Source organism: Nicotiana tomentosiformis, chromosome 12 (genome assembly GCF_000390325.3).
Source record: "Nicotiana tomentosiformis chromosome 12, ASM39032v3, whole genome shotgun sequence".
NCBI lineage: Eukaryota > Viridiplantae > Streptophyta > Magnoliopsida > Solanales > Solanaceae > Nicotiana > Nicotiana tomentosiformis.
Window position 1 is genome coordinate 111,977,126 of NC_090823.1, and position 72,089 is coordinate 112,049,214.

A 72,089-nucleotide genomic window follows, 5' to 3' on the forward strand; every position below is an offset into this window, starting at 1 on the left:
CTGAATCAATTTAACCTTCTCCAATGCATCTTGAACCAAATCAGTACCCAATAGCCTTGTCTCACCCGGATCAAACCAACCCACCGGAGACCGACACCATCTCTCATAAAAAGCCTAATACGGAGCCATTTGAATGCTCAATTGGTAGTTTTTATTATACGCAAACTCTGCCAGGGGCAGAAATAAATCCCAAGAACCCCCGAAATCTATAACACAGGCGCGTAGAATATTTTCCAATATAGGAATAGTGTGCTCGAACTGTCCGTCCGTTTGAGGGTGAAATGTTGTACTCAGTTGAACCTATGTACCTAATTCTCAATGTACTGCCCTCCAAGACGGTGATGTAAACTGCGTACCCTGATCTAAAATGATGGACACTGGCACACCGTGCAGACGAATAGTATCGCGGATATAAATCTCAGCCTACTGCTCTAAAGAATAAGTAGTACCATCTGGAATAAAATATGTGGACTTGGTCAACCGATCTACAATCATCCAAACAACATCAAACTTTGTCAAAGTCCTTTGGAGCCCAACTACGAAGTCCATGGTAATACGCTCCCACTTCCACTACGTAATTTCAAGTTTATGAAGCAATCCGCCCAGTCTCTAATGCTCGTACTTCACCTGTTAACAAATTAAAGACCGAGCTACAAACCCAACTATATCTTTCTTCATTCGCCTCTACCAATAGTGGTGCCTCAAATCCTGATACATCTTTGTGGCACTTGGATGAATGGTGTACCGCGAACTATGAGCTTCCTAGAGAATCAACTCATGCAAACCATTTACATTTGGAACACATAGCCTACCCTGCATCTATAATACACCGTCATCCCCAATAGTGACTTCCTTTGCATCACCGTGCTGAACCGTGTCCTTAAGGACAAGAAGATGAGGGTCATCGTAATGACGTTTTCTAATTCGATCATAAAGAGAAGACTGAGAAACCACACAAGCCAAAACTCGGCTCTGCTTGGAAACGAGCAATATGACAAACTGGTTGGCCAAGGCCTAAACATCCAAGGCTAAAGGCCTCTCTGCTACCGGTAAGTATGCTAAGCTTCCCAAACTCTCTGCCTTATGACTCAAGGCATAGACCACCACATTGGCCTTTCCGGGATAATAGAGAATGGTGATATCATAATCCTTAAGCAACTCCAACCACCTCCGCTACCGAAAATTAAGATCCTTCTGTTTAATCAGATGTTGTAGACTCCGATGATCAGTATAAACTTCACAATGGACATCGTACAAATAATGCCGCCAAATCTTCAAGGCATGAACAATAGCTGCTAACCCAAGGTCGTGTACCAGATAATTCTTATCATGTACCTTTAACTGTCTGGACGCATAGAAAATCACCCTACCATCTTGCAGCAGCATTGCGCCGAGCTCAATACACAATGCGTGACAATACACAGTATAAGACCTTGAACCTCTAGGCAACACTAATACAGGGGATGCGGTCAAAGCTATTTTGAGCTTCTAAAAGCTCTCTTCACACTCATCAAACCACTTGAACGGAGCACCTAATGGGTCAATTTAGTCATAGGCGATGCAATAAACGAGAAACCCTCTACGAAGCGACGATAATAACCGGCCAAGCCGAGGAAACTCCTAATCTCGGTAACTGAAGATGGCCTGGGCCAGCTATGAACTGCCTCTATTTTCTTTGGATCCACCTTAATCCCCTCACTGGACACTATGTGTCCCAAGAATGCCACCGAGCGAAGCCACAACTCACACTTAGAGAATTTAGCATAAAGTTTCTCCTCTCTAAGCCTCTGTAGTACAATACTCAAGTGTCGTACATGCTCCTCCTAGCTACATGAGTACACCAGGATTTCATCAATAATTACTACGACAAATGAGTCAAGATATGGCTGGAATACACTATTCATCAAGTGCATGAATGCTGCTGGGGTGTTGGTCAGCCCAAAAGATATCACAAGAAATTCATAGTGACCCTAACGAGTACTGAATGCCGTCTTTAGATTATCTGAATCCCGAATTGTTAACTGGTGATACGCAGACCTCAAATCAATTTTAGAGAATACCCTCGCTCCCTAAAGCTAGTCAAATAAATCATCAATACGTGGCAAAGGATATTTATTGTTGATTGTAACTTTGTTCAGTTGTCTGTAATCAATGCACATCCACATAGTGCCATCTTTATTTTTCACAAACAAAACTGGTGCACCGCAAAGTGACACACTAGGCCTAATAAACCCCTTATCAAGGAGTTCCTAAAGTTGTTGTTTCAATTTTTTCAATTCAGTTGGTGCCATACGATACAGAGAAATAGAAATAGGGTGTGTGCCCAACACCAAGTCAATACCAAAATCAGTATCCTTGTTGGGTGGCATACCCGACAAGTCTACAGGAAATACATCCAGAAAGTCTCGCACTACCAGTACTGAAACAATAGTAGGGGTATCTGATTCAACATTTCCCACAAAGGCCAAATATGAAAAACACCCATTCCTCACCATACGTTGGGCCTTCAAGTAAGAAATTACCCTACTGGGAACATAATCCATAGAACCTCTCCATTCGACCTTTGGCAACCCCGGCATTGCCAACGTCACAATTTTTGCGTGACAGTCCAGAATAGCATGACATGGGGACAACCAATCCATACCTAGAATTACATCAAAATCAACCGTAATAAGTAATAAGAGATAAACTCTAGTCTCCAATCCCCCAATAGTTACCACACACAACCGACACACGGGGTCTACCATAATAGTATCGCCCACAGGCATAAATACACGTACATGTGAAACTAAGGACTCACACGGCATATTTAGATAACGAGTAAAGTACGATGATACATATGAATAAGTAGAACCAGGGTTAAATAATATAGATGCCTCCCTTTGGCACACTGAGACAATACCTGTAATCACTGCATCTGAAGCAACAACATCCGGTGTTGCAGGAAAATCATAGAATTGGGCATGACCGCCATATGATCAGCCTCCCCCTCTTAGGAAACCTCTAGTTGATTGAGCCCCACCCCGAGCTGGCTGGGCGGGTGGTGGAACAACTGGTGCAAAAGTCATAGTCTGACTCCTCTACTGAATTGACCTCGCGTATGGCGGGGACAACATTTCCTAGCATGACCCATCTCCCCACACTCATAGCAAACCATCTCAAAATATTGTGGCAAGTTTTGAGGCGGACCTCGAAAGCCAGAATAACTTCCAGAAGAACCTAGTACAGATGAACCCTAAACTAATGGTGCATGAGGCGTACTCTGGGCTGGCAGGGCACTGAGAGATGACAATTCCTGATGAGATATATATGAACCATGGTTGTATGATGCACCACCATGAACTGGACGACCCGTTTGAGCGTGCCTGTAAGGGTGACCCCCTGCTGTGGTAGGATTTCCCTCTAGAAGGTACCCCACCAGAACCGTCTACACCTCGAGGCCTCTTGGCCTCCCTCTCACCACATTCCTAGCTACAAACCACTCTATATGCCGAGCAGTGTCAACCACCTCATCAAAGGTGGCACCGAATACCATCTCCCTTGTCATAAGCAACCGTAACTGGTGTGTGAGGCTATCAATGAACCTCTTAATCCTTTCCCTATCAGTGGGAACCAATGAAACTGCGTGATGAGCCAACTCAAAAAATCTCATCTCGTACTGCGTCACATACATGCCATCCTGACGTAACTATTAAAACTGTTTGTGCAGCTCCTTTCTACAAGACTACAGCACAAACTTCTCCAAAAAGAGAACGGAGAACTCCTGCCATGTAAGTTGTAATGAACCGACCGGCTTGCGCCTCTCATAAGCCTCCCATAATTTGAAGGCAGCCCTAGAAAGCTGAAAAGTAGTGAACGAGAACCCACCGGTCACCAAAATACGCGTTGTCCGAAGCATCTGCTGGCACTTATCCAGAAAATCCTGAGCATCCTCTGATTAAATGATGGAGGTCAAAGACTGCCAAATCTCTCAAGTCTCCTCTGCTCATCATCTGCCATAACAAGGACTACTGGGGCCTGAACAGTTGCAACTGGCTGGACTGGTAGTACCCTTGGTATCTGAAGTCCCTATAGTACCTGCTCTGGTGTACGGGAAATAAGGGTATGAGTGCCTCCCCCAGCCTGAAAAATGGCTGGTGCGTCCTGAGCCGAAACCACCTAAAAAGGCCAGTGCAAACTGTCAATATCTGAGCCAAAACCTCCTGTAGGCTTGGAATCTCAATGGGCATAGTTGGTGCCCGAGTTGGTTCCGCCGGCTCAACTATATCTAGAATATGCTCCTGAGCTAGAGCAATTGGTAGTGCTACAAGTGTTGCTTTAACTATTGTACGAGCTACACCTAGACCTCTACCTCGGCCCTGACCTCTCGTAGCCCTAACTGGTGGCACATGTGGCTGACCGTCTGATCCGGAAGTATGTGTTCTCACCATATGTGAGAGAATAGAATAACAGAATTTTAGTTTTCCAAAATCAACAAGTTCGCATGATAGAGTACAAGAAAGTGAAATTTTCCTAAGGGTTTGGCAGGATCTCGAAGATAAGTACAGACATCTCTGTACCAATCCGTAAGACTCTACTAAACTTCCTCATGACTCGTGAGACCTATGTAACCTGGGCTCTGATACCAACTTGTCACGACCCAAAATCCTAACACGTCTCAATACTAGGCAAGCCGATAACCTCGATAAATCACAATAATCTCTTAAGTTTGAAAATAAAATATTTGAATTCTATATAAAACTTCACAATTTCAGATACAAAGTACTCCTAAAATCCGGTGTCACTGAGTACGTGAGCATCTAAATAATAATAAAGTCTGACGGATAAGAAAACTGTCTGAAAATATAGAACAATATAGTATTTGAAAGGAAAGAGAGTCAAGGTCTGTGAATGCCAAGCAACTACCATGATAGTCTGCAACAGATAAATCCTCAAATCTGGCAACCGCCGTATCCGAATCTACCTGGATCTGCACACAAGGTGCAAAGTGTAGTATGAGTACAACCAACTCAATAAGTAACAAGACTAACCTCTGGGCTGAATGTAGTGATAATCTCCACAAGTACAGTCCAGTACATAAATAATGGTACAAAAATATAGGCATGCTTTGAAGTTCAACAGTTAAACTCAGTACAAGCAAAATAGATCAATACTGCATGATATGAGGAATGTGACATCTCAGTGGAAAGACTTCCTGTACTATTGGTCACTAACCATACGGTCAATCGGTATTGTTTATGTCTTATCCAACCCAAGGAATATTCCATCCCATATATATATATATATATATATATATTCACATTGACTGATAGTCAGTCCCTTAGTACCGTATAAGGCCAATCTAGCCCTGGGGTAATTTACCCCACATGTAAATGATACGGACAATCCATGTCCAGGGAAAATGCATTACAATATAAATAAATAAGGCAAGTCCATACGCTAGGAAGTACATCCCGAATATATATATAATTATCTACGCTCACTCGAGTGTGCACAAACTCTGGAAGGGCTCCTTCAGCCCATGCATGATATAAAGCCGATATGGCCTATTGCAGGCGAGTAGTCCCGATTCGTATAATAATAAAGCCTATAAGGCCTGCTGCAGATGGGAAGCCCCGATCCATATAATAGTAAAGCCTATAAGGCCTGTTACAGGCGGCCATCCCCAATCCATATAGTAGTAAAGCTTATAAGGTCAGCTGTAGGTGGGCAGCCCAATCCATATAATAATAATAATAATAATAATAATAATAATAATAATAATAATAATAATAATAATAATAATAATAATAATAATAATAATAATAATAATAATAATAATAATAATAATAATAATAATAATAATAATAATAATAATAATAATAATAATAATAATAATAATAATAATAATAATAATAATAATAATAATAATAATAATAATAATAATAATAATAATAATAATAATAATAATAATAATAATAATAATAATAATAATAATAATAATAATAATAATAATAATAATAATAATAATAATAATAATAATAATAATAATAATAATAATAATAATAATAATAATAATCAATAATAATATAAAGCCAATATGTCTTGCTGCAGGCGGGCTGCCCCGATCCCATAAATATCCTCACAATGGATGAACATGACTGAGTATGAAATATACATTTTTAAAACTATTAATTCAACAGCAGCACGACCCCATGGGTCCCAAAATATCGGCACGTAGCCTAAACATGATCTTTAATAAGTGCTTCAACTCAATTTCTCTTACACGTGCAAAATGTTCAGATAATAACATGACTCTTTAATTTTACAACTTCACATGATTTATTCAAGTCACAATTTCTATGGTGCACGTTCACATACTCATCACCTATCATGTGCTTCACCTCCAAACAATTTAGATAACTCCAAATTCGGGGATTCATACCTCAGAACCAAGTTTACAAGTGTTACTTACCTCAAACCATATTTTTTCTTACTCTACAATGCCCTTGCCTCACGAATCGATCTCCCATCACCTCGAATCTAGCCACAAATAATCTGATTCAGTCAATAAAAATTATAGGAATTAATTCCATAAGAAAATACAAATTTTCGATCAAAATCCGAATTTTCACCGAAAAATCACCTATTCAACCACGAGTCCAAACATACAAATTTCACCAAATTCCGACATCAGCTTGACCCTCAAATCTTCAATTAAAATCTTTGAAGATTTCTACCATTTTCAACCTAATCTTTAACCATTTGAACTCAACAATCTTTCCACAAACCCTGTTGATATGTGTATGTATAAATTGAAGAATTGGGGGAAGAAATTCTTACCTCTTTGAAGCCCTAGCAAGATCATTGTGAAATCATCAAACCTTGAACAAGAATTGATGGAAAAACCGCTTAATCTTCACTTTCACCCTCTAAGATGCTTTCACCTCTCTCTAAAATATCAGAAACCTTCAAAATGATCCCCAATAGTGTTTTATGATAATTGGGTCGGGTTTAGAAAACCAAAAAAATGAAGCCTCGAAACACACTTTGCGGTCTCATATGCGACCGCATAATGCTTCTGCAGCCCACATAATGGGTTGCAAAAATGGCCTCCAAAACTGGGCAACACTGACTCAATCTGCAGTCGTTATGCGGTTAGCAGACCTGTTCTGCGGTCCACAGACCTGTTCTGCGGTCGCATAATACAGCGTAAAACTGTTATGCGGTCGCATAATGTGCTGCAAACTTTCCTCCTCACTAGCCCCACTCCTAATTCACTCTACGGCCATTATGCAGTCCGCATAGTGATTCTGAGACCGTATAGTGGGCCGTAGAAATGACCTTTTTCCGGCTAATAATTTCATTTACTCCCCAGTGTATTGTTCAACCCAAAAAGAGTACAACCTTTGTACTAATTAATCTCCCTCGGCACCACAAAGCATTAATTTTCATAGCAAAATTTCTCCGGGGTCGTTACACATAAGTAAACATCCGATCAAATTTTTCAACTTAAGTTCTAAACCTTGGAACTAAGTGTTCCGAATCATTCCAAAACCTAACCAAATCCGAACTAATTACCCAGGCAAGTCAAATAACAACCGTAAATCACAATTTGAGCAGTAAATGGGGAGACGGGGTTGTAATACACGAAATGACTGGCCGGGTTGTTACAACTTATTTTCATGTTTCTTGTGAGCCAGAGGGCCTGATTGTGAATTCTTGTGAGACCGAGGGCCTGATTGTTAATTCTTGTGAGCCCGAGGGCTTATTATCATGATTCCTAGATAGGTGCTAGCGGATTCTTCGTACGACGGGTATTTTGGAGACCAGTGGGGTCTTGTTTACTACTTTTCAGTTTGTTGGGGCTGCCTTCAGATGGTATGAGGCCTATGAGAGGAGCAGCCTAGTCGATGTTGTACCACTGTCATGGCATGGGTTCTCCGTTTTCTTCTTGAAGAAGTTTGTGCCACAGACTCGCAGGGAGGAGCTACGCAGGTAGTTCGAGCAGCTACGTCAGGAGGGCATGTCTATAACCCAGTATGAGATGAGATTTTCAAGGTTGGCCCGTCACGCAATTTGGTTGGTTCCCAATGAGAGGGAGAGAATTAGGAGGTTCTTTTATGGCCTCGCCGATCAATTGCATGTTGTTATGCCTCGGTAGAGTGTATCTGGTGCTCTGTTTCACAAGATGGTTGATATTGCTTGGCGGATAGAGCTGGTCCGTAGTTAGGAGCATGAGGAGAGGGAGGCCAAGAGGCCTTATGGATCAGGTGGTTTTAGCGGTGTTCCCTCTGGGGGTCAGATCTACCATAGCACGGGTCATCCTTATAGGCATGCTCAGATGGCTTGTCCAGTTAATTGTGGTGCATTATCCAGCCATTGTTCATATTTTGCTCATCAGGGTCAGTCATCTCTCAGTTCCCTTCCAGCTCAGAGTACATCCCATGCTCCATCGATTTTGAGAATGGGGAGTTTGGGCATATGTGGAGACAGTGTGCTCATCGCCTGTGAAGTCAAGTTCAACAGAAGGGTCAAGCTATGACTTCCGCACCAGTAACTTCACCCCCATCCAGCTAGCTTGGGGAGGGGGCCAGGCAGCTAGTGGTCTCCCTAGAGGGGTAGGCCGATCAAGTGGCGGTCTGGTCCAATTCTATGCTATTCCTGCCAGGCCAGATGCTATTGCCTTAGATGCAGTGGTCACATGTATTGTTTCAGTGTGCCACAGAGTTGCTTCCACGTTATTTGACCCTGGTTCTACTTATTCCTTTGTATCATTCATTTTACTCGTTATTTGGATATGTCCCGTGAGTCCTTAGTTTCACTTGTTTATGTATCTCTACTGGTGGGCGATACTGTTGTCGTGGACCGTGTATATCAGTTGTGTAGTGACTATTGGAAGATTAGAGACTAGAGTTAGATCTAAGACTACCCGAAAATCACATGGAATATACAGCTACACACAGACTCTCATTACCTAGTGCGTATGTATCTCTCCACACAAGTAATTTACAAAACATATACACCTAAGGGGATGAGTTCCCTCTTACAAGGTTAGGAAGAGACTTACCTCATCTCAAAGCTTGCTTTCCAGTCTCAAAATCTCACTAAAGACTCAACTCGGTGCAGAAGAATATGAATCTAGTAAAATGTTGTACAAATAAATCAATATATGTTCCAAAGTTCATAATTTAACTATTTGAATTATCCAACCCAAATCGAAAGATTCTTAAAATTCACCCCGAGCCCACGTACCCGGATTTAAAAAATTATCGAAGAAAGTTGTTACACATAACCTCACGAACTGAAATATATAATTTACTCAATCCCATAACCATTTTCGTGGGTAAATCCTATTTTTATCAAAACCTAGGGTTATTCATCTAAACCCATGATTTTCACAAATTTACATGTTAAAACCTACCCATAATCTATGTATTTAACTCACACTGGATAGAAATTACTTACCTCCAAATTAATAGGTGAAAACCCCTCTCAAGAAGCTCCACAATCGCCCAAAAGGTGATAGAAATGGGCTAGAAATGGCTTAAGTCATGTAATAAATGAAGCCTTATGCCTCTAGGGCTTTCACATCTACGGTCACTTGCTACATCTGCGGCACCACTTCTACGGAGAAAGGTCCGGTTTTGCGGAATTCCTAGGCCCATCACTTCCCGCTTTTGCAGACGGGTCACCACTTCCCCGGTCCCGCTTCTGCGGATAGTAAAGCACTCCAGCGGCCCAATCTCACCTGCTGGCTAGACATCGCAGAAGTGAGGCCTCTTCTGCGCATGCTTCTCTACTTATGCGGCCTCTGACAAAATGCCCCAAAGCTGCTTCTGCGGCAACAAGCTCACTTCTGCATGCTCGCACTTGTGTCCATAAGCTCGAAGGTGAGGGCACACCAGAACTGGTGCACCAACAACCCTTTTTAGTCCTAACTCCATCTGTGCATCATCCGGATTGCACCCGATGCCCCCGAGGCCTCGTCTAAACAAACCACAAGTATGCAAACATGAGACGAACTTGCCCGAACCCTTAGATTATGGAAAAAAAATACCAAAACTAAGTATCACACCCCAAACCAAATCGAATCAACTTATGAACTTCAACTTCTTCCAACTTGTTCTGAACGCGCTGAAACATAACTAAACTACTTGGAATGACACCAATGTTTTTGTGCAAGTCTTAAATTATCATACAGAACTTTTATTAAGTTTGAATCCCAAACAGACCTCTATAACACCAAAACCTACTCCAAACCTAATTTATAGAACTTTTTAAGCCTTTAATAAGCCAACGTTTAACATTAAGCGCTGAAATGCACTGGGGTCATCCAAAACCCGATCCGAACATATTCCCAAGTCCAAAATCATCATACAAACCTATTGAAATCATCAAATCACGGTTCCATAGTCGTTTACTCAAAATATTGACCAAAGAAAACTTAGCCCTTTTAAAGCCAAACTAAGGAACCAAGTGTTCCAATTTCGACCCGAACCCTTCCAAATCTCGAGCTAACATTCCCCGTATGTCATAAAACAGTAAGAGCACATAATGGGAGTCTTATTTAGGGGAACGGGGATCTAAAAACAAAACCACTAGTTGGGTCGTTACACTCCATGTATTAAAGAAATTGAGTTGTAAGTCATGTTAGAAATCATGCTTAGGCTATATGTTGGTACTATTAGGACCCACAGGGGTCGCATTACATGTTGAATTAATTGCTTATTTTGAAATCTCCCACTCAGTCATAGTTATTATTTGCATATCATATCTCAGCCTATGTTTCAATCATTTATACATTACATAATCATTGTTTGCGCTTATTATCATGATTTTTGTGAGCCCGTGGACTTGATTGTGAGGATACTATGGGATCGGGATCCATGCCACAACATGTTTATTTGATTCATGCCATGATTGGCTTATTATAGAGTTTGGGCTGGAATTGCCCCTCTAGAGTCGGCACACCCACAGTGAGCGTCGGTACCTATTAAGTGCGAGTGCCGAGAAACTGGGAGGAGTGAGTGGCTGTGAGGATGGAGTGATTGTGAGGAATGAGTGACTGGGAGGTTGGAGTGAATAGAAGGACTGAGTGACCGATACTCTAAGAGTATGCACATGATTTGATTACTGTTTGCAAATTAGTTGGCATATATAACTATCATGTAGTTACTACGATGTGCCATATCTTGTTTCAATTGAAATTGACATGATTTAACTATTGTGGCTTTAACTGTCAAACTTGAAAGCATGCCTACTTTCCTGTACTATAATTTTGTAATTGAATAATACCTGTGAAGATCGTCACGACTTTTAGTCGAATAGTTAGTCTTGTAACATAATGAGTTGGTTGTACTAATGTTATACCCCGCACTTCGTGTGCCGATCAAGGTGTTTACGGACACAGTGGGTGCTGCTTATCTGAGCAGCTTAGTCATTCAGAGAGTTCGAGGTAGCTGCCCGGCATCCCCAACTTAGACAGTATTGCAGACTTGGGTTGTATAGACGCTCATTTACTCAGTGACACCCTAGTTTTAGGAACTTCTGTATTGAGTTTCGATCTTATTTCCAGTTTATGAGAGCTTTAATTATTTAAACCTATTTTAGTTTATTTTTTATTTAAAAGTGTTGGAAATATTTTGAGGTGTCGGCTTGCCTATTACCATGTTAGGCACCATCATGGCAGGCTAAGTTTTGTGTCGTGACAATTAATGATTTCAAATATGACCAGTACATCGTTGTGAGGTTGAAAAATACCCTCATCATCCTCGTCACTAAATGAGATGGATCCTTCCAAAACATAATCTTGAGTTTGTTTTTTCTCTTATGATAGAAACTTTGGTGTGTTTCATCATCGGACCTTGGGGAACGTCTACTCCTCCAATAATCATATTAATCATATGTTGGGGTTCTTCCTGCTCGACCTACTTGTTTGCATCCCTGATCATGAAATGGCTTTTGGCCCGCCCACTTAGGAATTCTCAAAGATGCCCATTGTTGAGCAAATGATCCACTCTTCCCTTAACTACCGACAATCCTCAATTCTATGTCGGTGAGTGCCGTGATATTTGACATATTAAATTATGATCCCTTTGTGCTCGAACGGATTAGAGCTGCCTCAACCATTTGGTCTCTTTGATGTGATTGATGGCTGACACTATACTTGTTGTATCTACGTTGAAGTTATATTCTGATAGCCTCATGGCATCTCTGACTCCGGGTGATCTGTCAAACCCGTTTCTACTCACCAACCCTCGATTGCTTGGACCTTGATCATTCCTTCTGTCGTTCCTATTCGAATAACGACTAGGTTCATTTCCCTTTCTATCTGATTTGTATGGCTGGTATCGGTCTCGGGGTAGTTTCGACTCCAGGTACACTACTCATTTAGACTTGTCATTTGCTCTATTGGTATAAAGTGACCCCGAGGGGTTCCCTAATTGGTTGTCCTCGATTCTGATTTATGTATGATACATGTTATGAACATCGGCCCAGGAAACCGCTGGATACTCTACCAAACATTGCTTTAGTTACTGAGATGCAATGGAACTTCGGGGGTTTAGCCTCTTAGTAAATGCCTGAATGGCCCAATCGTCCACTAGTGGTAGGTCCATCCATTCCATTTGTAATCTCAACACGAATTCCCTAAGTATCTCGTTATCCTTCTGCTTGACTTTAAACATGACCGATTTCCTTGTTTTAACTTTAGTGGCCCCTGCGTGAGCTTTAACAAAGACATCTATAAGAATAGCAAATGAATCAATAGAGGATTGAGGTAAATACTGATACCATATCATCGCTCCCTTGGACAGGGTTTCCACGAATTTCATCAGTATTACCAACTCGATCTCGTCATCCTCAAGGTCATTGCCTTTTATTGCACAAGTGTTTGAGGTAACATGTTTATTTGGATCCATGGTCCCATTGTATTTGGGAATACCAGGCATTTGAAACCTTTTTGGAATAGGCTTTGGTGTCGCGATCGGGGGAAAAGGCTTCTGAATGAACTTTTTGGAATCCAGTCCCTTCACTACCGGAGGTGCCCCCGGGTTCTGATCGACCCTCGAGTTATAATTTTTCACTTAATTATTGTTTGCCTCTATCTTCCTTTTACTGGATTCTACCCATTTTGTCAGTGCCTCAAGAATTTTCATCTCCTCGGATGCTTCCCTGGACCCGGGCCCGTTGGGTTCTGTGACAACTCGTTCTTCCCTACGAGTATCTTCTCCAATATGTTCGGGTTCAGCTGCATTGTAATTTTGACTCTGCGGTTGTGCTTTTTAATTTGTTGGGCTTGCAACATCTCAAAAATCAAACGCAAGCTAACTCAATCACCTACCCCTTTGGATGCCTCGCGAACCGACGACCAAGGTACCCTTTGAATGCTATTATTGGGGTCAGTTAGTAGGTTATCATTGACAACAACCTATGAATTGGTATCGACTAGGTCAAGTGATTGGAATGCCATTAGGGTCGACAGGGGATACATAGTTTCTTGGCACCCCCTTGTTATTTTTACCGTGGTGGCCTAATTCGGCGTCAACACCTGAGTGAGCAGATTGAGAATCTGATATATTGAACAGTCCTGAAATCAAACTTTCAAAGAACAAGTTTAAAATAGTGTGTGTTAGCAAGATACGTATTATATTACCACTATTATCCTTAGCCGCATAGTGGGCGCCAAACTGTGTACCCTTAAAATGGATAACAATTAAATTTGTTCACGGTTTAAGCGATATGTGTTTTAATTTTACACAAATGATTAAAGAATAGTGAATAATTGAATTGAAATGAGAATAAACGATCAAACCAATATATAGAAGTAATTAAGCCCCGTGTTAGGCTTAAATACTAACAATCAGCCATAACCGAGTCCTCGAGATGGAGTTCAGATGCGGCTAAGTCAATGAACAACTAAAGAATACTTAAACGTACAATTGCTAAAACCAGAACAAACTTTATTGCTTTGATATACGTGCCAACAATGAACAAAAAATAAAAAGGGTTCCTATCTTTATATAGTAGAGGAGTTTTAACCCTAATACAAGTCTCAATAAAGTAAAAATCTTTTCCTTCCTTTTCTCCCACGAAAACACGATCTACAACCAATACCTAGAGTGATTCACGCCATATTATCCAGGTGATGATGGATATTTCGGCTCTCCGTTTGTCTTCTTTAACCATTTTTTCCTTTACCATCGAATCTTCATATTGCTCGAACTAGTCTCTCCAGGTTTAGCCATGCTCGATTCCGTCCGCTCATGGTTCTGATCTGTGGCTTCCTCGGTCTCACTTGAGCTAGTAGTGAATAACGTTATTCCTCGCTTCTCAACGGAAAATTGATCGGGGGTAACTTTATCCCCGATTCTACCCGTACACAAGTATAAAAGAAAAAAATAAATGTCATAAAAGGAGAATTTTGCAAAAAGATGAAGTATGTCTGTTTGTTACAAAATTGAATCAACAAAAATAAATATAAGTGCTCTTAGTAAATCTGGGGGATAGCTGAATAGAAATTGAAAGTTCGACAAATGGAAGAAAAAGAGAAAGAGGAAAGATTTTAGCGTAAGAGTTCGTTAGTTTTTAGTAGTAAAAGCGAAGTACAAATTAAAGTTAACTAACCCTTAATAAAATTAGGACAAATTCTAAGTTGCACGTGAGAGATTCATTGTATCCTTTTTCAAAGTTCGACCTTGTATTGAAAGTTCGACATATGGAAGGAAAGAGAAAGAAGAAAAGGTTTAGCGTAAGAGTTCGTTGTTTTTAGTAGTAAAAGCGAAGTACAAATTAAATTTAATTAACCATTAATAAAATTAGGACAAATTTAAAGTTGCACGTGAGAATTTCATTGTTGTCACGACCCTAATTTCTCACCTTAGGATGTCATGATGACACATAATCTCTAACACTATGTAAGCCTAACATATGCTGATAATCAATGGAATTTAACAAACTTAACTGCAATACATTAAATAATATCTATAACAACATAGTTGCACCAACATGAGTTATATAACCCCGAAATCAGTAGTACAAGTCAAAAGTTTTTCTAAGAATAACTAGTACATCACTGTCCCGAAACAATAATAAACAGTGGAAATAATATACAAAAGATGGTGACTTACTTCGGGGCCTGCGAATATCGAGCATGTGTGCCTTGAAGTCTCCAACCGCACAGACAAAAGTCTCAAACCAACTCGATCACAAGTACCTGGATCTGCTGTCACGACTCGAAATTCCCACCTTCGGAACCGTGATGGCGCCTAACATTTAACTTGTTAGGCAAGCCAACGTTAGAATAATATTAGCCATATTTAATCAATTTTAAATTAATTAATAACAAAGGAACAAATCTGAAAATAAAGTCTGAAATAAAGTGAATAATCCATAATAATAGCGATATCTAAATACCATCCTAGAACTAGAGTCACAAGTGCACGAGCTTCTAGTATAATACAAACAAGGGTCTGAATAAAATAAAGTTGTCTGAAAGAAAGCACCCATCTAATAATAAAGTAGTAGGGGACTTCAGAACTGTGAACGCCATGCAGTTATACCTCAAGTCTCCTGCGAATACCTGAATCCGAGTAAATCTACTATACACCGATGGGACCAACTCTGGTATCTGCACAAGAAGTGCAGAGTCTATTATTAGTACAACCGACCTCATGTACCCAGTAAATGCCAAGCCTAACCTCAACGAAGTAGTGATGAGGCTAATGCAGGTCACTTACATTAACCTGTACGCAATAATAATAATAACAACAGTAATAGAAATAAAACATGTATCTCATTTCAACAGTTGAACCCAACTTGACACTCATAACCAATTATTATTTCAATAAGTTTTTCGTTGCGGCATGCAACCCGATCCCATAATATATTCATATTTAATTCCGTTGTGGTGTGCTACCCGGTCCCAATATATCTTTTCAATCAATTCTGTTGCGGCGTGCAACCCGCTTCTCCAATATATTCACTTTCATTTCTGTTATGTTGTGCTGTGCAAACCGCTCCTCCAATATATGCACTTTCATTTATGTTGTGGCGTGCAACCCGCTCCTCAAATAATATAATTTACCAATTCTTATAAAAGAAATTACTCCAATAAATGCAAAATTTAATATGAAATTATAAGACAACAAGCATACAATAATTATGATTTATTTAGAAATAAGTTATGAGAAGTAGCAATTATTTTTGAAAATTAAGGAGGAAATACGAAATTTAATAAGTAGTATGCTAAATGTCAAGTAGCAATTAAGTCACATAAATCAAATAAGCATGTAGCAATTATATCATGGATTCAAGGCATAATATTGAGCAAGGAATATGAGAGAAATAATTAATTAATGAATTAAAACAATTTACGATTTTCAAATAATTATACAAACAATTAATTTGATGACGTATAGACACTCTTCACCTCGCCTATACGTTGTGACATGAATTTCACATAACAAATTATTTCAGGATTTTATTCCCTCAAGTCAAGGTTAACCACGACACTTACCTTGCTTTGCAACCAAATTCAACATTCCAATAAACCTTTGCTTTGCGAATTCGTGTTAGAAAGTTTCAAATCTAATCACAAATAATTCAATATACTCAACACGAATTGCAGGAATTATTTCCATATGAATTTACTAATTTTTCGAATTAAAATCCGAAATTCATTTAAAAATTCAACCATGGGACCCAAGTCTCGAATCCTGGATAAAATTACGAAATCCAAACATCCGTTACTATACGAGTTCAACCATATAAAATTTATCGAATTCTGCCATCCTATTGACCTTCAAATCTTTATTTTACATTTTTCGAATATTTTATAAAAATCTGATATTACTTTCATAAATTCATGGATTCATGATATAAATGAGTATGGAATCATGAAATATAATCACCATAGGATAAGGAACACTTACCCCAATGTTTTTCCGTGAAAAGCGTCCCAAAATTCGCCTTACCCGAGCTCAAAATCGTGAAAAATAAAAAGTGGGATGAAATCCCATTTCAAGAACTTAAGTTCTGCTGTCTAGTGATTTCTTCTTCGCGAACGCGACAAGTCCCTCGCGTTCGCGAAGCACATTTTATGCTGCCCTAGATTTCTTCTTCGCGAACGTGAGCCTGGTCTAGTGAACGGGAAGTCCAAATTTCCCCCAGACCAGCTTTCCCTTTCACGAATGCAAGGCCCCGATCGTGAACGCGTAGCCTTATCCCTCGACCCTTCGCAAACACGTGGCCTCGATCGCAAACATGAAGCTTTTCCCCTCGACCCTTCGCGAGTGCGTGGCCTCGATCGCTAATGAGAAGCACAAAATGGGCCAGTCCAATTTTCCTCTTTGCAAAAGCAAGACACCCCCTCAAAAACGCGATGAAGGAAACCAGATACATGCATCAGAATATTCCAGCAACTGTTTAAGTCCAAATTTTGATACGTTAACCATCCGAAACTCACCCGAGGACCCCGAAACCTCAATCAAATACACCAACAAGTACTAAAACATCATACGAACTTAGTCAAAACCTTAAATTACTTCAAACAACACTAAAACCACAAATCATACCCCCAATTCAAGCTTAAGGAAACTTAAAAATTTTCAACTTCTACATTCGATGCCGATACCTATAAAATCAAGTCCAATTGACCTCAAATTTTGAACACAAGTAATAAATGACATACGGACCTATGAACATTTTCAGAACTGGATTCCGACCCCGATATCAATAAAAGTCAATTTGTGGTCAAATTTGAAATCTTTAAGCCTTTAAGCTTCTAGTTTTCGTCAACTGGCGATAATTCAAGCTAGGGATCTCCAAATTAAATTCTGGGCATACGCCCAAGTCCCAAATCACGATAAAGACCTACTGAACCTGTCAAAACACTGATCCGAGTCCGTTTGCTCAAACTGTTGACCAAATTCAACTCAGTTGATTATTAAGGCTCTATTTCACATTTTAATCCATTTTTCACATAAAAACTATCCCAAAAATTATACAGACTGCGCACGTAAGTCAAGGAATGATAAATAGTTCATTTTTAGGTCTTATAACATAGAAATGAATGTTTAAATTAAAGATGGCATTTTGAGTCATCATATTCTCCACCTCTAAAATAAATGTTCGTCCTCGAACAAAATTAGAAAAGTACCTAAGATGGTGAAAAGATGTGGATATTTACTCCGCATGTCCGACTCGAAATCCCAGGTAGCTTTCTCAATCAGCTGACTTCTCCATTTCACCCAAACTGAAGGATGATCTCAACTGTCGGACTTGTCAGGCTATAATAACTTTCGGCTCCTCCTCATAAGTCAAATCTTTGTCCAATTGGACTGAGATGGAATCTAATACATAGGACGGATCACCATGGTATTTCCGGAGCATGGATAGATGAAACACCGGATGAACTACTAATAATCTATGTGGTAGTGCAAGCCGGTAAGCTACGTCACCCACCCTTTCAAGCATTTCAAAGGGTCCGCTATACCTAGGGCTCAACTTGCCCTTCTTTCCAAATCTCATTAAACCTTTTGATAGGTGAAACCCTAGGCAATACTTTTTATCCTGCCATGAATGTAACGTCATGAACTTTACAATCGTCATAACTCCTTTGCCTAGACTGAGGTGTGCGAAATTGATCCTAAATAACCTTGACCTTATCCAAGGCATCCTGTACCAAATCAGTACCCAACAACCAAGCCTCTCCCGGTTCAAACCAGCCAACTGGCAAACGACATCGCCTCCCATATAAAGCTTCATACAGAGCCATCTAAATGCTCGACTGGTAGCTATTATTATAGGCATACTCAGTAAGTGGAAAGAACTAATCGCAACAACCTTCAAAGTCTATAACACAAGCGCGAATCATATCTTCCAATATCTGAATAGTGCGCTTGGACTGTCCGTCTGTTTGGGAATGAAATATTGTACTCAACTCAACCCACTTTCCTAATTCATGTTGTACAGCCCTCCAGAAGTGCAAGGTGAACTGCGTTGCTTGATATGAAATAGACACGGGCACGCCGTGAAAGCGGACAATATCACAGATGTATTCACTAACCACTCTGAAGAATAGGTTATTGCTACTGGAATGAAATGTGCTGACTTGGTAAACTTGTCCACAATGACCCATATTGCGTCAAACTCTCTCTGAGTTCGGGGGAGTCCAACAACAAAATCCATAGTGATACGCTCCCACTTCCACTCAGGAATTTCTAACTTCTGAAGTAAACCATCATGTCTCTGATGCTCGTACTTGACTTGCTAACAACTTAGACATTGAGCTACATATGCAACTGTATACTTCTTCATTCTCCTCCACTAATAATGTTGCTGTCTTGATACATTTTGACGTCACCTGGATGAATGGAATGCCGGGAACTGTGGGCTTCCTCAAGAATTAACTCATGAAGCCCATCCATATTAGAAACACATATATGACCCTGCATCCGCAAAACTCCATCATCTCCCACATCAACCTGTTTTTCACCACAGTGTCGCACTGTGTCCTTAAGGATAAGCAAATGAGGATAATCATACTATAACTCTCTTATACGTTCATAAAAGGAAGACTGAGTGACTATGCAAGCTAGAATCTGACTTGACTCTGAAACATCTAACCTCACGAATGGATTGGCCAAAGTTTGAACATCGGTAGCTAATGACCTCTCACCAACCAGAATATATGCAAGGCTACCCATACTCACAGCCTTTCTACTCAAAGGATCGGCCACCACATTGGCCTTTCCCGGGCGATACAAAATGGTGATATCATAGTCTCTCAATAGTTCGAACCACCTTCTCTGCCTCAAATTGAGATCTTTTTATTTGAACATGTACTGAGGACTACGATGATCAGTGAATACCTCACACGAGACACCGTAAAGGTAATGTCTCTAAATCTTTAGCACATGAACAATGGTTTCCAATTCTAAGTCATGAAAAGGGTATTCTCATGAACATTCAATTGTCGCGATGCATATGCAATCACTCTGCCATTTTACATTAATACTGCACCAAGTCCAATGTGAGATGCATCACAATACATCGTATAAGATCCTAAGCCTATGGGTAATACCAATGTTGGCACCGTAGTCAAAGCAGTCTTGAGCTTCTGAAAGCTCAACTCACACTCGCCTAACCATCTGAAAAAGGCATCGTTCTGGGTCAATTTGGTCAGTGGGGATGCTAAAGATGAAAATCCCTCCACAAACCAGAAATAATAACCTGCCAAACCCAGGAAACTCCGGATCTCTTTAGCTGAAGTAGGTCTAAGCCAATTCTTAACTGCCTCAATCTTTTTAGGATCCACTTTAAAGCCTTCTACCAATACAACATGCCCCAAAAAGGCAACTGAGTCTAAACAAAATTCGTATTTCAAAAATTTGGCATAGAATTGGTTATTCTTCAATGTCTGAAGCACAGTCCGGAGATGTTGCTCATGATCCTCTCGACTGCTAGAGTAAATCAAGATGCCATCAATGAATACAACCACAAATGAATATAGATCTTGAACACCCAGTTCATCAAATCCATAAATTGTGCTGGGGCATTTGTCAGCCCAAATGACATCACTAGAAATTCATAATGCCCATATCGAGTCCGAACAACTATCTTAGGGACATCAGATGCCCTAATCTTCAACTGATGATAGCCAGACCTCAAGTCAGTCTTTGAAAATACCTTGGCACCCTGAAGCTAATCGAATAGGTCATAAATGCTTGGCAACGGATACTTGTTCTTGATAGTAGCCTTATTCTACTGCTGATAATCTATACACATCCACATTGAACCATCTTTCTTCTTCACAAACAACACTGGTGCACCCTAGGGCGAGACACTAGGTCTAATAAATCCATGATCAAGCAAGTCTTGTAACTGCTCCTTCCATTTTGTCAACTCCGGCTAGGCCATAATTTATGGTGGAATAGAAATGGGTTGAGTGCCGGGAGCCAAATCAATACAGAAGTGGATATCTATGTCGGGTGGCATCCCCGGTAAATCTATAGGAAATACTTCTTCAAATTCACGAACATGTGGTACTAAGACCATAAAAGGAACATCTGCACTGGGATCTCGAATATAAGCTAAATAGGCTCGACACCCCTTCTTGACCATACGCCGAGCCTTCATATAAGAAATAACCCTGCTGGTGGAATGACTAGGAATCCTTTTCCACTCTAATCGAGGCAACCCCGACATGGATAAGGTCACCATTTTAGCGTCACAATCCAATATAGCATGATAAGGTGACATCCAATCAATACCCATGATGATATCAAAATATACCATATAAAAAAGTAGAAGATCCACGCTAGTCTTATGACTCCCAATAGTAACCACACACGAACGATAGACATGATCTACATCGATAGAATCCCCCAACTGTATGGACACGTGCACAGAAGCACTTAAAGAATCAAGAGGCACAACCAAATTTGAAGTAAAGTAGGAGGACACATAGGAATAAGTAGATCCTAGATCAAATAAAACTAAAGCATATCTATGGCAAACTGGAACAATTCCCGTGATCATGGCATCATATGACTCGGCCTCAAGCGTAGCTGGAAAAGCATAAAATTGGGGCTGGACCCCACCACTCGGAGCTACATCTCTGAGACTACCTCTAACTGGCTTTTATCCACCTCTAACAACCTGAACTCCACCTGTCTGGACCCTTTCCCTAGCTGGATAGGCGAGCATTAGAGCAACCGGTGACGGTATGATGGCATGAGAATCCTGCTGAGATCTGTTGCTCGACAACATAGGGAAATACCTCCTAATGTGACCAATGTTCCCACACTCACCATCCTTCTATCACGGATGGCGAAGATGAAACTGACCCGGACGGGTCGGATAGCCGCTATAGTGACTCTAGAGTGGTGGTGCACTGATAGGAGCTGGAAGAGCACTAAATGTCGGCTGCCTTGAGTAAGGCATACTATGATCATGACTCCCTGAAGCACCGTGAGATGCCTGAAGTGCTGCATATAATAGCCTATGAGGATGACCCCTACCATAAGTACCCCTGCCTCCAGATGAGGCGCCTCTGAAATTACCAGAATGACGACGCCTTTTATCTGAAACTGGCCCTCTCTCAAATAAAAGAACCATCTCGATCCGCTTGGCAACATTAGCAGCGGTCTGAAAAGAAATTTTACTCTCGGTTTCCTTGGACATCTGTAGCTTGATAGGTTAAACGACTCCATCAATGAACCTCCTCTCTCTCTCTCTCTCTCTCTCTCTCTATCTATCTATCTATCTCTCTCTCTATCTCTCTCTCTCTCTCTATCTATCTCTCTATCTCTCTATCTTTAGGAAGCAGAAGAAGAGCATGAGGGGCTAGATCTACAAAAAGGTCTCATACTGAGTGACTGACATACTGCCCTGCTGGAGACGCTCAAATTGCTTAAGGTAATGCTCTCTCAATGTGATAGGGAGGAACTTCTCTAGAAATAGCCATGAGAACTACTCCCAAGTAAGTGCAGGCGAACCAACTGGGCTAGTAAATACATAATATTTCAACCACCTCTTGGCGGAACCGGTCATTTGAAACACAGCAAAATCAACCCCATTAGTTTTGACTATCCCCATGTTCTGCAATACTTCATAGCAGCGGTCAAGAAAATCTTGTGGGTCCTTAATTAGAAGGTGTACCACTACAATGGATTGGAAATAGCTAGATAAACTTGTCCAACCTCAACAAAGCTTCAGAAGACAAAGCAGGCCTATCACCGGCCTGTGCTGCAATTACTGGTTAGACTACTGGAGCCTGATACTAGGGAGCCGTCTGCCCTGGAGCGAGAGTAGTGGGAGTTTGTGCTCCTCCCCCAGCCTATGAGATGGGTGGTGCCACTTGAAATGTATCATTTTGGGACACACCCTCCATAAGGCTCACCAAACGGACTAGAGCATCCTGAGCATTAGAGTAGCTATGAATCCTTCCCAGGACCTAAACTGGTCCAACAGGTACAGTCTGAGTTGTAACCTCCGCTCCCAAATCCACCTGAGTTTCTACAACAGGTTTTGCTACTCTAGCTCTGGACTACGCTCTACCTCTGCCTCTGCCTCTAGCGCGACCTCGACCTCGACCTCGACCTCTAGTGCGACCTCGTCCTCGACCTCTACCACTAGTCATAGTTGCCACCAGGGGCTCTAGTCCCTGTCCGTCGGTAGATGTATTACGTGTTCTCTCCATCTGCAAGAGAATAATAATAGAATGGTTCAATCATCGATGATAGAATAAAATCACATGACTGGATAAGAAAGAAGTGATATTGTTCCTAAACTACATAGCCTCTAAGAGATAAGTACAAACGTCTCTGTACCGAATCTTAAGACTCTACTAAGCTTGCTCCTGACTCGTGAGACCTATATAACCTAGTGCTCTGATAATAACTTATCACGACACAAAATTCCCACCTTCAGTACCGTGATAGCGCCTAACATTTAACTTGCTAGGCAAGCCAACGTTAGAATAATATTAGCCATTATTAAACAATTTTAATTTTTTTAATAACAAAGGAACAAATGCGGAAACAAAGTCTGAAATAAATTGAATAATCCATAATAATAGCAATGTCTAAATATCATCCCAGAACTGGAGTCACAAGTGCACGAGCTTCTAGAACAATACAAACTAGGGTCTAAATAAAATAAAGTTGTCTGAAAGAAAGCACCCAACTAATAATAAAGTAGAAGGGGACTTCAGAACTGCAAATGCCATGCAGTTATACCTCAAGTCTCCTGCGAATAGCTGAATCCGAGCAAATCTATTATACGCTAATGGGACCAACTCCGGTATCTGCACAAGACGTGTAGAGTATAGTTTGAGTACAATTGACCCCATGTAACAAGTAAGTGCCAAGCCTATCATCGACTAAGTAGTGACGAGGCTAAGGCAGGTCACCTACATTAACATGTATGCAATAGAAATAAAACATGTATCTCATTTCTACAGTTGAAGCCAACTCGACAGTCAAAACCAATTAGTATTTCCATAAGTTTCTGTTGAATCGTGCAACCCGATCCCACAATATATTCATATTCAATTCCGTTGCGGAGTGCAAACCGATCCTAATATATCTTTTCAATCAATTCTGATGCGGCATGCAACTTGCTTCCCCAATATATTCATTTCAATCAATTATGTTGCGGCGTGCAACCCGCTCCTCCAATATATTCATTTTCATTTCTGTTATGTTGCGTCGTGCAACCCGCTCCTCCAATATTTTCACTTTCATTTTTGTTGCGGCGTACAACATGCTCCTCCAATAATATAATTTACCAATTCTTATAAAAGAATTTACTCCAATAAATGCAATAATTAATATGAAATTATAAGACAAAAACATACAATAATTATTATTTATTTAGAAATAAGAGATGACAAGTAGAAGTTAATTGTTAAAATTAAGGAGGAAAGAGGCAATTTAATAATTAGTATGCTAAATGTCAAGTAGCAATTAATTCACATAAATCAAATAAGCATGTAACAATTATATCATGGATTCAAGACATAATATTGAGCAAGGAATATGAGAGAAACAATTAATTCATGAATTAAAATAATTTATGATTTTCAAATAATTATGCAAGCAATTAATTTGACGATGTATAGACACTCATCACCTCGCCTATACGTCGTTCACATGAATTTCACATGAATTTAAGGGTTACATTCCCTCAAGTCAAGGTTATCCACAATACTTACTTTGCTTTGCAACCAAATTCAAGATTCTTATAAACCTTTTCCTCGCGAATTCGTGTCCGAAAGCTTCAAATCAAATCACAAATAATTCAATATACTGAACACGAATTGTAGGAATAAATTCCATATTAATTTACTAATTTTCCTGATTAAAATCCGTTATTCATTTTAACAATCAACAGTGGGACCCACATCTCGCATCTCAGAAAAAATCACAAAATCCGAACACCCTTTCCAATATGAATTCAACCAAACAAAATTTATCGAATTCCGACATCGGATTGACCTTCAAAACTTCATTTTACATTTTTGAAAGATTTTATAAAAATCTGATTTTTCTTCCATAAATTCACGAATTAATGATGTAAATCAATATAGGATAAGGAATACTTACCCCATTATTTTTTCGTGAAAATCGCCCAAACAACGCCTTACCCGAGCTCAAAATCCTGAAAAATTAAAAATGGGATGAAATCCCATTTCTAGAACTTAAGTTCTGCTGTCCAGGGATTTCTTCTTCGCGAACGCGAGGGCCCGATTGCCAACGCGTAGCCTTTCCCCTTGACCTTTTGCGAACACGTGGCCTCGAATGCGAATGCGAAGCTTTGCACCTCAACCCTTCGCGAACGCATGGCCTCGATCGCAACCACGAAGCACAAAACGGGCCAGTCCAATTTTCCTCTTCGCGAACGTGAGACACCCCCTCACGAACGCAGTGGAGGAAATCAGATACAAGCATCAGAAAATTCCATTAGCTGTTTAAGTCCAAATTTTGATCTGCTAACCATCCGAAACTCACCCGAGGCCCCCGGGACCTCAACCAAATACACCAACAAATCCTAAAATATCATACGAACTTAGTCGAAACCTCAAATCACGTCAAACAATGCTAAAACCACAAATCATACCCCAATTCAAGATTAAGGAAACTTAAGAATTTTCAACTTTTACATTCGATGTCGAAACCTATCAAATCAAGTTCGATTGACCTCAAATTTTGCACACAAGTCATAAATGACATAACAGACCTATGAATATTTTCAGAACTGGGTTTCGACCCCGATATCAATAAAAGTCAATTTTTGGTCTAACTTTGAAATCTTTAAGCCTTTAAGTTTATAGTTTTCGTCAACTGACAATAATTCTAGTTATGGGCCTTCAAATTAAATTATGGGCATACGCCCAAGTCCCAAATCATGATACGGACTTACCTGACCTATCAAACTACTAATCCGAGTATGTTTGCTCAAAATATTGACCAAAGTCAACTCAATTGTGTTTTAAAGCTCTATTTCACACTTTAATCTATTTTTCACATAAACACTTTCAGGAAAAATCATACGTACTGCGCACGCAAGTCGAGAAATGATAAATAGTACTTTTCAAGGTCCTAGAACACAGAAATGATTGTTTCAATTAAATATGACATTATGGGTCATTACATCTGCACAAAAATATGCATAAGCATAGCATAAGTACACCACAGCAGTACCCATAGAGTATCAAGCCTAAGCTCGGTAGAGTAGGGATGAGGCCTGGTCAAGAATCACAAATTTACAACCAACAATAAAGGTAACCAAATGGAAAAACTTTTTGATCTGATCTCTAACGCTCTCTTTCTCTCTCTCTCTCTCTCTTACGGTTAAGGCCCTAATTTGACTCCACAAAGTCTCACATAGCCATCGTCGTCCCCGACGAGTTGCTGGCGTACACAAGTAAGTCCTCTTGCTCCTTCTTTTTATTTGCTTCCTCCTTCCTTATTCTTTCATCTTATTCACTTTCTTTCTCTATCTACCTGCATCTTCTCTTCCTCAGTTCTTTCTAGTAGCGATCGACGCCAGCGGGGCTCTGGCCAAGCGTCATCTACCCTTCTCGATCCCGTTCTTCTATGCTTCCTCTCTCATGTTTCTCTGGTCTGTTTCCAGCAAGTCTGCTTTCCGTTAACATCTGATGCCCTCTTTTTTACTTTTTTTCTTTTAGTTCTTCTTTCGCTTTCCACTCATCCCCCTCTCTTTTCTTCATCTTCTCTTTTATCTTTTACTTCTTCTACGGGCATGGGGTAAGTAGCAGCCCGACACTCTCTTCGGGGGGTATTATCGGTGATTATATTGGCTACGGCTACACAGGCCTTCACCGACACTCTGCAGCTTATTGGCATCCTCTGCACTACCAGGAAGGTCCATATTAGGAATGAAATTATTAGGGACGAGGTGGGTGTGGCCCCTATGGAAGACAAGTTCGGGATTCGAGTCTAAGATGGTTTGGACGTGAAGACGAGAGACATCGATGCATAGGTGAGAAAATGCGAGAGGTTGACCAAAGCGGGTCAGAGGAGAGGTAGAGGGAGGCCTAAGAAGTACTGGGGAGAGGTGATTAGGTAGGACATGACTCGACTTCAGCTTATCGCGGAGATGACCCTAGATAGGGAGGTTTGGAGGTCGAGGGTTAGGGTTAGGGGTTGACAGATAGTCGATAGTCTCTTCTAATCGTATTAGTAGTATTGGTACTAGTGTTGTATTCTCCTATTCTGAGTGCCTTGCTGATTAGACGATATGGCATTATTGGATGTAATTTCTGCACTTCTTTTATAGCTTTGTATTCCTAGTTCTCTGCTATTACATGACGTGTTATTTGTATTTTTTATTTCTTTTCCTTTGCCATTGTTAATGTTGGTTTATTGTGTCCTTTTCACTATTCTGAGTCGAGGGTCTATCGGAAATAACCTCTCTTCCTTCATAAGGTAGGGGTAAGGTCTGCGTGCACATTACCCTCTCCAGACCGCACGTGTGGGATTGCAGTGGGTTTGTTGTAGTAGTTGTTGACTTGTTGTTATTGTTGTTAGTAAAGGTAATAGAAGCACGAACGTCAACGAGAAATAACCAGATAATAAAACAACAACATAGTTAGAATACAGATGAAATATGAATGAATTCAGGTATGGAAAATCGATGACGACTCAATCAATCAAATAGTTCTTAATGCATGAATTACAACAAGAATTACACGAGGTACCAATCCTCGTAATCCCAAATCATATGTCACAATATCCAAATCTTACACATATGGCACCTCGTGCCCGCATTTTTTCAAATCACTTTCGCACGCAAGTCCACGTGCTATCGTGTATATAGTATCCATGTCAAATACAATAAAGCATAATAACAGTTTTGAATAAAGTAGAAAACCAATGAGAAAATAAGTTTCAATTTAGGAACCAAATATAGTTAAACAGGCTACAATTTATACAAGATAGGGTATAAAATGAGTATAGTTTAGAAGCTATTTGGGTAAGGAAAATATCTTTTTCAAGTAAAACGAAGCATCAGATAAGTCACCGAATTAAATCTTTAATTTGTTAAAATAAAACGTAATAACGATTTTTAAGTAAAGTAAAAATGTCAGATTGGATAAGGAATTTAATTTGATAAATCAATTAAAGTAAAATATGACATCTATTAAGAATGGTAAAGTATCGAATGAAATGACGAGTTTTAACTTAAGAGTCACATAACGTAAGCATACTCCTAATTATTTCATTTAAAACTGTTATGTTATCAACAACTCAACATGGTATGAGATAATATATCCGTTTAGTAAATTCATCTTGAAAATCAATCCACCAAGTAACCACATGAGCACAGATTGATTCACTAAAGTAATACAACAGTTCACATAGGATGCATGACTCACATAAGACATAACAACAACAACTACAATACACACAATCCATTGCGGCATCCCACCGTATCATAATTTATCAATATCATAATCCTCCCTTATTCCACCATATGATCATTAATCAATATCATGTATCACATATACAATCCGTTGTGGCGCACAACTCGATCCCACTGTACTATCATTTATCAGTATCATAATCCTCCTTTATTCCACAATATCGTCATTATCAATATCTATTAATACATACACAACCCGTTGCGGTGCGCAACCAGATCCCACCATTTAATCATTAACCAATATCATAATTCCCCCCTTATTCCACCATATCATCATTATCAATATCGTTGCGGCATGCAACCCGTTCCCCAAACAATATGAATTAAACCAACCAACTACGGCATATCAAAAAATCAACGCAATAATGAAGCTATACACAAAGAAGTCACAACGGATGATGAAGTTACACGATAACTCACAAAATCAAATTGCAAGAAATGACAATTCATAAACCAAGACACAATTTTCGAGAATCAATTAACAATGAAGGTATGTGCCAGACAAGGCATGTATTCAACAAGTAATTACAATTAACACTTAAAAACATATAAGGATACACTTGGCAAATGAAAGATAGAATATGTACTACCAACTTCAAGTAAAGCACGTAAGGGCAAGCCTAACAACAATAGATATAATATGAAATGCTAACTTCAATTAAATGCATGAAAGAAGCCTAATAGTCTATGACGATCAAATACCATATATAAGTTCGTGTACACACTCGTCACCGCGTGTACACGCCTTCCACATAATTCAAATAGTACCATCAATCCAAAACATAAGGGGTAGTTTCTCTTATACAAAGTTAGGCAAGACACTTATTTTAATTTGGCCAAATCAATACTCAAATTAGCTTTTACTTTACAAATTCACCTCTGCTAGGCTAAATCTAGTCAAAGACGACTTAAATACATCAAACAATGCAAGAGAAAATAATTTCAATTAACAAAGATATGATCTTCATATAATTTTCAAAAAGTCAACAAAAGTCGACCCCGGACTTGCCCCGTCAAAACCCAGGTCCAAGGGTAGGTCTGGACTGCCCATAATACCATGACTCCATACATGCATTTTATTTTCAAATCCGAGTCCAATTTGACTCTCAAATCTCAAATTTTTATTTTTCAAAACTTTGACAACATTCCCCAAATTGTCTCTTAGATTCTCATGATTTTGATGTTAAATATAATATATAATCATTAAATATAATTGAAAATTTATTAAAATCAATTACCCAATAGTTTGGTATGAAAATCTCTCCACAAAATCGCCTCCCACCGAGTCTAGGTTCAAAATGTGATAAAATGAAGCTAACTCTCAGAATACTCATGTAACGACCCGGCTGGTTATTTTGAGTATTGTAGCCTTGTTCCCCCATTTACTACTCATTTTGTGCTTTATATTTGTTTTGTGATTTGACGGGGTAATTGGTTCGGCTCCGGTAAGGTTTTGGAATGAATTCAGACACTTAGTCTAAATGATATAAACCCAAACTTAAAAGGTTAACCGGATGTTGACTTATGTGTAAACGACACTGGAAAAAAGTTTTGATAATTCCAATAGCTCTTTATGGTGATTTTGGACCTTAGGAGTGTGTCCGGAAAATTATTTGGAAGTCTGTAGTTGAATTTGACTTGAAATGGCGAAATTTGGAAATTGAAGGTTAAGAAGTTTGACCGGGAGTTGTCTTTATTTATATTGGGGTTGGAATCCAATTATGAAAATTTTCATAGGTCTGTTATGTCATTTATGACTTGTGTGCAAAATTTGAGGTCAATCGAACTTGATTTGATAGTGTAACGACCCGGTCGGTCATTTTGAGAGTTATAACTCCGTTTTTCCCATTTCTACTTCTTTTTTTGTGTTATTCAGCTATATTATGTTATATTGGGTTAGTGGGTTCGAATCCGGAAGGAACTCGGAGTTAAATGAGACACTTAGTCTCATAATTGAAGAATTGAGTTAGAAAAGTGGACCGGATATGGACCTATATGTAAACGACATCGGATTTGAATTTTGATGATTCCAATAGCTCAATATGCTAATTTTGGTCTTAGGAGCTTTTCCGGAATATTATTTGGAAGTCCGTAGAGGAATTAGGCTTGAAATGCCGAAAGTTTTATTTTTGAGAAGTTTGACGGGGGGGGGGGTGACTTTTTGATATCGGGGTCAGAATTCGATTACGAAAATTGGAATACCTCTGTTATGTAATTTAGGACTAGTGTGCAAAATTTGAGGTCAATCGGACGTGATTTGATAGGTTCCGGAGTTGTTTGTAGAAATTAGAAATTTCAAAGCTCATTTGGCTTGAATTGGGGTGTAATTCATGGTTTTATCGTTGTTTGAGGTGATTTGAGGATTCGACTAAGTTCATATGATGTTGAAGGACTTGTTGGTATATTTGGTTGAGGTCCCGAGGGCCTCGTCTGAGTTTCGAATGGTTAACGGATCAAAAATTGAACTAGAACAACTGCTGCAGTTTCCTTCTGTTGGAAATTGCTTCTGCCCAGAAATCGAGCACAGATCGAGCTCAGGGTCGAGGGACACGATCCAAGCCCAGATCGAGCCCAGATTCAAGGGCCACGATCAAAGCCATGATCGAGCCTAGAGTCGAAGGCCACGATCAAAGCCATGATCAAGCCCAAAGTCGAGGGCCATGATCGAGAACTAGGATCGAGGGGCAGGACCGAGGATCTCGATCGAAGGCCAAGATCGAGGCAAAACCGAGGATATCTGGGCATAATTATAAAAATAGGGATTTCGTCCCATTTGCCATTTTTGACAAATTGGAGCTTGATGAGAGGCGATTTTTGATATATTTTCAAGGAAAACTTGAGGTAAGTCCGTTATGATCATTTCTACTCCATAATATTAAATTATCATCGAGTAATATGACTAGATTACATGATTTTGAGGTGTGAATCGGAGATTGGAACTTAGAAATTTGGAAATAAGATTTATAGATTTGAGGGTCGAGTTGAGGTCGGATTTTGGTAAAATTGATATGGGTAGACTCGTGGTTGAATGGGATTTTGGATTTTGTAACATTTGTTGGGTTCCGATATGTGGGACCTACAAGCAATTATTGAGCCAATTTCCGGTTCCGAGATATGGGCCCCACTTGTGGAATTCATTATATTAGCGTATATTGATGGTATTATACTGATTGTGAATCTAGTCCAGAGGGTATGAAACCCCGAATTTCGTATCATTCTACTATTTTGAAGTGACGCACATGCTAGGTGACGGGCGTGTGGGTGTGCACTGTTGGAAATTTGTGACTTGGTCCGTCCCGTAACAACTGTAAAGTTGCATACTTGGTTGAAACCATATGATACTTATATGTTTTAGAAAGAATTTCTATAAATTGGGCTGAATGACATGTTTGGGCCTTGCGCCAATGCTGTTTGGACACTTAGGGGTTGTTTCTTACCATCCTCTAATTGTTTTCGATTGAAATTCTATACTCAATCATGTTTATACTTGTTTACCGCATAACTCTATTTTACGACTGTATTTTGATGCATATAAATGTTTTGGGCCGAATGCCCTATTTTACTGAAATGTCCGAGTGGCTTGAGATGTTTATGACTGAGTGAGGCTGAGGGCCTGATTTGTGAGGATGAGTGTGGATTAGGGCTGCCCGCCTGCAGCATACTTTATTATTATCGCATGTGACTTGTCCGCGCAGATTATAGCGCTTGGGTTGAAGGAGCCCCTCCGGAGTCTGTACACACCCCCAGTGAACGCAAGTACCTACTGAGTGTGAGTGCCGAGTGCTGAGTTCCAAGTGACTGGGAGGCATGAGTGATTGTGAGGTATGCCCGAGTGGCAAGAGTGATTGTGAGGTATACCCGAGTGGCAAGAGTGATTGTGAGGTATGCCCGAGTGACACGACTAACTGTGAGGTTTGCCCGAGTGGTTGTCTATGATTTCATCATTTTTGCTCACCTTTGCATTGAGCCTTTGTTTGAAAAACTATTGGAAAAATATCTTTAAATTGATTTTTATTGGAACTGGGTTTAAACGAGATGTTTGATTCAAATCCTGATTTTTTAATAGCATGTGGTATTTTACTGAGATTTCCTGATATGAACGTTATATGCTTTATTGCTCTTCACTACTGCTCAGTCTTTATTTATTGTTGTTACTTACTGAGTTGGCGTACTCACGTTACTCCCTGCACCTTGTGTGCAGATCCAGGTGTAGCTGGACACGGTAGCGGTTTTTGAGTGTTCTGGTTGCAGATTTTTCTTGGAGATAGCAAGGCAGCTGTTTGGCGATCGCAGCCCCTGCTCTTCTCCTTCTTATCTTCCTCTAGTTGTATTTAGCTATTTTCTGGGCTGAGTTAGCCTTGATATTATTAGATAAATTGTAGTATGTGCTCATGACTAGTGACAGTCCGATGTCAGTTTTTTTTCTTTTTTGCACTTCTGTTTTTCTTTGATTTGAACTCTTTTGGTGGAGGTTTTATGTTAAATAAACTCGAAATTTTCTTTGAAATGAAAATATTGTTTTGTTTTAGAAATGATTCGGCTTGCCTAGTTCCACGATAGGCGCCATCATGACAGGGGTTAGTTTTGAGTCGTGACAGATTGGTATCAGAGCCTAGATTAAATATGTCTCACGAGTCATGAGCGGGTTTAGTATAGTCTTGCGGATCGGTACGGAGATGTCTGTACTTATCTTCAGGAGGCTGCAGAAACTTTAGGAAACTCCACATTCTTGAATTCTTGTCGTGCGAATCTGTAGATTCTAGTAACTAAACATTATTTGTTTCATTCTCTCACAGATGGTGAGGACTCGTACTACCGGTCAGGAGGGCCAACCACCAGTACCACTAGCCAGGGCCGCAGTAGAGGCCGTGGTAGGGGCAGAGGTGCAGCCCGTACATCAATTGGTGTAGTACCTACAGATCCACCTGTTGTCCCAGATAAGGAGCAAGTTCCAGCTATTGATGCACCAGCTCAGGCACCACATGTGCCTATTGTGATTCTAGGCCTTCAGGAGGCCCGAACACAGATTCTGACAGCGTATACTGGCCTTGCTCAGGCGGTCTCTATTTCGACGTCTGCAACCACTTCTCAGGCTAGGTGAGGCACTCAAACTCCTGTTGCTCGCACAACGCGAGCAGGTTATTCAGGGACTTCAGGCACCAGTGGCACCACCAGCCCAGCCGGTTATTGTTGCTCAGGATTATGTGGTTCCTGCTATGCCTGAGGATGATCAGCGTATGTTGGAGAGATTTGGGAGATTTCAACCACTACCTTTTAGTGGCACAGAGAGAGAGGATGCTCAGGACTTTTTGGACAGGTATCAGAGAATACTCCGTACTGTTGGTATTTTGGAGACTTGTGGGGTCTCATTCACTACCTTTCAGTTTTCTGGGGCTGCACTTAGATTGTGGGAGGCTTACGAGAGGCGTAGGCCTGTTTGCGCAGCAACCCTTACTTGGCAGCAGTTCTCTGTGGTCTTTTTGAAGAAGTTAGTGCCTCGATCCCGCAGAAATGAGCTGCATAGACAGTTTGTGCGGCTTCGCCAGGGTAATATGTCTTTGATGCAGTATGAGATGCGGTTCTCCGATTTGGCTCGTCATGCTATCTGGTTGGTTCCCATGGACAGAGAGAGGATGATGAGCTTTATTGATGGTCTCACTTATCAGCTACAGTTGCTCATGACTAGGGAGCAGGTTTCGGGTGCTACCTTTGATGAGGTTGTCGACATTTCTCGGCATATTGAGATGGTTCGCGGTCAAGAGAGGGTTGAGCGGGAGGCCAAGAGGCCTCCTTTTGGGGGTCAATTCCAGCATGGTAGAGGTCGTCATTTCAGACAGGCTCAGTCAGCTCAGCCATTTCATCGAGGTGGATCATCTGGCCATGGTTCTCACAGTTCTCATCAGGGCCACTCATCACTTAGTGCCCTTCTAGTTCAGAGTTCTTTCCGTGCTCCACCTATTCAGGGCTCTTCCATGCCAGGTTCTTCTACCAGTCATCCCGGTGCTAGGATTCCCTTCAGTTTCTGCCGCCAACAACAGGGAGTTATTTTGAGTGTGGGGAGCTTGGGCATATGTGGAGGCAGTGTCCTCGTTGTCATGGAGGTCTTTCTCAGCAGAGGAGTTAGCCTCCAACTACAGCACCAACTACCTCACCACCCGCCCAGTCAGCTCGGGGTGGAGGTCAGTCAGCTAGGGGTCATCCTAGAGGGGGAGGCAGATAAGGGGGTGGCCAGGCTCATTTCTATGCTCTCCCTGCCAGACCAGATGTTATTGCTTCAGATGCTGTGATTATAGGTATTGTCTCAGTTTGCCACAGAGATACTTCAGTATTATTTGACCTTGGTTCCACGTATTCATATGTTTCCTCGTATTTTGCCCATTTTTTAGATATTCCTCGTGAGTCCTTAGTTTCATCTGTATATGTATCTACTCCTGTGGGCGATACTATTATTATGGACCATGTATATCGATCATGTGTGGTGACTATTGGGGGTCTAGAGACCCGAGTAGATCTATTATTGCTCAGTATGGTTGACTTTGATGTGATATTGGGTATAGATTGGTTATCTCCATGTCATGCTATTCTAGATTGTCACGCTAAGACGGTGACATTGGCTATGCCGGGAATTTCGAGGGTTGAGTGGAGCGGTCTTCTAGATTATGTACCAAGTAGGGTGATTTCATATTTGGAAGGCTCAGCGCATGGTTGAGAAGGGTTGCCTATCTTATTTGGCTTTTGTGAGGGATGTTAGTGCAGAGACTCCTGTCATTAATCATGATCCGGTGGTACGTGATTTTTTGGATGTGTTTCCTGCATACCTACCGGGCATGCCGCCTGATAGGGATATTGACTTTGGTATTGATTTGGTGCCGGGCACTCAGCCCATTTCTATTCCACCATATCATATGGCACTGGCAGAGTTCAATGAATTGAAAGAACAGCTTCAGGAACTCCTTGATAAGGGGTTTATTCGGCCTAGTGTGTCACCTTGGGGTGCACCGGTTCTATTTGTGAAAAAGAAGGATGGTTCCATGAGAATGTGTATTGATTACAGGTAGTTGAACAAGGTCACAACCAAGAACAAGTATCCTTTGACTCGTATTGATGACTTATTCAACCAGCTTCAGGGAGCGAGGGTGTTCTGCAAGATTGATTTGAGGTCTGGCTATCACCAGCTGTAGATTCGGGATTTATATATTCTCAAGACAGCTTTCAAAACCCAATATGGCCATTATGAGTTATTGGTGATGTCTTTTGGGCTGACCAATGCCCCAACAGCATTCATGCATCTGATGAACAGTGTATTCCAGCCGTATTTAGACTCATTCGTCGTTGTATTCATTGACGACATCCTGTGTACTCTCGTAGCCAGAAAGAGCACGCTCAGCATTTGAGGGTTGTATTGCAGAGATTGAGGGAGGAGAAACTTTATGCAAAGTTCTCTAAATGTGAGTTTTGCCTCAGTTCATTAGCATTCTTAGGGCACGTGGTGTCCAGTGAGGGTATTCAGGTGGATCCGAAGAAGATAGAGGCGGTGCTGAGTTGGCCCAGACCGTCCTCAGCCATGGAGATTAGGAGCTTTCTTGGTTTGGCAGGTTACTACCGTCACTTTGTGGAGGTGTTTTCATCTATTGCATTTCCCTTGACCAAATTGACCCAAAAGGGTGCTCCATTCAGGTGGTCGGATGAATGTGAGGAGAGCTTTCAGAAGCTCAAGACTGCTTTGACCATAGTTCCAGTGTTTGTTCTGCCATCAGCTTCAGGTTCTTACACTGTGTATTGTGATGCCTCGAGGATAGGAATTGACTGTGTTTTGATGCAGGAGGGTAGGGTGATTTCCTATGCCTCGCGCCAGTTGAATACCCATGAGAAGAACTATCCTATCCATGATCTTGAGTTAGTAGCCATTGTTCACGCCTTGAAAATTTGGCGTCATTATTTTTATGGGGTTCATTGTGAAATCTATAATGATCACCGGAGTCTGCAGTATCTATTAAAGCAGAAGGATATTAATTTGCCTCAGCGGAGATGGTTGGAGCTTTTTAAGGACTATGATATCACTATTTTGTACTATCCGGGGAAGGCAAATGTGGTGGTCCATGGTTTGAGTCGCCGAGGAGAGATTTTGGGGAGTTTAGCATATCTTCCAGCAGCAGAGAGACCTTTGGCATTAGATGTTTAGACCTTAGCAGGCCAGTTTGTCATATTGGATATTTCGGAGCCTAGTCGGGTATTGGCTTGTGTGGTCTCCAGGTCTTCTCTTTATGACCGTATCAGGGAGCATCAGTATGATGACCCTCACTTACTCGTTCTTTAGGACATATTTCGGAGAGGTGATGCTAGGGATGTGACTATTGGTGATGACGGGGTGCTGAGAATGTAGGGCCGGATATGTGTGCCTAATGTAGATGGGCTTCGAGAGCTGATTCTTGAGGAGGCCCACAGCTCGCGGTATTCCATGCATTCGAGTGCTGCGAAAAAGTACTAGGATTTGAGGCAGCACTATTAGTGGTGGAGGATGAAGAAGGATATAGTTGGGTTTGTGGCTCGGTGTCTAAACTGTCATCAGGTTAAGTATGAACATCAGAGACCGGGTGGCTTGCATCACAGGTTAGAGATCCCAGAGTGGAAGTGGGAGCGGATCACTATGGACTTTGTAGTTGGGCTCCCACGGACTTCGAGGAAGTTTGATGCTATTTGGGTTATCGTGGATCGGCTGGCCAAGTCTGTGCACTTCATTCCATTTGGTACTACTTACTCTTCAGAGCGGTTGGCTGAAATTTACATCCGAGAAATCGTTCGCCTGTATGGTGTCCCAGTTTCCATCATTTCAGATAGGGGTACTCAGTTCGCATCGCAGTTTGGGAGGGCTGTGCAGCAAGAGTTGGGTACTCAGGTTGAGTTAAGCACAGCTTTTCACCCTCATACATACGGGCAATCCGAGTGCACTATTCAAATATTGGAGGACATGTTGTGTGCTTGTGTCATTCACTTTGGGGGTTCATGGGACCAGTTTCTGCCACTCGCGGAGTTTGCATATAACAACAGTTATCAGTCGAGCATTCAGATGGCTCCGTACGAGGCTTTGTATGGAAGGAGGTGTAGATCTCCGGTTGGATGGTTTGAGCCGGGTAAGGCTAGGCTCTTAGGTACAGACTTGGTCCAGGACGCATTAGATAAGGTGAAATTGATTCAGGAGCGGCTTCGCACGACACAGTCTAGGCAGAAGAGCTACGCGGATAGGAAGGCCCGTGATGTGTCTTTTATGGTTGGAGAGAAGGTTTTGCTGAATGTATCACCCATGAAGGGTGTTATGAGGTTTGGGAAGAGGGGCAAGTTGAGCCCCCGGTTCATTGGGCTTTTTTGAGGTGCTTCAGAGGATAGTAGAGGTGGATTATAAGCATGCCTTTCCACCTAGCTTGTCGAGTGTGCATCCAGTGTTTTATGTTTCCATGCTCCGGAAGTATATTGGAGATCTGTCCCATGTTTTGGATTTCAGCGCGGTTCAGTGGGAGGGTGATATGACTTATGATGTGGAGCCGGTGGCTATTTTAGATCAGCAGGTTCGAAGGTTGAAGTCAAATGATATAGCTTCAGTGAAGGTGTAATAGAGAGGTCAGCCTGAGGAGGAGGCCACTTGGGAGACCGAGTGGGAGATTCAGAGCAGATATCCACGCCTATTCGAGACTCCAGGTATTTTTCTAAACCCGTTCGAGGACGAACGGATATTTAAGAGGGGGAGGATGTAACGACCCGGTCGGTCGTTTTAAGAGTTATAACCCCGTTTTTCCCATTTCTACTTCTTTGTTTGTGTTATTCAGCTATATTATGTTATATCGGGTTAGTGGGTTCGAATCCGGAAGGAACTCGGAGTTAAATGAGACACTTAGTCTCATAATTGAAAAATTGAGTTAGAAAAGTTGACCGGATATGGACCTATGTTTAAACGACCTCGGATTTGAATTTAGATGATTCCAATAGCTCCGTATGGTGATTTTGGTCTTAGGAGCGTGTCCGGAATATTATTTGGAAGTCCGTAGAGGAATTAGGCTTGAAATGCCGAAAGTTTAAATTTTTAGAAGTTTGACCGGGGGGTTGATTTTTTGATATCGCGGTCAGAATCCGATTCTGAAAATTGGAATACCTCTGTTATGTCATTTAGGACTTGTGTGCAAAATTTGAGGTCAATCGGACGTGATTTGATAGGTTCCGGAGTTGTTTGTAGAAATTAGAAATTTCAAAGTTCATTTGGCTTGAATTGGGGTGTAATTCATGGTTTAATCGTTGTTTGAGGTGTTTTGAGGATTTGACTAAGTTCGTATGATGTTTTAGGACTTGTTGGTATATTTGGTTGAGGTCCCGAGGGCCTCGTGTGAGTTTCAGATGGTTAACGGATCAAAAAATGAACTAGAACAACTGCTGCAATTTCCTTCTGTTGGAAATTACTTCTGCCCCGAAATCGAGCCCAGATCGAGCTCAGGTTCGAGGGACACGATCGAAGCCCAGATCGAGCTCAGGGTCGAGGGACACGATCGAAGCCCAGATCGAGCCCAAAGTCGAGGGCCACGATCGAGCCCAGAGTTGAGGGCCACGTTCGAAGGCATAATCTAGGGCCAGGATCGAGAACCAGGATCGAGGGGCAGGACCAAGGACCAGGATCGAGGACCTCGATCGAAGGCCAAGATCGAGGCAAAACCGAGGATTTCTGGGTAGAATTATAAAAACAGGGATTTCGTCCCATTTGCCATTTTTGACAAATTGGAGCTTGAGGAGAGGCGATTTTTGATATATTTTCAATGAAAACTTGAGGTAAGTCCCTTGTGATCATTTCTACTCCATAATATTGAATTATCATCGAATAATCCGACTAGATTACATGATTTTGAGGTGTGAATCGGAGATTGGAACTTAGAAATTTGGAAATACGATTTGTAGATTTGAGGGTCGAGTTGAGGTCGGATTTTGGTAAAATTGATATGGGTAGACTCGCGGTTGAATGGGCTTTCGTATTTTGTAACTTTTGTGAGGTTCCGAGACATGGGCCCCATAGGCAATTTTTGAGCCAATTTCGGGTTTTGGTCTAATTTTGAAGCTTTTCTTGTGGAATTCATTCTATTAGCGTGTATTGATGGTATTATACTTATTGTGAATATATTTAGACCATTTGGAGGCCGAGTCCAGAGGCAAGGGCATTGTGGGGTAGAGATTTGACCAGTTTGAGGTAAGTAACGATTGTAAATCTAGTCTTGAGGGTATGAAACCCCAGATTTCGTATCATTCTACTATTTTGAAGTGAAGCACATGCTAGGTGACGGGCGTGTGGGCGTGCATGAGTGGCTTGAGAGGTTTACGACTGAGTGAGGCTGAGGGCCTGATTTGTGAGGATGAGTGTGGATCGGGGCTGCCCACCTGCAGCATTCTTTATTATTATCGCACATGAGTTGTCCGTGTAGATTATAGCGCTTGGACTGAAGGAGCCCCTCCGTAGTCTGTACACACCCCAGTGAGCGCAGGTACCTACTGAGTGCGAGTGCCGAGTGCTGAGTGACTGGGAGGCATGAGTGATTGTGAGGTATGCCCGAGTGGCAAAAGTGATTGTGAGGTATGCCCGAGTGGAAAGAGTGATTGTGAGGTATGCCCGAGTGGCACGAGTGTCTGTGAGGTTTGCCCGAGTGGCTGTCTATGATTTCATCATTTTTGCTCACCTTTGCATTGAGCCTTTGTTTGAAAAACTATTGGAGAAATGTCTTTAAAATGATTTTTATTGGAACTGGGTTTAAACGAGATATTTGATTCAAATCCTGATTTTTTTAAGAGTATATGGTATTTTACTGAGATTTCTTGATATGAACGTTATATGCTTTATTTCTCTTCACTACTGCTCAGTATTTATTTATTGTTGTTACTTACTGAGTTAACGTACTCACATTACTCCCTGCACCTTGTGTGCATATCCAGATGTAGCTGAACACGGTAGCGGTTATTGAGTGTTTTGGTTGCAGATTTTTCTTGAAGATAGCAAGGTAGTTGTTTGGCGATCGCAGCCCTTGCTCTTCTCCCTCTTATCTTCCTCTAGTTATATTTAGCTATTTTTCGGGCTGAGTTAGCCTTGATATTGTTAGACAAATTGTAGTGTGTGCTCATGACTAGTGACACCCCGATGTCGGGTTTTGTTTTCTTGTCCGCACTTCTATTTTTCTTTGATTTGAACTCTTTTAGTAGAGGTTTTATGTTAAATAACCTTGAAATTTTCTTTGAAATGAAAATATCATTTTGTTTTGGAAATGAGCCGGCTTGCCTAGTTCCACGATAGGCGCCATCATGACAGGGGTTAGTTTTGGGTCGTGACAGATAGATTTCGGCATCGAATGTAGAATTTGAAATTCGTTAGTTTTCATTAGGCTTGAATTGGGGTGCGATTCGTGGTTTTAGCCTTGTTTGATATGATTTGAGACCTAGACTAAGTTCGTATGATATTTTTGGACTTAGCTAAAGCTGGAACTTTCTGGCTTCTGGTGCAATTGGATTTCGCAGGTACGTTGTCGCAGGTGCGACTGGTAAGGCGCAGAAGCGGATTTGGGGCTAGGGCGCTTCTACGAAGCGAAAGAAGCCACAAAAGTGGGGAGTATCTCGTATCTGCGAGACCACAGATCCAGTTAAATACTCCGCAGAAGCGAAAATGCTGGTCGGGATAGAAAAATAAAGGGGTCCAAGAGTTTCTCATTTTTGGGCATTTCAAAAATGCGTTGAGCCGATTTTTCTGATAGAATTCACGGGAAATCTTGAGGTAAGTCACTAGTGATCATTGTTAGTCAATAATATTGAATTATCATTGAGTATTTCTACTAGATTATGTGTTGTTTAGGTGAAACTCGATGATTTGGGCCTTGGGATTTCAAAATAACAATTTAAGATTTGGAGGTCGAGTTGATGTCAGAATTTGGTAAATTTGGTATGGTTGGACTCGTGGTTGAATGGGCATCCATATTTTGTAAGCTTTGTTAGGTTCCGAGGCATGGACCCCATTGATGATTTTTTAGTTGAATTTCGTATTTTGTTAGAAAGATTAGTATTTTTTCATATGGAATTGATTGCTATAATTTGTTATAAATTGATTGCTATAATTTGTTAGAGTTTCTCATTATTCTAACTAGATTCGAGACCTTCAAAAGCTGATTTACGAGGCAAAGGCTTACTAGCTGAGTGATTCGTGTTGCTTGATGTAAGTATCGTATTTAAACTTGTTAAGGCACAAGTTTCCTGAATTGTTATGATAGACACATGCTTTTGGGTGCGCACATGTGTGGGGATGGTCTCATGTGTGGGCACCAGGGTTGTGTATTTATGTTTGTATTGTAATCGGGGTCCTATAAGCCCAGAAATGACTATTAGGCTTCGAGCTTTGATATCTAACATGTGGTAACAATTTATGTGATATAAGTAAACCATGATGTGTTTACTTAGATGTTTAAATCCCGTAACAAACTTAATAAATGCTTTTCATTGATTAGATTTACGGATTTGTAGAGATAGCACACTTTGCACATTTTTACACTTTAGCATTATATACCTGAACCCTTGCTTTATAGTTATTGAATGATACTTTGGCACATGAAATGTCTGTGCAATACGTGAATTGTCCGTGTGGATCCATATATTGATACTTTGGCACGTGAGTTGTCCGTGCAGCATGTGAGTTATCCGTGCGGATCCATATATTGATATTATTGACACGTGAGTTGTCTGTGTCGCACGTGATTTGCCTGTGTAGATTCTATTATTAGCACGTGAGTTGTCCGTGCAACACGTGAGTTGTCCGTGTAACGTGTGAAACTTCTAGTTTCTTGATCACTACCTGATTTACATGTCTGCTTTCCCCCTACATGCCATAATATTGTTAAGCAGGATATAGTTGTACTAATTTATCTAGTGAATTCAACATATTAAACTTCTCTAACCTTACCCTATTTATTTACGATACTTATTAAGTTGGTTGTACTCACACTACACTAGCACCTCGTGTGCAGATCCAGGTATTTTCGGATACGACAATTGATAAATTTGGGGATTTATCTGTTGGAGACTATCGAGGTAGCTGCTTGGCGTCTGCATACCTTGACTCTCTTCCCTTTTAGTTATTTGTGTTGTTCTAAATTTTCCAATAATATTTTTATCGGTTAAACGGTGTTATCATTTAGATGCTTATGTACTCAACGACACTTAGTTTGGGAGTATATTTATATCAGTATTTTTGGGATTTTCTATTAAATTTAAATATTATGTTTTCATAGTTAAAAGTTTATAGTTTTTTATGGTGGTTATCGTCTTGCCTAGTATTGAGAGAGGTGCCATCACGACACGTGAGATTTTGGGTCTTGACAAGTTTGTATCAGAGCCTAGGTTACATAGGTCTTACGAGTCATGAGCAGGTTTAGTAGAGTCTTGCAGAACGGTACGGAGACTTCTGTACTTATCTTCGAGAGGTTGCCGAACCCTTAGGAAATTTGACTTTCTTGTATTCAGTCGTCGGAATTTGTTGATTTCGGAAGCTAAAATTATGTTATTCTATTCTCTCGTAGATGGTGAGATCACGTAATACCAGATCGGACGCTCAGCCACCAGTAACACCAGTCAGGGCCACGAGAGGTCGGGGTCGTGGTATAGGCCAGGGCCGTGGCAGTTAGAGTAGCACCTGTAGAACCATCAGTTGCTCAAGCTTAGGAACATGTTCTAGAAATAGTTGAGCCGATGGGATCGGCTTAGGCACCAGCTATTCCTATTGTGATTCCATGCCTTCAAGAGGCTTTAGCCCAGATAGTGATTGTTTGCATTAGACTTGCTCAGGTGGTTTTGGCTCAGGACACACCAGCCACTTCTCGGGCTGGGATGAGGTACTCATACCCCTGTCGCCCTTACTCCAGAGTAGATAGCGGAGGGACTTCAGATACTGGGGGCACTACCATTCCAGCCAGTTGCATCTGCTCCGACCCAGGTAGGTCCTATTATGAATAAAGAAGAGTAGAAGAGACTACAAAGACTTGAGAGACTCCGTCCTCCATCATTCAGTGGAATGAGTAAGAGGATGCTTAGGATTTCTTAAACAAATGCAAGTGGATTCTTCATACAACGAGTATTTTGTAGACCAGTGGGGTCTCATTTACTACTTTTCAACTGACCGAGGCAGCCTTCAGATGGTGGTAGACTTATGAGAGGAGAAGACCAGTCAGTGAAACACAACTATCATGGCATGAGTACTCTGCATTATTCCGAGAGAAATTTGTGCCACAACCCCACAGACAGGAATCGCATAGGCAGTTTGAGCATTTACGTCAGGAGGACTTGTTAGTGACTCAGTATGAGATTCGGTTTTTAGAACTGGCTTGCCATGCAGTTTGGTTGGTTCCGACTGAGAGGGAGAAGATCAGGAGGTTCATTAATGGCCTCAATCAGCAGTTCCATTTTGTTATGACTCTGGAGAATGTAGCCGGTGCTAAATTTGACGAGGTGGTTGATGAAGATCAAGAGGTTCGTTAATGGCCTCTACCAGCAATTCCATTTTTTTATGATTCTGGGGAATGTAGACGGTGCTAAATTCAACGAGGTGGTTGATAGTGCTCGGCAGTTAGAGATGATCCATATTCAGGAGCATGAGGAGAGGAAGGCTAAGAGGTATCGTGGTCCGGATAATTCCAACGGTGTTCCTTCTAGGGACAACCCTATCATAACATGGGTCATCCTTATAGGCCCTATTAGTTGGCTCGTTCAGCCTTGCGTGGTGTATCAGATAGCCATGGTTCTTACAATTCTCGGTCAAGCCAGTCCTCATTCAGTGCACTACTAGCGCAGAGTTCTCACCATACCTCATCTGCTCAGATTTCTACAGGCAATGCCTCAGGTTATTAGGACTAGCAGCTCAGTCATAGAAGGGGGTTTTTGAGTGCAGGGAGTTGGGTCACATCACAAGAGATTTCCCTAGATTGTTGAGTAGGACTCCACAATAGAGTTCTCGACCGATGGTACCAGCACCAGCAGTTCCGGCACCCACCCACCCAACTTGCAGAGTGGAGGGGCTTAGGCAGATAGAGGTCGCCCAAGAGGGGGAGGTCGATCAAGTGACGGTCATGCCCGATTCTATGCTATTCCTGCCAGGACATATGCCGTTGAATCTGATGCAGTGATCACAGGTATTATCTCAGTATGCCACAAGGAAACTTCTATATTATATGACCCTGGTTCCACATATTCGTATGCATCATTATATTTTGCTCATTATCTAGATATGCCCCGTGAGTTCATAATTTCAGCTGTTCATATATCTACGATGGTGGACGATACTATTATTGTGAACCATGTATATCGGTCATGTGTAGTGACTATTGCGGAACTGGAGACTAGAGTTGATCTCTTATTGCTTATTATGGTTGATTTTGATGTAATCTTAGGTATGGATTGGTTGTCTCCATGTCACTCTATTTTGTACTGTCACGCTAAAATCGTGATGTTGGCGATACCGAGGTTGCCGAGTGGAGAGGTTCTCTAGATTATGTACCTAGTATGGTAATTTCTTATTTAAAGGCACAACGTATGGTTGGGAAGGTGTGTTTGACATATCTGGCCTTTGTGAGAGATGTTGATGCAGACACTCCAACTATTGATTCTGTACCGGTAGTGCAAAACTTTCCGGATGTATTTCCTGTAGACCTGTCGGGTATTCCACCCGATAGGAATATTGATTTTGGATTTTCCTTGGTGCCGGATACTCGGCTCATTTCTATTCCTCTGTATCGTATGGCACCAGCTGAGTTGAGGAATTGAAAGAGCAACTTCAAGAACTTCTTGAAAAGGTGTTTATTAGACCTAGTGTGTCACCTTGTGGTGTATTAGTTCTATTTCTGAAATATAAAGATGGTACTATGCCGATGTGCATCGACTACAGGTAGTTGAACAAAGTTACAATCAAGAACAAGTATCCTTTTCCACGTATTGATGATTTATATGACCAGCGTAAGGGAGCGAGGATGTTCTCTAAGATTGATTTGAGGTCTGGGTATCACCAACTGAAGATTTAGTATTCAGATATTTTAAAGGCGACATTCAGGACCCACTATAGTCACTATGAATTTCCCGTGATGTCTTTTGGGCAGACCAATGCCCCAACAATATTCATGCACTTGATGAACACAATATTCGAGCCATATCTTGACTCATTTGTCGTAGTATTTATTTATGATATCCTGGTGTACTCACTTAGAGAGGAGGAGCATGCACAATACTTGAGTATTGTATTACAGAGGTTAAGGGAGGAGAAACTTTTTGCCAAGTTCTCCAAGTGTGAGTTTTGGCTTAGTTAAAAGTCATTCTTAGGGCACATGGTGTCCGGTGAGGGGATTCTGGTAGATCTGAAGAATATAGAGGCAGTTCAGAGTTGGCCTAGGCAATCTTCAGCTACTAAGATTCGTATTTTTCTCTGCTTGGCTAGTATTATCTTCGCTTTATGCAGGGCTTCTCGTCTATTGCTTCTCCCATGACCAAGTTGACCCTGAAGGGTGCTCCTATCAGGTGGTCGGGTGAGTCTGAGGAGAGCTTTCAAAAGCTCAAAACTTCCTTGACCATAACTCTAGTTCTAATTTTGCCTTCATCTTCAGGCTCTTATACAGTGTATTATAATGCTTCTCGGATCGGTATTTGGTGTGTCTTAATGCAGGAGGGTAGAGGATTGCTTATGCTTCGAGCCAGTTGTAGACCCATGAAATAAACTACTCTGTTCATGATTTAGAGTTGGTAGCCATTGTTCATGCATTAAAGATTTGGAGTCACTATCTCTATGGTGTGTCTTGAGAGGTATTTACATACCATCGGAGTCTTCAACACTTATTCAAATAGAAGGATTTCAATTTGAGGCAGCAGAGATGGTTGGAGCTGCTCAAAGACTATGATATTACTATTATGTATCATCCTGGGAAGGCCAATGTGGTCACCGAGGCCTTGAGTAGAAAGGCAATGAGTATAGGTAGACTTGCATTCATTCGGGTTGGCGAGAGGCCTCTTGCAGTTGATGTTCAGGCCTTGGCCAACCAGTTCGTGAGATTAGATGTTTCGGAGGCCTGTCGGGTTCTAGCTTGTGTGGTTTCTAGGCCTTCTTTATATGACTACATTAGAGAGTGCCAGTATGATGATCCCCATTTCCTTTGGTGGATAAGGTTGAAGAAAGATATAGTGGGTTTGTATCTGGGTGTTTACATTGTCAGCAGGTGAAGTACGAGCATCAGAGACCGGGCAAATTGCATCAGAGACTTGAAATTCCAGACTGAGAGTGGGAGCGCATTGTCTGGACTTCATAGTTGGACTCCCATGGAATTCGAGGAAGTTTGATGTTATTTGGGTGATTGTGGATCGGTTTAACAAGTCTGCACAATTTATTCCAGTCAGTACTACTTATTCTTCAGAGCGGTTGGAGCATTTATATTGGTTCGTGTGAGGCATTATATGGAAGACGGTGTCAATCTCCGGTGGGTTGGTTTGAGCCAGGTGAGACTATGCTATTGGGTACTGATGTAGTTCAAGATGCTTTGGAAAAGGTTAAATTGATTCAGGATCGACTTTGCACGGCGTAGTCTAGACAGAAGAGTTATGCCGACCAGAAGGTTCACGATGTTGCTTACATGGTATGAGAGAAGGTACTACTCCGAGTTTCACCTATGAAGGATGTTATGAGGTTCAGGAAGATGGGCAAGTTGAGTCCTCGGTTTATTGGGCCTTTTGAAATATTTAAGATGATTGGAGAGGTGGCTTATGAACTTCCATTGCCACCTAGTCTATCCGGTGTTCATCGAGTGTTTCATGTATCCATGCTCCGAAAGTATGTTGGAGATCCGTCTCATGTTTTGGATTTCAGTACAATGCAGTGGGATGGTAAGTTGACTTATGATGTGGAGCCGGTAGACATTTTGGACCGGTAGGTTCGAAAGTTGAGGTCAAAGGACATAGCCACAGTGAAAGTGCAAAGGAAAGGTCATCCAGTCAGAGAAGCTACCTGAAAGATGCGGAGAAAATATCCACACCTATAAGAGACTCCATGTATGATTCTAAACTCGTCCGAGGATGAATATTTATTTAAGAGGGGGAGAATGCAATGACCCGGCCGGTCATTTTAAGTATTGTAGCCCCGTTCCCCCGTTTACTACTCATTTCGTGCTTTACAGTTGTTATGTGATTTGGAGGGATAATTGGTTTGGGTCCGGTAAGGTTTCAGAATGAATTGAGACACTTAGTCTCAAGAATGAAAACATAAATTTAAATGGCTGAACGAATGTTGACTTATATATAAACGACCTCGAAATAGAGGTTTGATGATTCCAATAGCTCTGTATAGTGATTTTGGACTTGGGAGTTTGTCCGGAAACTTATTTTGAAGTTCGTAGTTGATTTTGGCTTAAAATAGCGAAATTAAGAAATGGAAGGTTTGGAAGTTCGACCGGGAGTTGACTTTATTGATATCGGGGTCAGAATTCAGTTCATAAAATTTTTATAGGTCTGTTATGTCATTTATGACTTGGGTGCAAAATTTGAGGTCAATTAGACTTGATTTGATAGGTTTCGGAATCGAATGTAGAAGTTGGAATTCGTTAGTTTTTATTAAGCTTGAATTGGGGTGCGATTCATGGTTTTAGCATTGTTTGATGGGATTTGAGACATCGACTAAGTTTGTATAATGTTTTTGGACTTGTTGGTGTATTTGTTTGAGGTACCGTGGGCCTCGGGTGAGTTTTTGATGGTTAACGGGTCAAAATCGGACATTGAACAAAGCTTAAACTTTCTGCCTTTTGGGGAAATCGCACCTGTGGAACTATTCTCGCATGTAAGCTACCACATTTGTGTCTAGAAAGATGCAGAAGCGGGTTTGGGGATGTATTGGGGTGGGGTTGCAGGTGCGTGAAGATTTCCGCATCTGCGAGCCCGCAAGTGTGAGCTAGGCTCCGCATATGCGGAGTGAAGGGGACAGTGTAGACCATAAAAGCGAGGTTACAGAAGCGGACCTCTAGTCCTCAAAAATGAAAGAAGCCTCAGAAGAGGAGAGGACCTCGCATCTGCGGTTAAATACTCCACAGAAGCGAAAACGCTGGTCGGGCTACAAAAACAGAGGGGTGTGAGATTTTCTCATTTTTGGGCAACGCAAACACGGGTTAAGGCAATGCTTCAAAGACAATTCACGGGAAATCATGCGGTAATTCACTTGTAACCATTTTTAGTCAATAATATTGAATTATCATTAAGTGTTTCGATTAGATTACGTGTTTTTGAAGTGGAATTTGGGGATTTGGGCCTAGAGATTTCAAAATAAGAATTTAAGATTTGGAGGTCGAGTTGATGTCGGAATTTGGTAAATGTGGTATGGTTAGACTCGTGGTAGAATGGAAGTCCATTTTTGTAACCTTTGTTGGGTTTCGAGACGTGGTCCCCACTGATGATTTTTGAGTTGAATTTCATATTTTATTGGAAATTTTAGTATTTTCATATGGAATTGATTCCTATAATTTGTGTTGACTGTATCGAATTATTGTGATTAGATTCGAGACCTTCGGAGGCCGATTCACGAGGCAAAGGCTTGCTAGCTGAGTGATTCATGTTGCTTGATGTAAGTATCGTATTTAAACTTGGTTAAGGCACTAGTTTCCTGAATTGTTGTGATAGCCACGTGCTTTTGGGTGCGCACATGTGTGGGGATGGTCTCATGTACGGGCACCAGGGTTGTGTACTTATGTTTGGATTGTAATCGAGGTCCTATAAGCCATGAAATGACTGTTAAGCTTCGAGCTTCGATATCTAACATCTGGTAACATGATGTGTTTACTTAGAGGTTTAAATCCCGTAACAAACTTGATAAATGCTTTTCATTTATTAGATTTCCAAATTTGTTAAGATAGCACACTTTGCACATGTTTACACATTAGCATGTTATTTACACCAGTTCGAGGATATGAAAATTCTTATTTCATTCATTATATACCTGAACCCTTGCTTTATAGCTATTGTGTGATACTTTGGCACGCGAGTTGTCCGTGCAACACGTGAGTTGTCCGTGCAACACGTGAGTTATCCGTGCAGTATGTGAGTTGTCAGTGTGAATACATATATTTACACGTGAGTTGTTCGTGTCACACATAAGTTATCCGTGCAATTTCTAGTGTTAGCACGTAAGTTATCCATGCAGCACCTGAGTTGTCTTTGCAACGTGTGAAACTTGTATTTTCTTGATCATTATCTGATTTACTTATCTGCTTTCCCCCTACATTCCATAATACTGTTAAGCAGGATACAATTGTATTAATTTAACTAGTGAATTCAACAAATTAAGCTTCTCTTACCATGCCCTATTTATTTGCGATTCTTATTGAGTTATTTGTAATCACACTACACCCTGTAACTCGTGTGCAGATCCAGGTACTTCCGGTTACAACGATTGTTAGATTTGGGGATTTATCTGTTGGAGACTATCGAGGTAGCTGATTGGCGTCTGCATACCTTGACTCTCATTCCTTTTAGTTATTTGTGTTGTTCTACATTTTCATACAGTATTTTTATCAGTCAGATTGTGTTATCATTTGGATGCTCATGCACTCAGTGACACCACGTTTTGGGAGTGTATTTATATCAGTATTTGTGGGGTTTTCTATTTAAATATTACATTTTCAAACTTATAAGATTATAGTGTTTTATTGAGGTTATTGGCATGTCTAGTATTGAGATATGCGATATCACGACATGTGAGATTTTCGGTCATGACAACTCAGCTATAAACTAGTTGCAGATATCGCATTTACGACCTGGGGTTTGCAAATGCGAACCTTCACAAAAGCAGACATTACTTCGCAAAAGCAAAGCTTGAACATCTATACACGTATCGCAAATGCGATATAATAGGTCGCAAATGCGAAGTCAGGGCATTTGCAAAAGCGACCCAAATGTTTGCAAAAGTGAACTACCAACATCCCAGTTCACCATTGCATTTCCAGGATGGCTTCGCAAATATGAAGCCTACCAGTCCCCAGCCAATTCGCAAAAGCGATCATAAGTTCGCAAAAGCGGTAGTCGCAAATGCGACCCTCAACTAACAAATGCGAGATCAGAAACACCAGTAAATCTGAACCTTTTTCCAATTCTCCGAATCATGTCCGAAACACATACGAACCCTCGGGGATCCAAACCAACATCCACATAAGTCTAAAAACATAACACAAACTCGCTCGCGTGATCAAGACACCAAAATAACGTCTAGAATCACGAATTAGACGCCAAAATGCATGAAAATCACAATGACTTTCAAGAACTTCTAGAATTACAACCAGGCCTCTGAACCACTTCAAACCAACTTCAAATGACACCAAATATTGTAGACAAGTTCCAAATGATGAAACAGACATATTCCAAGTTCCGAAACCAAACTCCTAACCCGATAGCCTTAAAGTTAAACGATGGTCAAACTTAGGAAAATTCCAAACATTTAAATTGCCAACTTCTTCCAAATGGTGTCGAAACCTTGTACAACATGCAAATGCAAATCTGGGCATACGTCCAAGTCTAAAATTACCATCCTGACCTACCAGAGCCGTCAAACTCCAATCCCAGGTCAAATATTCAAGAGTCAAATTTGGTCAACTCTTTCGACATTAAGCTTCTCAAGTGGGATTCCTCCTCTAAAATCAATTTCGGATAACTCAAAAACCAAAGTCGACCATGAACTCAAGTCATAATATACTATGTGAAGCTACTTATGACCTCAAACTGTTAAACCAGATGCAATTTCTCAAAACGACCGGCCGGGTCATTACAATTGTATTTTGTTTTTCAAACTTTTAAGAAGGAAAACAAGGTAGTATGCTTGGGTCAGGAGATTCTATCATTAGAAGACTGAATTTCCATTCTATAATACAGCTAACAATATTAAAATAGATGTATCATAATCCCTTGCATTATTTCTTAGCAAACCACACCACACTCGAGGTTGTTTTGTTAGAGACATATCACATAGCCAAATAGATATCTAGTTGATTGACTAACTCCATGATGGTCATTCATGAGATGTAACGACCTCAATGGTTGTTTTGATCTCTAGCGCATCGTTCATCGGTTTGAGGCCTTAAGTAGCTTCATTTCAACTATTGTGACTTATACGTGTGGTCAGAATTGAATTTCAGGAAGTTCGGAGTTGATTTAGAAAGAAAATTCTAATTTTGGAAGCTTTAAGTTGGAAGAATTGGTTAAGTTTCTACTTTTGAGTAAAAGACCTCAGAATCCAGATTTGAAGATTCCAGTAGGTTTGTATGATGATTTCGTACTTGGGCGTATGTTCGGGTTGAGTATTGGATCAACCGGGAGCACTTCGGCGCTTGTTATGGAAAGTCGGCATTTTGAAGGTTTAAGAATTTCTTAAGTTTGGTTTGAGGTAGACTTTGGTGTTATTAATATTTGTTTGGTATTCCGATCCTTGGAATACGTTCATATCCTGATTTGTAACCTGTGCGCAAAGTTTGGCATCATTTCAGAATGTATTGATATGAATCAGACGCGTTCCTTGATGTTTAAAGGTTTGGAAGTTTTAAGAAGGGTTTTGATCGTCAATCCGTAGTGTTGATATTGTTTGGGATGCATTCCTTGATGCCTAGACTAAGTTCGTAATGTATTTTGGGATGCATTGGTATAATTAGTTAAGGTCCCGAGAGCCTCGGGTGGATTCCGGATGGTTAACAGATCAATCTTTGGACTAAGGGAATGTTGGGATTTTTTGGTTGCTGGTGTGATCGCTTCTGTGGAAGCTGAGTCATAGAAGTGACATCATAGAAGCAAGGATCGTGCCGCAGAAGCGGCTCGGAGTGAACTGGCTGGGGTCGCAGGTGTGAGGAATTACCGCACCTGCGTGATCGCAGATGCGGCCATTGGAGCGCAGGTGCGAACCTTGCTGGGGGAGGCTGGGACCCTATATGCGGTCGAATTCCGCGGAAGCGGAACCAAACCTGCGGATGAAACATCATAGAAGCACTGGAAGGGCCGCAGATTCGGAGGTTGAGGATCCTGAAGGGAGCCACAGAAGCGGACTTTTTGCCGCATATGCAAAAATGTCGCTGGGCAGAGGACTTGGTTTTATAAGGGATTTGGCCCATTTAATTTCATTTTCACTTGGTTGGGGCAATTTATTTAGAGCTTCAATCCCTAGATTTTCATCAAGCAACACAAGGAAAGTGATTCCCACCTGTTACAAGTTAAATACGTGGTTTGTGTATGGATTAAAACATGGAAATTAGTAGGAATTTGTGTTTTTTGGTAGAAAACCTAGAATTTGGTATTTTTAGATTTTGACCATGAAATTGGACATGGAATTAGGAATAAACTATTTATATTTGAGTTCGTGGCGTTATGGGTACGGTTTATCTTCAAAAACGTTCGAAATCCAGGTACGTGGGCCTGAGGGTTGACTTTATCAACTTTTCGATCGGAGTTAGGAATTGTTTAAATTGATTAATTATAGGTATTAGAGTATATTTTGATTGGTTTGCTCATTGTTTGAATAGTTTTGGATCGACGGGCTTTGGTTTGAGGTGTTAGAGAGACTTTGGAGCCGGTTATGGAACTTCAGAGCGAGGTAAGTTTCTTGTCTAAGCTTGTGAGGGTGAAACTACCCCTATGTGATATTTATTGTTATGTGCAACTAGTTGTGGGTGCTACTTACGCACGAGGTGACAAGTGTCCATACATAACTAAAGCATGTGTATGTCCGGGTAGACTTAGGACTTTATCATGTATAATTAATTTATTTGAACTCGTTCTGCTGGCTTAATTAATTAATGTTATAACTAAATTTGATTTAGAAATAAACATATGTATACTAGGCCGAGCATTAACACTTTGATATGTGGGCGAGTTATATTAGAAACGGTAAAGATTATATTCATTTTAAGCTCATGTATTGTATTGTAAGCACATGTCTCATAATTTGTTAACTTCCTTCGTTTCTTGTGGCGCAGTTTGTGCCGCATGCCCTCGGCAATGTACACATTATTCTGGATCCAACCGAATGACCTCGACAGAATCATGCGTTATATCGCTAGTAGTCCGAATATTCACGAGATAAACCTTCCACTGATGCCGAATATTTTATGGTATTTCTTATTTATTTGGTATTGACACTTGGCATTTTCTAAGATATTAAGGTAGAATACAAGATCGAGAAATCTTGCAAAATTATGAAATTTCATATTTACTCCACTATTGTGTGCACTTCATATATGTTTTGAATTATCATATTATTTACTTGGACCTCTAGTAAGTGTCGATATTGACCCCTCATTACTTCTTCTCCGGGGTTAGGCTAGATACTTACTAGGTACACGTTGATTTATGTACTCATGCTGCACTTCTGCACTAAATGTGCAGGATCTGACAGGTCATTTGGTGGTCATCTTGGCACGTATGCGCATCTATTGAGGAGACTTTACGTGAGCTGCAACTCAGGCTACGCATCATACTCCACCGAGTCTCCATCGTACTATTTATTTTATCCTGTCTTATTTACATTCTGAACAGATGTTCCATTATTATTATACTCCTTAGAAAAGGATCATGTACTTGTGACACCGGGTTTTGGGGGTTCCTACTGGTTGTTCGTTATTGTAGTTCATATAGTTATTATCATTTACCCTGCAAAATCCCTTTTATACTATTTAGGTAATGGAGATTATGATTTTGAAAGTAATAAATTGAGTAAATAAATTAATAAATCAACGTTGGCTTGCCTGACGATGGCGTTAGGCTTCATCACAACCTATAGTGCATTTTGGGCCGTGACAGCTTAGTATCAGGGCATTAGGTTGACTTAGATCTCATGAGTCATGAGCAAGTCTGGTAGAGTCTTGCAGATCTGTACGAAGACATGTGTACATATCTTCGAGAGGCTACAAGGCTGTTATGAGCACTTCCCTTCTTGATTTCCTCATCGTGCGGTTTGATTCCATTGAGGCTTGTGCCTTTATTTCCTTTCTACTCAATCTTACGCGAGCTGGGGCGTTTGTTGTTAATTGGGCATCGAGTAGTTGTATTGGTACTGCAGACGTCGTGTAGGATGTTCTTCCCAGCGTGTTTGGGCAGGCTATTACCATCGCCTTGCGGAGGAATGTTCTATCATTTTTGCTCAGTATATGTATTTTCTATGGTTCAGAGGCTATGCACATGTTGCTATGATATTCATGAGTTATTATCGTAGCATGTTGATGTAATGGTAGAGTGCTTATTTATGGATCACCGCAGTGAATGACTAGAAAGGATGATTTCTTAGTGCATGATTTAGAGGTTCCGCATTTTATTCCAGCAAAGGAAAGGAAGTCGGACTATGTATGTTCGGGTTTTGGTTTATGGAGTAACGAAACTTGGTATTTCGAGCGTGGTGAGATTTTCATTAAATTGTGGGGTTGTCATCCTTGTTGAACGAATTAAGGTTCGCAAGTTGTATGGTCTTCCTTGATTTTCCTTCGGGGCATGGTGTGGTGAAATAGTGTCTAAGAAGCGGTTATCAGAGATGGCAGCGGGTAGCAGTTTCAGAATCGAATAGATGTTTCAGAAACTGATGGATCAAGAAAGATGATCTTCTAGGAGGTTTAGAGTTAGTAGACATTCATTAGTTCAGGTGCTACAGGTATGGATTTATTTGGGGCTATATTTGGGCAGCGAAATATATGGAAGGGCATGGCGGGAGGTGTCTTGCGGTGGTTTAACCAATGTAAGAGTAGCAGATTAGCATATGAGTTCTAGGGTAGGATAGCCACGTGTCTTGAGAAAGCTTAGAGTTGTTTGGGAATCACGGTAGAAAAGTGACTAGGTGTACGAATTTTATTTGGGATGGTGGCTACAGTACTGAGGAACATTTAATATGACAGAAAAGAGTTTGCTTGAAATGAAGAGTGGTGTGAAAACTTTATTATCGTTGGGATGCAACATGGCTTCGAGTTTGGAATGGGTTGTTGCACCTTTAGTTGATCTCAATGGGTAATGAACGGACTTGTACAGTTGGTTGGCGAGTATGGGCTTAGGACAGTTTACTGAGTTTGTGGTAGTTTTACCCAGTGCAGCGCTGTTGGAAGATGTCGACATGGAATTCCATAAGTGGGTTATCTCTTGTGAGAAGGTTAGTGGTTGCGTGATGTTGATGAAGCTTCTACGAAGAATACTACTTGATACCCAGTAAGAGGTCGAATATCTGATTGTGACTAATGATTCAGAATGTTCATGAAAAGCTTAACAAAACACTTCGAGAAATTTGGTGGGTTAACGGTACATGATCATGGTAAATGAGAAGGGGGGATCGTTGTGGGCTCTACATTATGTTATAGTAGCTTAAAGCTATGTGGGGGAGCCCCACTGTCTACGATTGGATCGCGTGGTTGTCTGCTTGTGCGATTTCTGGTTATTGATGCATTGGTGGATTATTTATGACTAAGAAAAGAAAATATCAAGAGTAATTCGAGCAAGGAACTTGATGAATGTGTGCTATACTTCGCCTTATCGATTCAGGTGCAGGGTTTTGGAAGACTAAGAGTTTATGCGTCTTATGGGTGTAATGTACAAGGAAACGAATTCAGCTGGTTGCTTCCTTGAGAGGGTGTCAATGTGCTAGCAGAGCATTGGAGTTTGGTTATATTCAGGATCAGGTCAGAGGGGGTGACTCCTAACAACAGTCCTGGTGGGTTCAAGAATTTAAGGGGTTGTACCTAAGGATTTTGGGTCCGTTGTGTGGTTAAGGAGGCAGTTTTCGCAGTGGATAACAAACGGGACTTGGAATGTTTCATGTTATCATCGGGTATGCGGTGCAGTATTAGAGGAAAGGGAGAAATATCTTCGTATTCATGGAAGGGCTTGCAGAATGGGTGTACCAATTGGAGATGCTATTGTGTGCTTGATAAAGGTCTGAGACGATTCATGGGTATTGGGACGATGTGGTCTCGCGATTCGGGTCACTCAGGATGAGTGCAGATCGAGTTCGTTATGTTTTGAATGGAGCGGTTTATTATTTCTAAGGCAAGTCTAGAGTAAATTGAAAGGTGTTATGTCGGTTAGTAATGGTTGAATCAGCGTGATTGCGGAAATGATTAGTTCCTCCAGCGTCTGAAGTTATACATGTGGTTTGTGGTTGTACGTGTGGGCTTGACAAGCACCATAACTTGATTGATCTAGAAAGTATTGGATTCAAATGGTCGTGTGGTGTAAATGGATTCAGGAAGAGACATGGCAGTTTAGATCATGACATGAGGTTTGTATTTTCTACGGTTTGGGAATTCAGTTGCGTATTGCATTGGTTCTTCTAAAATGAGCTAAGTGAAAGGTTTATAGACAGTGAAGTGGTTATTCTACTAGTAGTTCAAGGGTTATGGTAAATGTGTGTATTATTGCGTAACAACATAATTGGTGCAGTGAAAGGCATGGGAATTTGAAAGTTTAGGATCATGGTTATGGTTCGGCGGTGATAAAAATGTCACGAGCTCGGATGAGCATGGGAGAATTCAGATGTTTAGAGTAAGCTGGCATTTTCTTTAGTGTCACCTGAGAACAAAGTTCTGTGTAAGAGACATTGTGTATTGATTGGCAGATTCTCGATTTGCATTACAGAACTAGAGTGGTTGGTGGTATGGACATGCAGACTTTGCTACCTGAGCGGAAGGTCGTGGGAGCATACCCCACGAAATGATTTGTATAAGGGTTGCATGTTAGTCACTTGATTGTTAAAGATTAAAACCAAGTATGGAGGTATTGGTAATATCGCAAATGTGAGAGTTTATGCTTGAGAGGCATTCTATTCCTTGGGTTGTGGACAGTGTGAGTTTGTTTTGATTTTGACGGTTGTTCTTATGTGTCATGAATAGGGCCATTGTGGATCTTTGGAAGGTTATTGTCCTAAAATGGTGTGATCAGAATCAGTGTGAGGTTTGTAGGTGGGTCTAATGAGAGCGTGTGCTTCAGGTCAGGTTGGATATGTTCGTTCGTCATAGCATTACTTACAGAGGAGTCGTCGAGCACGAGATGTTATTCTCGCCATCAGTTTTTCCATGTAATCTCTATTGTATCATGTGGGTTGTGAGATGACATGATTATTCGCACATGTATTGAGGTCCCGTGTAGCTTGTGGTGTTACATGAGCGGGATGACTCTCGAGATGCAGATCATTTATTGCACCTTAGTTGTGCTTGGGTTTCGCAGTGTATGATGTTGTCTGTCACCCAGTTATTTGTATTATGCACTTGGCGTGGTTGTGGTCGATATTCGGGCATTTCGTAAGTATAAGTGTTACAGCTTGATGTGTGTGTTTTCTTCTTGATTTTCATGTTTGGATCGGGTTCCACACCGCAATAGAGTCATGTTGGATTGGGTTGCACGCCGCAACAACGAGATATTGAGCATAGTACCTTACACTTATTTTGTGTGACTTGTTTTTCAGCCCCGAGGTAAGTTCATAGCATCTATTCGACCGTTTTATTCATTATGCGGGCTACGTAATTCCCTGTCAGAGTTCGTTCTTCCTTATGAGTTATATTCGAGTGGTGGCTTATTGACGCTTTGATGGTGCTACATAAGATCTTCGTCAGTGTTTGAGGTGACTATTTGCCTCAGTAGTTTGTACTGGTGAGATGAGATAATTGGACCTGAATTTAGTGCAATCGAATTTATATAAGGTACATTAAAGAAAATATATCGTTATTCAGTTCAGAATGAGGTTATGGTTCTTGTCAGGAGGAGAGATTCCATGATTTATTGATTCAGCAGGTGGTTATGAGTTGCTACATGTCTCTTTCGTCGTGGTAGTATTGCGTGAATTGGAACATGTCTCATATGTGCTATGAGGCATATTGCGGGCATCAAATTCATGAGATTTCAGCTATTGTGGTCAGAGGATGTATTATGGGCATGTGAATTATGCGGTGCATAGTCTGAATTCAGCAAAGATCTACGATCATGTTTTGGTACAGTGTGTGGTGATTGATACGGTGTTTGTGTGTTAGAATCAGGTCTTGTAGAGAAATTCAGAAGTTGGGACTTGGTTCTAAACCTTGTTAGCTAAGGTTATAGGGAGGATTTTCAGTGTGGCTCGAGCTAATATGCTCAACTGGGTTGTGATGGCACGGGAAGGTGCACGGAGTGGTAAATAGTGATTCTGGGTAACTCCAGAGCAGTTCTTAGCAAGTTTGAGGGCGAACATATGTTTGAGTGGGGGAGAATGTAACGACTCGACCGGTCGTTTTTAGCTCTAGCACGTTGTTCAGTGGTTTGAGGCCTTGAGTAGCTTCACTTCAGGTATTGTGACTTGTATATGTGGTCAGAATTGAATTTTGGGAAGTTCTAAGTTGATTTGGAAATACAAATCATATTTCGGAAGCTTTAAGTTGGAAGAAATGCCTAAGGTTCGACTTTTGAGTAAAAGACATCATAATTAGGATTTGAAGGTTCCAATAGGTTCGTACGATGATTTCGCACTTGGGCATATGTTCGGGAGCATTTCGGCGCTTATTATGGAACGTTGGCATTTTGAAGGTTTAATAATTTCTTAAGTTTGGTTTGAGGTGGACTTTGGTGTTATAGATGTCTGTATGGGATTTCGTGCCTTGCAATAGGTTCGTATTGTGATTGTGACCTGTGCACAAAGTTTGGCGTTATTCCGGAATATTTTGATATAATCGGACGCGTTCCTCGAAGTTTATAGGTTAGGAAGTTTTAAGAAGGGTTTTGATGGTCGATCCATAGTGTTGATGTTGTTTTGCATGATTTGAGGCCTTGACTAAGTTCGTAATGTATTTTGGGACATGTTGGTCTAATTGGTTAAGGTCCCGAGGAACTCGGGTGGATTCCGGATAGTTAACGGATCAATATTTGGACTAAGGGAATGCTATAATTTTTTGGTTATTGGTGTGATCGCTTCTGCGGAAGTTGGGAAGCAGAAGCGATATCGCAGAAGCGAGGATCACGCCGTTGAAGTGGCTGGGAGTGAACTTGATGGGGTCGTAAGTGCGAAAAAAGTCCCACACCTGCATGATCGCAGATGCGACCATTGGAGCACAGATGCGGGCCTTGTTGGGGAGGATGGGACCGCAGATGTGGTCGAATTCTGCAGAAGCAGAACCGCACTTGCAGATGAAACATCACTGAAGCGAAGGCCCAAAAGTGCTGGAAGTGCCGCAGATGCGGAAGTTGAGGGGCCTGAATTGAGACGCAGAAGTGGCTAGTGTTCCACATATGTGAAAGTGTCGCGAGGCAGAGGACTTGGTTTTATACGGGATTTGCCCATTTTCTTTCATTTTCATTTGGTTGGGGCGATTTTTGGAGAGCTTCCAGGGGGAGATTTTCATCATGCAACACAAGGTAAGTTATTCCCACCTATTACAAGTTAAATACGTGGTTTGTATATGGATTTAAACTTGGAAATTAGTAGGAATTTGGGATTTTTGGTAGAAAATCTAGAATTTGTTATTTTTGGATTTTGACCATCAAATTGAACATGGAATTAGGAATAAACTATATATTTGAGTTGTGCGAAGTCGTTCCTGGATCAACTTTACCCTTTCCAAGGCATCCTTTACCAAATGAGTACCATATAACTTAGACTCATCGGGATCAAACCATACGATGGGAGAACGACATCGCCGACCATATAAAGCCTCAAATGGAACCATCTCGATGTTGGACTAATAATTGTTGTTGTAAGCGAACTCATCCAAAGGGAAGAATCGATCCCATTACCCTCCAAAGTCAATCGCACATGCTCTGAGCATATCCTCTAAGATCTAAATTGTTCGCTCCAAACAGTTTCCTAAAGGTAAATCCAAGCCAACCTCTCTGAAGCATACGTGGTAACAACCGGGATGAAGTGTGCCGACTGGGTCAACCTGTCGACAATGACCCAAACTGCATCAAACTTCTGCAAGGTCCGCGGAAACCCAACTACGAAATCCATGGTAATGCGCTCTAATTTCCACTCAAGTATAACCATCTGCTAGAGTAGGTCACTTGGTTTCTGATGCTAGTACTTAACTTGCTGGCAATTAAGGCACCTCACTACATACTCAACTATTTCCTTCTTCATCAACCGCTATCAATAATGATGCCTCAGGTCCCGATACATCTTCGTAGCACCTGGGTGAATAGAATACCGTGAACTGTGTGCCTCCTCTAGAATATTTTCCTTTAATCCATCAACATTAGGGACACATGTGCAACCATGGAGTCGCAGAACACCATCCTTCCTGATGGTAACCTTTTTGGAACCACCCTATAGTACTGTCCCTCTAAGAATGAATAAGTACGGATCATCAAACTGATGATCCTTGATCTACTCGAATAGTGAAGACTGGTTGACAACACATGCAAGAACTCAGATGGGATCTGAAATATCCAACCTCACAAGTTTGTTAGCCACAGACTGAATGTCTAAAGCTAGTGGCCTCTCCTTTGCTGAAATGAATGCCAAGTTGCCCATACTCTCTGTCTTTCTGCTCAAGGCATCCACAACTACATTAGCCTTGCCCGGATTATAAATGATGGTAATATCATAATCTTTTAGTAACTCAAGCCACATGTGCTTCCTCAAATTGATTTCCATCTACTTGAACAAATGCTTCAAGCTGCGATGATCGGTGTAAGCCTCACAGGACACCACATAAAGATAATGCCTCCAGATCTTGAGAACATGAACAATCGTGGCCAACTCCAAATCTTGTACAGAGTAATTTTTCTCGTGGGGCTTCAGCTGACGTGAAGAATATGAAATAACTCGCCCCTTCTGTATCAATACACAACCCAAACCAATGCATGAAGCATCACATATACAGTATAGAAGCCTGAACCGGAAGGCAACACTAACACTGGTGCTGAAGTCAATGCGGTCTTGAGCTTCTGAAAGCTCGCCTCACAATCATCGAACCATCGGAACGGAGCACCATTGTGGGTCAATCTAGTCAAAGGTGCTACAATGGATATGAAGCTCCACAAACTGGCGATAATAACCCGCTAACCCCAAGAAGCACCCAATCTCAGTTGTTGTAGGAGGACGAGGCCAACTCTTAACTACCTCGATCTTCTTGGGATCTACCTTAATACCCTCTCCTGATACAACATGTCCCAAGAATGCCACAGAATCTAACTAGAACTAACACTTGGAAAACTTAGCATATAACTACTATTCCCGCAAGGTCTGAAGCACCACTCTCAAATGTTGCTCGTGCTCCTCCATTGTACGTGAGTAGATCAGAATGTCGTCAATGACGCCAATGACAAACAAATCAATATATGGCATGAACACCCAGTTCATTAAATCCATAAATGTCATCGGGGCGTTAGTCAAAATGAAGGACATCACTAGAAACGCATAATGGCCATATCTAGTCCGGAAAGCCATCTTCGGAATATCCGAATCCCTAATCTTCAACTGATGGTACCCGTATCTCAAGTCAATCTTGGATAACACCCTAGAACCCTGCAACTGGTCAAAAAAATCATCAATACGCAGCAACGGTTATGTTTTCTTAATGGTGGCTTTATTCAACTGGAGGTAGTCAATACACTTCTGCATAGTCCTATCTTTATTCTTCACAAATAACAGCGGTACACCCCAAGGCGACACACTCGGTCTGACTAACCACTTTGATAGAAACTCCTCAAGTTGTTCCTTCAATTTCTTCAACTCTTTCGGGGATATACGGTAGGGTGGAATGGAGATAGGCCAGGTACCTGGAGCCAAATCAATATAGAAATCTCTATCATGATCTGGTGGCATGCCTGGAAGATCAAAAGGGAATGCATCGGAGAACTACCGGACTACGGACACTGAATCAATCACCGGAGTCTCTGTAATAGTATCCTGAACATAAGCTAGATAATCCAAACAACCATTCTTGACCATGTGTAGAGCCTACAGAAAAGATATAACCCGACTAGGTGCGCTGACAAATGAACCCTTCCACTTTAATCTAGGCAATTCCTGCATCGCCAAGGTAACAGTCTTGGCATGGAAATCAATAATGGCATGATATAGAGATAACTAGTCCATGCACATGTTGATCTCATAGTTGGTTATATCGAGAAACAGAAGATCCGCTTTAGTCCCATAACCGTAGAAAGTCATGATACAGGACCGGTAGACCCGATCCCCGAATGCAGAATCGCCCACTGGTGTGGACACATAAACAGAAGTACCCAAGTTTTCACAAGGAACACCCAAGAAATGAGCAAACATAGATGAAACATACGAATATGTAGACCTTGGATCAAATAGTACTGAAGCATCCCTACCGCAGATAGAAATAATATATGTTTTCACAGTATCTGAGGCCACTGCATTTAGTCTAGCCGGAAATGCATAGAACCTAGCTGGTGCACCATCTGACTAGCCTCTACCTCTAGGATGGCCCCTACCCACCTGCCCTCCACCTCTGGTCGGACGGATGACTGGAGGAGCAACTGGTGCTGTAATCATAGGTTGCTGACCCGGCTGCACTACCTTGGCCTGAAGCGTGGGACAGAACCTCCACACATGACTAAGATCCCCGTACTCGAAACAGCCTCTCGGTACGGTGGACTACTGACCTAAATTCTGACCCTGATGGCCTGAATACCCACTGGAGGATCCCTAAATAGCTAGTGGGTGGTAGGAACTCTCTGGTATGGCACTGAAATAAGATCGCACTAGTGCACCTCGAGGAGGCGGCAGTGCTGGATATGTGGGCCTGTTGGACTAACCCCTTACAAACTGACCTCTGCCCCCAGTTGGGGCACCTCTTAACTCTCTAGAATACAGAAACCATTTATCCCTCGTAGCCTACTCCCGGCTACGCTGATGTGCACCATTGATCCTCCGAGCTATCTCTAGGACTAACTCAAAAGAAGTCTTCATCTCAACCTCTCGGGCCATAGTGTCTTAAATACCAGAGTGCAAACCTGCAACAAACCTCTGCCCCTCTCTTTGTGTTCGTGGGAAGTACCATAAGTGCATGGCGAGATAACTTAAATAATCTCGCCTTATAGTCGGTCACCGATATCTGACCCTGTTGGAGTTGCTCGAGCTGAAACCACAACTCTTTCCCCTGAGAGGGCGAAATATATCTATCTAGAAAAATATGGGTGAACCGGTCCCAAGTCATGGGAGATGAATTTGTTGGCAAACTCCACCCCATGAGACTCTAATATCCTCATGTTGTGCAGTCGCTCCCTATACCGATCAATAAAGTCATGGGTGTCCTCATGTCATTGACCCCCAAAGAGAAGAGTATGAAGCCTGGTCCATCTATCCAATAGCTTCTGTGTATCGCCAGCTACAACAAACTGAGCTCCACCCACAGGTAGTACGCCTGGGATCTGATATACGATAGTTGCATATCCTAAAGCATGAGAGGTAAGGGTCGGTGCTCCCCCTCCTACCTAAGATGTGGCTAGACTGGCTGGAAATAAATGAGCCTGAGTCATAGAATCCATGAATCGCAACATATGATCCATGACCTCCTCGAATCCTAGTGCGGACGTGAAATCCACTACAACAGGATCTAATGCAGGCACCTCGCTTGTAACGACCCGACCAGTCATTTTGACAGTAATAGCCCCGATCCCCTATTTACTGCTTCTCCCATATCTATTTCTACTATTGTGACTTGCCGGGAGGTTTCGTTTTGGTTTTTGCAATGATTTGGGACACTTAGTCCCTAAACGAAAGCTTAAGTCTTAGAATTTTGACCGTAGTCAGAACTATGTGAAGATGATTCCAGAATGGAGTTTCATCAATTCCGTTAGCTCCATTGGGTGATTTTTGACTTGGGAGAGTGTACGGATTGTGTTTTGGAGGTCCGTAGCTCATTTAGGCTGGAAATGGCGAAAAGTAAATTTTTTGGAGTTTTGTGCCGGTAGTGGAATTTTCGATATCGGGGTTGGATTCCTATTCCGGAAGTTGGAGTAGGTCCGTTATGTCGAATAATACTTGTGTGAAAAATTTGGTGTCAATCGGATGTGGTTTGATTGGTTTCGGCATCGGTTGTCGAATTTGGAAGTTACAAATTCTTTAAGTTTGAATAGGAGGATAATTCATGATTTCAGCGTTGTTTGATGATGTTTGAGGGCTCGACTAAATTCGTATAGTGTTTTAGGATTGGTTGGTATGTTTGGTCGAGGTCACGGGGGCCTCAGGTGAGTTTCAGAGCTTAAACGGATTGAGTTTGGGACTTATGCCGTTGCTGGAGCTGCTGCAATTGGTGTAATCGCACCTGCGCACTTTGGGCCGCAGGTACGGCACCGAAGAAGCGGTTTTGACCCTGTCCTGTTGGGACCACAGGTGCGGCCATAGATCCGCAGAAGTGGACGCGCAGAAGCGGAAGAGAAGCGCAGATGCGGGCTCGCAGAAGCGGCCCTTGTTCGCAGATGTGGACTCAGGCCCCCCCTTAAGCGGCCCTACTTCTCTTTTAATATAACATAGATATATATTTCTTACTCTTGATATATATATATATATATATATATATATATATATATATATCAATTGTCTAAATTTATTGATAATTTTTAGAGTGTTATTTATTTTTATTTTATTTTTTAATCAATTCAAAATATAAATATCATAAAATTATTTTTACCCTCCTATTTTCATACATTCTTTTCTATAGTAATATTTGAGTAATTTTCTCATTTTGCAGTTTACTGAAAATTTAAATAATGTAAATATTGTTTTTATTAAATTATTAATAATTGTTTGAGTGTTATTTATTTATATTTTATTTTTTAATCAATTCAAAATATAAATATCATAAAATTATTTTTACCCCCCCCCCTATTTTCATACATTCTTTTCTATAGTAATATTTGGTTAGTTTTCTCATTTTGCACTTTACTTTTGTAACGACCCTACTTGTCGTTATGAGAATTTATGTCCCGTTCAACGACTTAAGGTCTTGGTGTAACGACCCGACTTGTCGTTTAAAGAATTAATGCCCCGTTCAGTAGCTTAAGATCTCGAGACACTTTGTAATATGTATTATGACCCGCGGCTGTGGTCGAGTTTGATTTACTGAAGATTCGAAATTTAATTAAAAGAGCAATTCTTATTTAGAAGCTTAAATGGAAAGAGTTGACCGGAGAGTTAACTTTTGAGCAAACAACCCCAGAATAGAATTTCGAGGATGGAAATAGCTTCGTATGATGATTTCGGACTTAGGGGTGTGTTCGGCCTCTTTTCATACATTCTTTTCTATAGTAATATTTGATTCATTTTCTCATTTTGCAGTTTACTAAATATTTAAATAATGTAAATATTGTTTTTATTAAATTATTGATAATTGTTTGAGTGATATTTATTTATTATTTATTTTTTAATCAATTCAAAATATAAATTTCATAACATTATTTTACCCCCCCCCCCCCCTTTTATTTTCATACATTCTTTTCTATAGTAATATTTGGTTAGTTTTCTCATTTTGCAGTTTACTTTTGTAACGACCCGACTTGTCGTTTAAATAATTAACGCTTCGTTCAGTAGCTTAAGATCTCGAGAAGTTTCGTAATATGTATTATGACCCGCGGGTATTGTCGAGTTTGATTTACTGAAGATTCGAAATTTAATTAAAAGAGTAATTCTTATTTAGAAGCTTAAATGTAAAGAGTTGACCGGAGAGTTGACTTTTAAGCAAACAACCCTAGAATAGAATTTCGAGGATGGAAAGAGCTTCGTATGATGATTTTGGACTTAGGGGTATGTTCGGATTTGGTTTTGGAAGTCCGTAGGACAATTCGACACATTTTGGCAGAATTTGGAAAATATAAGATTTTGAAAAAGTCTGACCGAAAGATGAATTTTTGATAACGAGGTCGGATTTTAAATCCAGAAATGAGAATAGCTCCATTAAGTCAATTATGACTTGTGTGAAAAATTTGAAGTCATTCCAAATTGATTTGATACGTTTCGGCGCAAAATATAGAAGCTGGAAGATTTGAAAACTTATAAATTGATTCGATGCGCGATCCATAATTTCAGCGTTGTTTGACGTGGTTTGAAGCCTCGATTAATTTCGTATTGTATTTTGGGACATGTTGGTATATTTGGTTGAAGTTCCGAGGGCCGAGGGCGGATTTCAGAAGGTTAACGGATCAATTCGGACTTGAAGAAAAACTGCTGGTATTTCTGGGCAACTGCATGTGCGTGAACAGTACCGAAGGTGCGTGAACAGTAACCACAAGTGCGTGAACAGTTCCACAGGTGCGTGAATAGTAACCGCAGGTGCGAAACTGGGCAGAATCATAAGGACCAAAAATGGTCATTTTTGGGCGTTTCGTTTTGGAATTTTTGGAGCTCGGATTTGGGCGATTCTGGAGGGATTCTTCACAAGATTGGTTGGGGTATGTGTTCTATATCCTAAAGTGTTTATATTTCATGAATCCATAATTATATTCATCATTTAATTCGGATTTAAATGGAAAAAATCAAGACTCTTACTAAATCTTCCAAAAACAAAAATTTAAGATTTGGAGGTCGAGTTATTATTGGAATTCAATAAAATTGGTATGGTTAAACTCGTATCGGAATGGGTGTTTGTATTTCATAAACATTATGTCGTGTTCCGAGAGACGGGCCCCCCGTTGACTTTTGTTGACTTTTTGGAATAAAATTTCAAGTCGACGTATTATTAGCCGGAATTGTTTCCGATGAATATTAATGAAGTTATGCAATTAATTTGGATAGATTTGAGCGATCCGGAGGTCAATTCAAGCAAGAAGGTGATTTTGGAGTATCGGCATAACTTCAAAAAGGTAAGTGTCTTGCTTAACCTCGAGTGGGGGAATTACCCCTTAGGCATCGAGTCTTATGTGACATTTGCTTAATGTGAAAAGCCGTGTACGCGAGGTGAAATTTTTATTGGATTAAAGTCTTAGGTATTATTGTGTAGTAAAATGAGAAATTATGGACAATTATTAAATCATCTGTTTTCCATGCCTAAATCCTTGTTGTTGAATTTGTTTTTATATGATAATTTGATGTGATTGTTACTTGAAATATTTATGAAATTTCATGAGTATTGTTGGTTTAATATTTCTTGGAAATTTATTCCAATATGAATTTTCTTATGCAAATAATTATGGGCGTGAGGTGCCGGGGAAATATGATGATTTAATTATGGGCACGAGGTGCCGTAAAAATATGAAAAATGGGCTGAGACCCGTGTTTACGAAAAATATGAAAATGGGCCGAGACTCGTATTTGTATGATTATAAAATGGGGTGTCACGTGATGACTTCTTAATTGAAAGAATTATATTCAAAATATTTATTAGAAATGATTTTTACTTAAAAAGTATTACATGAAAAATTTGTATTTGAAAGATATTAATTTGAGGAAAATATATTTGAAAAGATTTACGTAAAGAATTATATTTGAAAAATAATTATTTGAGAAAATTATATTTGAAAGAGAGTTATCTGGAACAATTATATGTGAACGACAATTATTTGAAGGACTTGATTTAATTGGGCATAATTGTGTTTATTAATTGTTGAGTGATATTAATGGTACTCTTGTTGTCTGCTGTGCATATCACTGGTTGTTTTATTCTGCCGTTATTGTTATTTGTTTCTTAGTATTTTGTATATTATATTGCACAGGCTATTAGACTAGTGAGTGTCTTGACTGTACCTCGTCTCTACTCCACTAAGGTTAGTCTTGATACTTACTGAGTACCGACCGTTGTGTACTCATACTACACTTCTGCACATTTTTGTGCAGAGCCAGGTATTGGAGATATCGGACTTGAGCAGAGTTAAACCGGGATCGTAAGGATTCAAGGTACAGCTGCTTGACCGTCGCAGTCCCTTGGAGTCTTTTTATTTCATTGTACGGTTAATTTATAATTCAAATAGTATTGTATATTGGGTCCTCGTGATCATTCCATGTATTCAGTTAGAGTTTGTGACTCAGTACTACCAATCTTGGGAGGTTGTATATTGTAATTATTTTTGTTGTTAGTTTCAAAAAGGAAAAATGGCTTCAAAAAGGCAATTGAAATCGGCTTACCTAGTCTTAGAGACTAGGTGCCATCACGACGTCTGTGGTGGGATTTTGGGTCGTGACACTCGAGCAGCTTCGCAATATGTGATATGACTTGCGTACAAGGTCGAGTTTGGAAATTCGGATGTTCATACGTTTCTTAGGTTTGAATCGATGCGTTATTCGTGATTCTAGTGTTGTTGGAGGATGTGAGGCCCCTCGAATTTCCTATTAGTCCGAGGCCATAAGCACGCTCACAGGTCGCTTAAGTGTCGTCTTGCCTTTCCACGAGAGGTTCAGGATTGGAACAACTTAGATGATCATGATATTAAGTGTAGGAGGTGTATTGGATGTTGTTAGGGTCGAAGGAGATCCCTAGAACTAAGGCAAGTTGAGGACTATGCAATGGGCTAAAGTTTCGAATAAATTCGCACAAGATACGACTTCAAACACATGCAACTACAAAAATATAAAGGCTTAGATGGTGATATACCTATCAAATTAAAGACCTTTGAGTCTAGTTTCCAACGCATCTGTCATGACCCAAAAACCAACCGTCATGATGGTGCCTATCGTGGAACTAATCAAGCCATTACTCAACTATCTCAACACTGTAAAGCTTTAAAAATATATGTGAAAGAAATTAATATATAAGAAAACCCCATTTATGCAACCGATATACACTCGCAACACAATACAATCTATCCCAAAATTGGGGTGCCACCGAGTACATGAGCATCTATGTTAGAATACAGTCTACTACAATGTCTAAGGACCAAAAACTGATGTACAAATAAAGATATGGAAGGAGAGTCAAGGCCTGCGAATGCCATGAAGCTACCTCGATATTATCTGAGATCCTGTCTCCTTAATCAGCAACCGCCGTAACCAGAAGTACCTAGATCTGCACATGAGGTGTAGGGTGTAGCATGAGTACAACCAACTCAGCAAGTAACAAACCCAAACTGTGGGCTGAAAGTAGTGACGAACTCAACTGGCACAATTCAATACAGAAAATAACAGTGCAGAAATGTAGACATGCTTTCAGGTTCGATAGATATCTTAAAACAGTAAAATATTTTAAATATGACTGACATGAAGAATGTAACTCCTCTACTTCTACCATGCTAATGCACATGTTTTATGTGATCCACCATACTCACAGCCTCATGTGCTCACCCTCTCAAATGCTCAATCACTCGGTACTGTATATGGACCAAACGGCCTAGGGAAGATCCATCCCAGAATATATACATCACTGACCATCAGTCACCCAGTACCGAGTATGGAAAATCTAGCCCGTGGAGAAGATCCATCTCCTGGTATAAAATGCTTCGGAAAAGATCCATGTCCAGGGAAGATCCATCCCTCAATAATATCAATCGCGCTCATTGGGGGTGTGTGCAGACTCCGGAAGGGCTTCTCCAGCCCAAGCGTTATCATAAATCAGTATGACCATTGCGACGTACATCCCGATCCCATAAATTTCACTCATAATCAGGCGCTCAGCCTCACTCAATCTCTCCAATCTCTCTCTTATTTGCTCACAATGTCATGATACTATCCCAAAAACAATGATATGATGCATCAATAAATAACAACACATACTGGGATGAGATATGAAATTAATGAATATGACTGAGTACGGAATATCAATGAAATCAGTTAGACAATAGCAAGAGACGAACACTATGTGTCCCAACAGTACCAACATAAAGCCTAAACATGATATCTAGCATGAATGACAATTCAATTACTTAATCACATGATGAAAACGCAGACATCAATAAGATAGAACCACTATACGGTGCCATGGAGTCAACCTGGTCACAATTCCCGCAGTGCACGCCCACACGCCCGTCACTTGGCATGTGCAACACCTCAATACCAATCACATAACACATAATTCGGGGTTTCGAACACTCAGAACAAAGTTTGAAAGTGTTACTTACCTCAATTCGGGCTAAATTCTACTCCAAAAGGCCATTGCCTCTCAAATCCATCTCCAAACATCCGAATCTAGCCACAAGCAGTACAATACAATCAATATAGGCTAAAGGAATCAATTCTTAATTAAAAAATATGAAATTATAGCCAAAATCCGAAATCGGCCCAAAATCGGCCGCACGTTTCGAAATAAGACAAAAGTCACAAAATTCGTAAGCTTATTCACTCACGAGTCTAACCATAACAAATTCGTCAAAGTCCGACACAAATTGGTCATTCAGATCCTCAAAATCAATTCTCTAAATCCCTAGCCTCAAACCCCCAATTTACACCTAAAAACACACCATCTAGGTGAAAAATCAGTGGGGCAATATAATTATTGAAGAAAAATGAACACAAGGAACTTACCTCATGAATCCCCTTGAAAACGCCTCTCAAAACTTCCAAAATCCAAGCTCAAAAATGGTGAAATGAAGTAAAAATCGCGAAATCTCTCATTTAAAGACTCTGCCCAGGACTTCTACACCTGGGAAAACTTGGCCGCTTCTGCGGTCATGCAGGTGCACCCTCACCCTCATAACCAAAATCTGCACCTGCGCCCCTTTGAGCGCTCCTGCAAAAGTCGCACCTGCGCGACGTACCTGCGCCTTTTTTGCGCTTCTGTGCAGCCGCATCTGCGCACACATCTGTGCTTCTGTGCAAGCCGCATCTGCGGTCCATTACCTCGCTTCTACGAGCTCTCATCTGCGGTTACACCAACAGTTGCAAACCTTAAGCAATTCTTTAACTTCGAACCTTGATCCGTTAACCACTCGAAATCAACCTGAGGCCCCCGGGACCTTAACCAAACATACCAACAAGTCTTATAACATTATACGAACATAATCAAATCTACAAATCACCTCCAACAACATCAAAAACACTAATTACACACGGATTCAATCCTAAGGAACTTCAAAATTTCCAAATTCTACAAATGACAGAGAAACCTATCAAATCACGTCTGATTGACCTCAAATTTTGCACACAGGTCATAAATGACCCCACAAACCTACTGCAACTTCCGGAATCGGAATCCACACCGATATCAAAAAGTCAACCCCCCGGTCAAACTTCCCAAAAATTTAACTTTCGCCATTTCAAGCCTAATCACACTACGAACCTCAAAATAAGTTTCTGAAAATGCTCCTAAGTCTAAAATCACCATACAGAGCTACTGAAATCATCAGAATTCATATCCGAGGTTGTTTACACATAGATCAACATCCGGTCGACTTTTCTAACGTAAGCTTTCCATTTGAGAGACTAAGTGTCTAAATTCACTCTGAATTCTCTCCGGACCCAAACCAACTAACTCGATAAGTCATATAACAGCTATAAAGAACAAATGGAGCAGTAAATAGAGGAACAGGGCTACAACTCTCGAATTGACCGGTCGGGTCGTTACATCCTCCCCCTCTTAAACAAATATTTGTCCTCAAGCATGTCTAGAAACATACCTGGAGTCTCAAATAAGTGTGGATAACTGCCCCTGCATCTCCCGCTCGGTCTCTCAAGTAGCCTCTTCCATGGGCTGACCTCTCCATTGCACCTTTACTGAAGCTATATCCTTTGACCTCAACTTTCGAACATACTAATCCAAAATATCCACCATCCAACTAAACTGTAC

The 72,089-nt window shown here is 40.9% G+C and overlaps 1 protein-coding gene across 1 annotated transcript; it reads left to right on the plus strand.

Moving 5' to 3' along the window:
- The first annotated feature begins 28,872 nt into the window (after positions 1–28,872).
- On the plus strand, positions 28,873–45,249 carry LOC138903228 (uncharacterized). Its single transcript, XM_070191160.1, has 7 exons — positions 28,873–28,924; positions 33,372–33,493; positions 33,573–34,127; positions 34,245–34,535; positions 43,279–43,426; positions 43,826–43,959; positions 45,010–45,249. The coding sequence occupies exons 1-7, from the start codon at positions 28,873–28,875 to the stop codon at positions 45,247–45,249; spliced, it is 1,542 nt and encodes a 513-aa protein (XP_070047261.1).
- Positions 45,250–72,089: the final 26,840 nt, after the last annotated feature.

Excerpts from the sequence above, each read along its gene's own strand:
- LOC138903228 (XM_070191160.1), top strand. The coding sequence starts at position 28,873 with ATGACAATTCATAAACCAAGACACAATTTTCGAGAATCAATTAACAAT. Across the intron at positions 33,494-33,572 it reads ATACTGGCCTTGCTCAGGCG|GTTATTCAGGGACTTCAGGC; the intron begins GTCTCTATTTCG and ends CAACGCGAGCAG. Across the intron at positions 43,960-45,009 it reads TGGTTGATGAAGATCAAGAG|GCACAACGTATGGTTGGGAA; the intron begins GTTCGTTAATGG and ends TCTTATTTAAAG.